Raw genomic sequence first — 72,089 nt, 5'->3', positions numbered from 1 at the left:
ACATGTGTGGTTGGATTTTCTGTTTCCCCCAGCTGTTCTCCCTTTATTGGGTACTCAGCTTGCAGTGCTTGCCACACTGCTGGACGGAATGCATCAAAAACAGTTCCATCCATGTAGTGAGAGTCCACAGCTCTGTTTAGATTGGATGCTTGAAGAATTTCTTCCATCTTTGCCCCTCCCATTATCATTGCCAGAGGTGCGTTAATGTTCCCCACAGCTGAAAGTTTGCCCATGAACCCTTAATCCACTTTACAGCCACCCCATGAATATCAGAGAGGCGAGTGACCAGCCCCTCGAGGTCCTGTGAGGCCCAGGGGACATACTGTCCCTTTGCACCCTTGATTAAAATTGGGAGTTGTGCAGCTAGTAGTCTGAGGGTCCCTTGCTCTCCACTCTGATCCCATTGTCAAACACTTTATTACTCCCTCTAATTTATTTGTCTCTTGTATTTTTATTTATTTATTTTTTCTCTATTTCTTCTTCTGTACTGTCTCTCTGGGGGCAGATTTGGGGGTGGTTTAGAAAATAATTTTTCCTTGTTCTTTATCTCCTTGTCTGCCTCCTTTAATATTTTACTAGCCTGTTTTATACATTTTCATGTGTCAATCCCTTCTTTTTGAACAAGGCCAAAAATTTGTTCTTTTCCTTTTTTGCTTCTCTCTTTTTTCTTTTTTTTCTATTACTTTTAGTTTTATGTTTTTTTTATCAGAATTTCCATTACCTCACACCATGCTACAACAAATGTCCCTTCTTCTGGCCATTTTATCATCATATTCTTAGTTCTCTTCTGCCATTTGTTTGAGACCTTATTTATCAATTCTTTACATGGTGTATATTTTAATCCTAATATTTCCAGCGGAGTGTCTGCCATACTTTTTCCTTTTTTCTTACAATCCAATTTTTTAGACTCTATATATATTACTCTATAACCAATTATCTTTCATTTTTTAACCTTATTTTGTCACTTGCATCTTTAAACTTAGTTTTTTATTCTGTCTGATGCATGTACACTATGAGTTTATGGTTTCAACTCTATTTTATAATCACTCAATATTCAAATCTATTAAAAATAATTTTTCTATTTATTATTCTTCTCTTCTATTTTTCTTAAATTCTTTTGTCTGCTCTTAAAAGTATTTATAACATACTTTTTTAATTTAATATCCTGATCTCACTTCTGCTGCTTTGATCTCAGAAATCTTTTCCTTCACTATCACACAGATTTCTAAAAAGCAAAAACATATAACGGATCTTATTCAATCTTTATTGATATAAATTTGTCCTAATCACATTCACCCCTTCTAGTCCCTTTATGCACACAGGGCTCATTCTTTCATTCATTGTCTCCTTATTTATAGAGCTCATATAGTCATTCATCCCTTTTGGGCACTAGCCGCGCCCTCATCAAGGGAGAGCCAGGAGGGGGCGCAGCTTTTACCCACCCAATACGGGATTTATTTATTTTTCATACAACCTCAATCATTCATGTAGACACAAACACAAACATAGACAATAAGTCGACTACACTACGCTCCTAGAGCGACCTGGTTAATTTCGTCTTCTACTGATTTCAACAAAGTAAAAAATAAAATCCAGCAGGAATTTTTGCCTATCCGTTCAGACCTTTGCGTAACTCATTACGAACAAAGCGGTAACCATAGGACTTTCCGCCGCCCTATTCAGACCCCTGGAAATTCCTCCAGGGCGGTATCCGACGACTTTTGCGCGCTTTCCTTTACTTTATCTGCCTAACGTTTAACGTTATCCTTAAGGCCCATTCACAATAAACACAGATTATTACATGCAATTAGTTATTCTGGAATCAAAACCCCTTTTTATTTTTCTCTTTCTTTGTTCTTTAAATTTGGAAGAGCAATTTGTAAGAGTTCTTACCATGCTGGGCTAAATGGCAAACAACACAAATCAATTATATAAGCATAAACTGCCTACCTTTTAATTCGTGGCCACTCAATTCTTGTTGTTCGTCAAACAGCCCAACACGGACTTTCACCCTCTGCTCCAAACCAATCCTGCCGACTACGCCAATATGTAGTGGTTTCCGTCTTTTCTATGAATAATTTCTCTCAAATCTTGGAGTTTTGATGCCAGAAAACAGACTTTATTAAAACAAGTAAATAAAGCCGAGAACCTATCTTGCAAGAGGCTTCTCGGCTTTATTTACTTGTTTTAATAAAGTCTGTTTTCTGGCATCAAAACTCCAAGATTTGAGAGAAATTATTCATAGAAAAGACGGAAACCACTACAATGCAACCTCTAGTGACAAATAATTCATATCGTGCCTTTAAAATAGATAAAATAGGGCTGGGTGGTATATCGTTACCGCAGAATAAAGTATCTATCGTTAGAGATTTTGCTATAGCGTGAATTTCCGCAGTATGCAAATCTATCTGTGTAACATAGTACTGCCTAAAAGTTACATACACCTTTGAGTGATAAGGAAACATGCATGAATGAGAAAAAGAATGGGACACACTTGATAGAGTTATGAAGTGCAAGTAGCAGTGAAATAGAACTCAATGCAGTGCTTGCACTGACTGACACACACACACACAAAGCACACACTCAGAAAGCGCCTCTTTCAGACAGCATGCGATCGCGAATTTGGGACGTGCATGATGTTAAATAAATGTATTAAGTGCAATAAGCAGTGAAAAACAATTCAATCCGCTGCTTGCGCAGTGACTGACACAGCCAAAGAACGCACACTCTCAGACTGCATGTAATTGGGATAAAAATATCTCTTTAGTGTTTTATTGTGCTTGAATAGTCAAATACACACACATAATTATGTCAAAAAGCATGTCATGTGGAGTATTAATGTAAACAGTCGGTTATGTGTTAAATAAAAAAACAGTTGGGTGAAAAACAGATATGTATCTGGATCCATGCAGTTGGTTTTAAAGGGACAGCAGCCTAATTTACCTGCTACTGTCTGTCATTAATAATGTTAATCACTCACTGCACTTGACTGAATCGCTTTTGGATCTTTAATAAGAATCAGTTCATGTTTGATTGATACAGTGAAGACATGCAGTGTTTTATTACTCTTCATTCAATTTCTGTAATATTTCTTTCTAAATAAACCTAGCCTACTCCTACTGTAGCTGAATAAATGAAAAGTTTATTCATATTTGTTTGTTCTATTGTGCTAGTAATTTGCTTCTTTTTCTTATTTTTAATAACAAAAATAATATCAAATAAAAGCAGCTATATCAAGATATATATCATTATTGTGAAATTTAAATTTCTCACATCATGAAATAAAATTTTGGTCATATCGCTGACCCAATGATTTGTAAACTGATATTTGCATCACATAACCAAACTAGCTCACCTGGTACAGTCAGTGTAACATGATAAAACTTGTATCAGCAAGCCAAAATGGCATGGTTACTTCAAATGTGTGTGTGTTTTTTTGTCTCATGTTTGCTTATCTTAACACTGTCAGTTAAGTATAGGGAAAAGTTTAGTGTAGGTGATACATTATTTTCAAACGCATAAGAGAGAGCCACTCAATGGATATTTCAGTTACAAACTGTCGCAACACATACAACAACTAACGTAATAAAATGTTGTCAGATTCACGTTCATCTGTTTTGGATAACACACTTTTAACACCACTCAACAGACATTTCACTTTGAACATGTCGCAAAACATGCAAGAAGCAATGTAATACCATTTTGCAGAAATGTTAACACAGGCACCCTTTTCCAATTAGTCTGGGTTAGAAAAAAAAACTGAACAAAAAATAAATAACTAAAAACTGCTACAAATGACAGGCATTATTGATATATTGACAATCATGATATTTACTGATGTTTGCCCTTACATCATACATGATATACACTCATTGTTTGCTAGTAACTCAGAGGATCAGAATAATTTCTCTTGAAATGAGTTTCAGTATGAAACAGGTAATGTGTTGCAGGCACTGAGCACTGGCCCAGCTGCTCCTTGTTGTCATGGTGATCTTAATCACCACACAAACACCTACAGAAGGACAGACACTATAACAATCACACAACCAGTGCCTCATAAAGAGTGTGATTATGGAGATCTAGAATCATAAGATACAAGCTTCTGCAGACAAGCCTCTCTGTTATTCCTTTCATTTCTTGCTCTCTGATTTCCAAATGCCTGATTAAAGACTGAAAATATGTCACTCCAATAAGGGAACGCTTGTGTTATTGCAACCGACAAACAAGATGACATATGCAAAGTAATGCATATCATATTGATATTTAACACAATACGTGGAAAATCCATATCATGTGGGTGTGTGTGTGTGGTAATTAACTACGGAATGATCTCCGGTGCTTAGCGTTTCCAACTCTCTCGTGTAGAGGCTGCTAATTAAAAAATAATTAAGAGGTGGGGGGAAAAAATCAAACATTGTTTGCGATCAAGCGCCGCATGCCGGGGGTGGGCGTAATTACGGTACGCCGTCGAGAGGGTCATGTCATCACCACGGCTACCTCTCAACATCGATTAAGCACATGCCTTATCAGTGACACAACCCGAGCAATCCACTTCACAATCAAAGAAAGACAAGGGACAGACACGCAGTGGAAGGGCCTGCTCAGCGGACTGCCAATTACTCTGAGAGAGTGGAGCACTGGGGGGGGGGGGGGGGGGGGGGGGGTTACATTAACTCCTGTACACTCGCTCCAACATACAGTCGCCGTAGTTACCGGTCTATTCTGGGATGTGAGCCCAGCTGACTGCACATTTATCTCGACTCTCATCTGTGAGCCATACAGGCTTGTGTAGGTGGGCTCGGAGAAATTTGCAAGCTTGGACGAGAAACAGAACTGACGAAAAGTTTGCACAGGAGCTAAACAGGAAGTAGCGGTAAGGTTACACGCGCAGCGTTTCAGCAGAGATCCCCGGTGGTCAGAGAGGCATCGTAAACGCATCATGTATTGTGTAATATTCGTTTATTCCCAAATTACATCAGGCTAGCTCCATTCCAGAAGACTCGGAGAGCGAGTGAATAAAACGCCGTAAGAGTGAGGGAGGACACCAAGATTAATGACACGCATCTGCATTTAAATGATGTCTGATTCCTCATTAACTCTCCAAGTTCACATCGCCTCCTTCCACCTCCTCAAACGTAACGTTACCCTTTTGAGGAGTGGTGTGGTTTTACAGAGAATACATCAGCCCCAATGATAACATGACCCCTGATATGGGCACAGAGCAAATGACAGCTAATTAGGAGGCAGTTCACCCTGAACACACACACACTCAGCTAGCAGTCTGACTGCTAGAAGCCATCTGATGGGAGTCTCGTTAGGATGTAGAAGTGATATGAACCCAGAGAACAGGACATTTGTCCCACAGTATATCGCAGCAAATAATATAACATGGCATCGGAATGTTAGGACACATTTAGCTTAAACTAGAGCTTGTAGATTAAAAAAAAAACATTAATCTCTTGATTTTCAAACTGAGAAATCAAAATTAAGCAGTATTAATATCAAATTTGGTTAATTTATTTCAAAAATCACTTTGTTAAACACATTTAACTTTAAAAATTAGATTGGATTGCGCTAAAAAATACACTGTGTAAAAGCACATAAATAAATAAATTCTCTCTCTTTTTCCACAAACCCTCTAGCACCCTCTTGAAACTCCCTGCAGGTCTTAAGGCTGCAGTGTGAAAACCCTCAGCTCAGGATAATAAGTGAAGCTCTTTTTGTGCTACATTTGTGTCATTTAAAATCAACATGAAATTAAAAATGTTTTGTTTTCTAAATTTTTTATCAAAATGTCATAACTGGATCTTCTGGTGACTTTATTCATTAAAGCCTCGTAAAAGCTCACATTCACACCTGACTCCATCCAATTATCCACCAATTCCCACTTTTATTCTTTATCAATAAAACATTTCATCGGGTGTACTTCACAGTATGGAAGAAAAGGTCCGTCACTCACTATTTCTATTTCAACACAACTTTAATGAAACTGAGATGCTTCTTCTAAAGGTCCTTTGGGGAAATAAAAAGGACACAAAATAAAACATGTTGACAAAGAGCACACAGCTATAAAATTATTGGGACTAGTGTTACCATCAAAATTGAAGGATTGCACCATTACTACCAGCGGTGTCACAAGACCCTTTTAGTAAAATACTGCTATGTTCCTCTAAATTATTATCGATAAATCTTAAATAAAACCAATATTTCATTAATCATGTCATGTTTTTTCTATCAGCTGTTAAGAATGCCAGATTCGCAATTTTATCACTCTTTCTCAAATCGAAATCGCAACGGGATACTTAAAGACAGAAAACGAAAAGAGTGCCTGATGCACTTATAATCCACTTCAGAAACCAAAACTTATTTTCATTTATTTATTTACTTATTTTTTATTCATTTAATTTCATGCTGAATTATTTTCAGCAATAGAGCAGATCTTTGTTTTGTGTGACTTATGAACGACTCCGTGCTGCAGGTATAAAAAATGAATCCTGTTATATCCATATATATATATATATATATATATATATATTAAAACATGGGAACACTTTTTTGGATGAGAGCCTGTGTCCCTGTTGGAGACACTTGAAATATATTGGCTTTTCTTGAGTATACCGTAGAATATTTGAGGCAACTCGAGAAGAGACACATCTGTTCAGTAAGCATTTGACTGAATTCTGTTAATGCACTTAGAGTAAAAAAAACCTCTTAAACTTTGTACTTTTCTCAGTGTCATCTCTGTTTTACTTTGCTGGAACTTCATATTGCAGCACTTCTTGTCACTGCCTCACTTATGTTGTATTCCTCATTTGTAAGTCACTTTGAATAAAAGCCTCTGCTAAAAGAATAAATGTAAATGTAAGAGTACTCACACTGTGAATATTAAAAGACCACTATGTGATCTGAGGAACCTCAAGTATCAAGTATCTTTTAATTTTTACAGCATAGCTCAGATATTTTTTCTTTAAAGAATTTGATGAGAAATGTTTGTATTTGCATGAAAATCTCTGACTTTTGATTGTAGACTTTGATATCTTGGCAAATCTGAGCACAAATCAAGGCTTTATTTGATCTCTTCTGACTCCAGAAAAGACACATATGAGATTACTGGGGTCATTTTCCCAAGAGAAAAATCTGAGAATCTAATTGCTCTCCATTTAAACCCATTGGCGTGTAGGTGAAATGATGGGGATATCAAAGAAATTAAACAGATATTTCTTTCCACTGAACCTTCACCACTGTGTCCTTGATAACTTCAGGTTATTCCAGTGGGATTGTTCCTGTAATAAGTGTACCGTTAAAAAAGCTATCACCTGCATGGCAGTGTTAAGTCACTTAACAACTTCTTTGTGTCCTGGTCACATGGTATATATAGACTATTCTTAATTCATATACACTAACACAGATCTAAAAGTGATAACACAATAATAAAATGTAAAACAGCAGCACCTGGTCTGCATGTATCTAAACCTTTTGTGCTGGAATGACATAAGGCGTATACTCATTCTAAACCTCACAATTAATCACCCTCCATTAATTATGAAATAAATAATTAGTCTCCAAGTAGACTTGGAATGATGTGATTAAACCAGACTAATTAATGTATTAATTGATTTTATGTTAATTTAATTTTCTGCTAGAATGGTCGAATCTGTGGAGAATCCTACTGAGTTTAATACAGAACCTGATGACAAAGGTCAGCTTTATGAGAGGAATGTGACTAGCCAAATTTACTTTAATGCGACATTTACATTCATGATGGGAAATATATTTAAAATAAATAAACCTGGTTAGTTGGAACATTCTGTCAGATTGGCATTTTCTAAAAAAAAAGTGCTCATTGTTAGCATGAAACCGTGAAACTTACAAATTTTTTTTGAATATTTGGTCAATTTTTAAACAGTGCCGAACAGTTACTCTTTCCATTGCTTGAATATTAACAATCCAGCATTAGTTTAGTTAGAGGAGCTGCTTCTCCCTTTGGATTCTACAAGTTTAAAAAGTTAACAGGCCTTCATGCAAAATATTTTTTTATCATAACTTCGATTAACTTGCTCAGAAAATCAAAGTTTCTACGTTTAATCTTTCTTCTAACAATGTGAAGTATGAAGGCACTCATTGGCTGCTAGACTAGTTACTGCAGACTTGAAAACACTTAACTTGCATACATTTTTAATCCAAATTTCAATTAGATCATTATGTACAGAAAGAGAATATTCAGATAAAACATTAACAATGTATTGTTAAGAATCTGTTTTATGCAGAAGTGCATTTTTTGTTACTCTGCCTATTACTAGGCATCAGCTGAGGTTACTTTCACACAAATATACCCATAATTCATCAGCAACCAACTCCAGATAAACACAATAATTGACACGAGGGTTTAATTGGGATGATTTACTGAGGGGGGGACATGGGAAGAGGCGTGACAAATCAGCTGTTGCTCTCAAACTCATTTCCACAGATTGTTCCAGAAGCTTTGATAACCCCAATCAGACAGTGAGATAGTGCCCATTTAACATTCAAATAATGCTCATGTTACAGCAAACTAAATAATAGATCAAAATGCATTTATCACATCTGTGAAGTCCAGTGAATAACCCAGTTACAAGTGGGGTCCGTCAGCTGAATAGCAGCTGTCAGATTCTCAGTGATGGAATGGGCTCAGTTTCTGTTTGAATACTAGAATATTGACTTAATGAAATGTTAAAATGACAGATCCTTTACAGACCCACTGCAATATCCGATTCACAAACATATAAGCTATCTTAATAAGGAAGAACTACTGGAAAGCATGCATATATCAAGATATATACACTTTAGAGCTACGCCACACTGCAGCATGCAAGATAAGAGGTGATGTACTTCACTGATGTAAGTTCACGATAGCATATTCCATTTGAAATGCATAACACTTCATGCGTTTGAAGTCACTTGCTTATTTAAAAGATAAAAAAAGACACCATGTCATCCTGTCCGATGGGATGATTTTATGATGGTGTTTTGGTTATCCAACCATCAAAAGATGCTGATTTTGTGCCTGTTGAGCTATAGTGAGGTCATAACAGAGGGTTGTACTGTCATTGTGAAAGTGGGCAGTTAATGATGTGGCTGTGACAGCGTCACCATGGAAACCCTGAGATGTCACTGCATCTGTGAGATTTCATTTTATCAATGGAGAGCACTGTTAGAAAGCAATGGGTTACAGTATTGTTACTCCTTGTAAAAACTCTCTATGTCATAGTCATCTATGTTTCCTTATTATGTTATAATTTTTATTTTAAAAAGAAGCTCATAACTTACTGTTGCATTACTTTTACATGAAAAAGTGTGTGGGTAGGCTATTGCTATATTTAGGCCTATCAGGTTTTCAATGTAATAATAATGTAATGCTAAACAATGTTTACTCTCCCACTCATCTGACAGAAAAGTGTCTAAGGGACTGGTTGTGCAATGCTAGCTAAAATAAAGTCAATAATTAAAAACAAAATTACAATTATCCAAACTATAAACTATTTATCATAAAAATATCAACGACCACATATGGCAAAAGGTCTACAACTTTAAGTCAGTAAATAAAAAGCTTTTAACAGATGAACAGACTTTTTTCCATGAGCAGACAAACAAATAGCAGCAGAAGTTAAAGAGGATATCAAAGTTATTAAGCACAGAAAGCCGTTTGAAAAAACTGCAGGAAACGCACTAATAAAGTAATATTTCCAAATAATTGTCCAAACTTTTGAACTGTGACTAACTGTGAGTCAAAGTTGATTTATTTCCTTTACCCATGTGCCTCCAAAATATTCAGAGATATCCTGAAAAGCTTCGAGGCTAGTCAGTCCAAGAGTAGCGACACATCTGGTGGACGGTTTTGTGCGTCAACCGTTAAATAGAGATTTGAAATTATTTGGCAAGCACGTGAACACAAAATATAAACACAACGCGCTAAGTTTCATGTTAAGTCTTGTCATATAGAAAACACCTATGTGCAATTTAACACTTTGTAGTTGGCTACCCTAGTGAAAATAAAAATGTATTTGAAATATATTTATTTCATGCTAAGTACACTACAAATACATTTACATATTTTTTTTTAAGTATACTACAAATACATTTACATATTTATGTACTTAATTTAAAAAATGCTGCAATTGTACTTTTGGTATCAGGTAGGCCTATAGCCTACTTAAAGTCTGCTAAATTGGAACATTTTAATTTTGCACTTAATACACTTTAATTGTGCAAAAGTAGTGCTGAAGTCCAAATAAGATATACTGAAGTACATTTGATTGTGCTAAAGTGGAACTCTTGCAAGTAGCCTATGCTTTAAGTAAAGACCAATATTATTCAAAGATCATACAATCCTCATCAATAGTGACATCAAAACACATTTAGGCTTAATATTAAGAAATGTGCATTGTGCACAAATAGTACTCCAAATACAGTTTAATTATCATTTTTATATCATTAAGTCTTGAGAAATATGTCAGTAAAAATGTTAATAGATCTGAACTAGGCCTATATGAAATAAATGTATTTTAAATATATTACTTTTTTACTAGGGTAGGCCTATGCATCACCAATAGGATATGGGCCTACTGAAAAATTTGACTTGCTTAGTACATTAAGCCTCACAAGTGTTTTTCATCTTAAAGGATTAGTTCACTTTCAAATGAAAATTTCCTGATAATTTACTCACCCCATGTCATCCAAGATGTTCATGTATTTCTTTCTTCAGTCAAAAAGAATTTAATTTTTTTGATGAAAACATTCCATGTCTCCATATCGTTAGTTTCAATGGACTCAAAACGGTCGAAGGTCAAAATTACAGTTTCAGTGCAGCTTCAAAGGCCTATAAACGATACCAGACGATGAATAAGGGTCTTATCTAGCGAAACGATCAGTCATTAAAAAAATAGTAAGAAATATATATGCTGTATAAACACAAATGCTCGCCTGTTCTGCGATACGCGGTCATGACATAATGATGTTGAAAAGGTCAGGCTTGACGTAGGGGAAAGTACGGAGTCAGTGTTTACAAGTTGAACGTGTAAATATCAAGTCCAAACGCCATTTACAAAAAAAGGGAGTTACAACTCAACGAGTTTACAAGGTAAAACAACTATGTCGGACGATTTTTTAACTTGGAGGAGAAGATGAGATGAAGCCTACTTCAACCGTGACCTTTTCAACGTACGTGACGTCACGAACGCGCATCGCAGAACAGGCGAGCATTTGTGTTTATACAGCATATACAATTTTTTTTTTTTTTTTAAATGACCGATCGTTTCGCTAGATAAGCCCCTTATTCATCGTCTGGTATCTGACCTTCAACCGTTTGCAGTCCATTGAAACTAACGATATGGAGACATGGAATGTTTTCATCAAAAACCTTAATTTCTTTTCGACTGAAGAAAGAAATACATGAACATCTTGGATGACATGGGAGTGAGTAAATTATAAGGAAATTTTAATTTGAAAGTGAACTAATCCTTTAAGCGTGAGTTGTGTATATGGATCATGGTGCCCAAACTTGCAGTTTGTTCACATATCTTTGTGTTGTTTCTTTTTATGGCTTAAAACAGATGTAAAATGTGCTATATAGACCGCCGTTCTATGGATGTTTTGCCTGCCAAGTATCTGTCACTATATCATTTATAGGCTGTGTTGTTAAAACCTTTGTTGACACTGAATCACTTTAACCTATAATTTGGTTTGCTTCTATTATGTTCCAAAGAAAAAAAGAAAATATAATCAAATGAAATGGACTACATTTAATATAATATTTAATTCACTGTATTTTCCAAAAATAGGCATTACCACATTCTTATTTAATAGAGTAATGTTGAATTATATAATATTTCTCATAGTCCCATATATAGATTTACTATACCACCCGGTCGGCGTTGTAACTGTCAGTGTAGGGTGCGTGATGACATCATGCCTGGGAGGGTTTTGATGATGTCATGCAGCCTGCGAAAGGGTGGCGATGTCATTGTGTCTGCGGAATTCTGATAGTGTCACAGCGTCCTTAAAAAGTCAGCGGCGACTGTGCTATCGCTGCACGCTGCAGGATTACGGTGGGTGGCATGTTGAAAAGGGCATCTAACTTCATCTCAGTAATCTCTGTTTTTACAAAAACCACACTCACAAATCCCCTCCAAAAGAATGAGCCTCACGAGACACCATGGATGACTGCTCTTCCATCCTGCTGCTTTTCCTTTACCTCTGTCTTCGTTCTTCCTTCACGCATGTCATTCTTTACTCAGTCGTCTGTGGTCGGGGGAACTGTCCCAGAAACTGCGCTGGGAGGCCCGATCTCTCTCTCATCTGTCCTCTCCTGTTCCTCGAAGGAAGTCCAGGTGGATGATTCTAAAATAACTCAGCTGAAGGGCATGCTCTTCCTTTTTCTTGTAGAAATGAGTGGGTGTCCTCCTGGACCTCTTGCCTTTGAACATCTTTATACAGGTGATATGAGAGCAGGTGACTTTTATTTGAGTGAGATTAATATAGAAATTAAATTAACTCTGGCTTTTCATATAATGAACCAAAGCCCCGGCGAGTCTGAACACATCGGAGCTACATCCCAGAATATGTGCCTGTCCTTTCACCTCTTTCTCCTCTCGTCACTGCAGGGTTGGGACATTGCAGCTCACTTGCATATACATTAGCTCCAGAAACAGCCGTTTCATTCAAATCCCTGAGAACATCCCATATAGGCTTATACTAAAATGAATATTGACGTATATTTGAAGTACAGGCTGCGACCCTGAAAAAGGGGCGGAGACCTCATTAAAGCGATGCCTTCTGGGATATACATATCATGAATGTAGTCCCCTTTCTTTGCTAAGCGTTTGAAACCCAAGACTGTGATCCAGCAGACATTAGTTGCACGACTACAGCTCTCTTAGGCTCAAAGAGGATTAAAATGTCAGGCACACAAACGAACAGAGCTCTACAAACTCATAGCGTGCGTTAAGCAAGCGATCAGATGCTTATTAGCTGCTTTTTTATTTGCTTATGAGTCAGTTATTTTTATTACTATAATTGTTTTCATTCACTCTCTGTTTACACAATAAGAATCAGCTCAGTTAATTAAGATCTTAAATCTCCTACCAGATGCCCCAACCGACTAATCAAATATTATATATTAAATGATAATGACTTTCATTTTGATTACACAAACTTTAAAAGAAAATATATGAAACTAATACATTGATCTAAAGAAAAGCAAAATAATTTTTTTTTATCTCCAAAGGACCATTCAGACAACTCAAGAGGATGATTTGCTGAAAGCTTCTACAAAGAAGAACCATTCAAGAACCCTTGATAGGCAGTTTCTATTTACACTGCGTGAAAAAGATCAAGCTTGTTGACAAATGCTATTTTCCCAAACTCCACCCACTACTGTGAGAACAATATGCAATTTGTTGTTGTTTATGCTTGGTGTACCATTATTTATATTGCTTTACAATTGTGTGGAACTATTAAAGAAATCACAGGATTTTCTTTGTTTATATATTGTTTACTGAGTAAAAAAACCCAACCAAATCCTTAATTTAATTTAATAAGATATCAATCAAGTTGGTAGACAAACTGTCACTTGATAAAACAAGCCAATCTATACATGATATGGCAGCTAAACTGAGATCATTTAGACATAATTATTGCAATGTTTGCTTTAAGATTAGCCATGACTCGAATCCAAAATGGCCTCCTTAGAGACTACAGCCCCATTTATCAGAGCTGTCTCTGAAGTGTCAGCTAGTGTAGAGTTCAGGATGATGCTGGAGTGTGACAGATTGCATTAAATGGTCCATGAATCACTGGGGCCGAAATAGCAGGAGAGTGCCTGTCAGAATAAACCTCATGGGTTAGCACTCCTGACTTCAGTGATCCTGAATTTGACCCTTGACCATATGTTCTGACCTTTGCCCTGATTAAAGCTGCTCAGGTGCATCAGGGCTGAACAGATTCGGGTTAATGCATGTAGACTGGAGTGAGAATACATAAGTCAAATGGTAACTCTTTTACGAAGGAGCGGAATCATTACTCTATGGAAATTATTTTTATTTTAACAATATGAAAAATACATATGCATACTGTCCATTTATGTCCAAAACTTAAAAACTGAATTAATAATGAAAAAGCTGGGCAATTATGGCTGTTGCTTACAAAATATCCTTAAACGTTCTGCAAGAGAGCATTTTAAATAATTGTTTTTCATAATGTATTATTCAGTTCTGTGTTGTCACAATATAAGATATATTAGATATGAAATATGATTGATAACAGATTCAACAAAATGGAAGAATTAGCTGCAGGTGGTTTTGCCACAACTTTTTAAATATCTGAGGGATTTTATCACTTTCTGTGACATTTCTGCCACAACTACTCAAATCACACAATTCTACTCATACCTTTGCACATATCATTACTGGTTAGAAAAATAGTTGTATTAGTCATACATAAATAAACAATTCTTGGAGGTAGAATCCATATTATTTTTCAATAAACATTATTTACAAAGTTATATTAATAGCATGTATCTCAATCTGCAAGTCAAGGCTCATTTTCTGTTTTTTAACAGTGTATGCTTTATGTTTACCGTAGCTGTCACAGTGCAGATCAGGTGCTTATAAACAATGACTCTGCAGCTGTTTTTCAAATTTAGTTTGACAAGTTTTGTTTTTAGCCTAAGAGCAAATGCCTTGGGTTCAGATGGCATTGTGATAGTGGTTTTCATAGGAAATCAAGTCATCATTTAGTTTCTCTCTAGCTGCGAGCATTCTCTAGGCACGCTTCACGACACAATGTGCAAAACCAAACACTCTGACAGACTTTTCTAACAAACCTTTAATCATAATCACCAACTCCTAATTACATTTATTCTAATTAATTTATTGATGTCTTAGCCCTCAGAACACCAACACTGTTCTAATAAAGGTTAATTTAGGGAGGAAGATTAATGTGTGTGTGTTTGTGTGTAAATGGGCAAGCGTACCCGCAGAAAGGTCATCAGCAGAATTAGCATTGTAATGAATTATTGCACTTTGTTCCAGAATACAGAACAATAACCCATTTCTCATACTGACAATAACATACTAAAATTGGCGTGATATCTAAAAGGTTCAGGGCATAGACGTGCAAACACACAGTCACGTAGAAGCTCTCCAAACAATTACACACACTGACACTCTTTTGTTGACCTGTAGTGCGCTGTCTTGTTGACCGGCGTTGAAGAGATACCTTTCTATGGTCCCTGATAGCACAATCCAGCCCTTTATGTCTGTGCCAATATTCAAATAAAAACAGATGTTTATCTGGTTTCAGGTGGTTTCTAGGTGATTGAAGCTGCCTGTTAGATGGCCAAAGGTGGTTTAGATGGTTGGTGAGTTTGATTACTTGTAGGTCTGACCAATACAATTCCTGAATTTGAATTTAGTTAACAAACAGGATGCAGAATTACAATTTGAATGTAAAGTAGTATAATTAAAATGACAGTTTTTCTCAGTCGCTTTGGTGCATTTCTCAGATCAGAAAGGAAATTTTCAAAACTACCTGTTCAACCTCCACATCATCTAGTCACTTGTGCACATCATAAAAGCAGTTTCACATTCTTTTGAACAAATTGCGATTGCTTTGGTACATTCATGCAACTGATTATGTACATTTGTCTGCGGTATCCTACATTTTCAGTTGCTAATATCATGTTGATCAAAATGTATTATATAGTTCTCTGTGCTATAGCCCTTCAAAACATCTCATTAGTTCATCGTATAAGTCATTAGATGCAAAATGGTTGATCTAGTTGTCATAAACTATCAAGCATATTTTCTACACATTTCTATTAGACTTTTTGTAAATTTGCAATGAATTGTGCAAGTGAATCTTGACTTTCACTAATGAAGAGAATATAATCTAAATATATCAAAAATTGTTTTGAGAAATGCACATACTTTTTGCAAATATTAAGGATGATTTGAGAAATGCACCTAAGCGACTGAGAAAAACTGTAACTTGAATTCCAAGAAAGTCATAACTGTAAGGACAAACTTTGAATGTTGGGTAGATAACATCTTGTTTAATTTTTTTTAAAATAGTTTGAAATATTTTAAGTTTGAAGGTTTGCAGGATGGATGGATGGAAAGATGGAATGATTAATGGATCAATGGATAGAATGACAGAACGATAGAACGATAGAAAGATAGATAGATAGATAGATAGATAGATAGATAGATAGATAGATAGATAGATAGATAGATAGATAGATAGATAGATAGATAGATAGATTTAATGACAGAACGATAGACAGACAGACAAACAGACAGACAGAGAGATGAAAAATGATGGCTGGATGGATCGATGGATAGAATGACAGAACAATAGATAGACAGACAGACAGACGGACGGACGGATGGATAGATAGATAGATAATCCATCCATTTTTGCCGTCAACTGGCGGCCAACTGGTATTGTATTGAGTTCACACTTAAGTCAGCATCTATATCTTCCTCCACTTCTGCCTATCATGCACATGAAAAGAATGACTTATTTACACCTGGGAACAAGTTTAAGCAGGGCAGTGTATCGTTGCAAATCGTTGCAAAGCAGCTCTACAGGAAATTAAATTTCCACAATATATTTATATAATCGCAGAAACCTTAATATGTTTGACTTATGGCAAAATTTGGTAATTCTGTATGTTTTCTGAGCGTTGGCATCCTCTGAGGTCCTCTGAGGGGTTGGCATTATCTTTTCTCAGGTGTTCGGTCATCTCAGATCATTTAAGGGTTGGATCCAGACTGAAGCATCTGTCTAGTTACCACGGGATGTTAATCCCATGGCAGAAACAGAGAAACAAATAGAGACATTATTAGCGTAGCTGCTGTTCCATCTAAGTAAAAATGATTTGTTCAACCCAAGCTAAAGAATAATAATAAATGTACATTTGATCAGATATAACTGCAGTACAAGATTATAAGATTCATTATGTGAATGCTTGGCTAAAGAGATGTGTCTTTAATCTAGATTTAAACAGAGAGAGTGTGTCTGAACCCCGAACGTTATCAGGAAGGCTATTCCAGAGTTTGGGAGCCAAATGTGAAAAAGCTCTACCTCCTTTAGTGGACTTTGCTATCCTAGGTACTACCAAAAGACCAGAGTTTTGCGACCTTAGGGAGCGGGTTGGATTGTAGCGTTGTAGAAGACGAGTTAGCTAAACCATTTAGGGCCTTATAGGCAAGTAATAATATTTTGTAAATGATATGGAACTTAATAGGTAGCCAGTGCAGAGACTGTAAAATTGGGGTAATATGATCATATTTTCTTGACCTGGTAAGCCGCTGCATTTTGGACTATCTGTAGCTTGTTTATTGAAGATGCAGGACAACCACCTAGCAGTGCATTACAATAGTCCAGTCTAGCTTTTCTGCAACAGAAACAGGTAGCAACAGGTAGCAATCATCCAGTCTTGTAAGGCGATCAGAGGCCAGTGACTAAATATGACAGTGGAAGCAATAAATCTCAATCATTTATGTAACAACCCGAGTGAACAAAGAATGTAGTTCATTCTCTTCTGACCTATTTCTCTTTGCCCCACTCATCAATAATGGATGAAGAAGATGAGGCTGCCTGGAATCCATCTGGAGAGGACTAGGCCTGCCTGGGTATATTGGCTCAACTCGTTTTTGAAAAAAATAAATGAAATAATAACAATATTTCCTCCAGCTTTTTCTCAAGATGCTCTAGATAAGCTACTCGGTTTCATAAGGAAACTTGCGAGGAGCCTGTAGCATGAATCAAATACGCCGTAGAGTTAAACGAGGACGTGATGTGTTGCGGCACAGGGTGGTTTGTTTGCTCGTTCGCTTGCTTGTTTGCTTGTTTGTTTAAATCTGGCTTGGAAAACTCGCTTTAGCATGCTTCTCTTTTGTGAGAGCTATAGTGCTCGAGTTTGATCTTTCACATGGTAATGAATGAGTCACAGACGAGAATAAGACAAAGAGGAGCAGATTTTGTTTGGTGCTCATCGCATAATGATGTGAGCTGGTACAGTGCAAGCACACCAAGTCAGGTTTCACAGACAAAACGAGATATATTTTAATCAAAGCCCACTCCTTGACAGAGAAAAAGGGAGGGATGGATGGAGAGAGTGAGGAGACGGAAAGAGAGCGAAACAGAAAGATGAAGAGGAGAAAGAGGATGAAGAGCGCTCCATACAACAAGAAAGGGAAAAAGAGAGCGAGAGATAATGATGAAGCAGTTTGTTGTAACCTGCATTTCTATGGTTGAGCGACTTTGTGATGTGTGTGCAGAAGACAGCTTCCTCCTGTGTACAGTCGCTGTTATTTTGGGATATGAAATCATGGCTTTTGTTCTAAAAATGGATGCCCTGAATGTGGGATGATGGCAGCGGACGAAAATACACATTCAACGTCAACATTTTATGACCTCAAGAAGTGCTCAGTCCAGATAGGCACTGACATCCCAAGATGTTCGCAGGCAAACCTCATCTCGTTCCATGGGACAGATTCAGCACAGCACTGAAGCAAAAATCCCCTCATGCGGAAGTTAGATCCCATAGGAAAGAAAGTCACAAATGAGATCTCGCTAAAAAGGCAGGCGTTTCTGCTAGACATCAATGACACTAATGGGAGAGTGAATGGAGACGTTTGCTTAAGTCTCCTGCTTCTCAGATTTTTCCCCTGAGAGAAAGACTCCAGGCTCTCAACTGCTTTTGCTTTGGGATGCAGATTTTCCATTGGACATTAAGTGACAACCCAACTCAGTATGAAAAATTATCAAAATTAGCCCTAAATTCAAACATCGAAGTGAATGTAATATTTAGAAGTACTATTTAAATTACCATGATTACTTTAAACTTAAACATTAAGATTAATTATAATATAATTAATAACAGAATTATTATTACCATGAACAGCATAGTCCAAAAGTTCTGACAAGACATAGGTCAGTTTTGCTCTCTAAATTTCTCTTGAATTTCATTGTTTTTATGCTTTTGGCAGCCAATAAATCATAGCACAAAACAAATTGTGGTCAGCACAAGCCTCATTTATCCATGCTGCAAGTGAAACGCTATTAATTTTGCCTGGGTCAGATTTTTTTTTTACGTTGTAAAGCGCGTAGTGTTGGTTGTGGTTTTCAAGGATGAGTGGATATCAAGAAATGTGTTCATGCTGACATCTGCCTAACCTATTTCTGTTCAGATAATTAGACGCACAACCTTTGACTTCAACAAAAAATATAAGGGCTTCTTCTCATTTTAAAAATCCTAATGCATGCATGATCAAATGGTGAGTTGCATCACATTATTTCCATTTCTTTTTATCTTTAAATCTATCAAGACTAAATTGTATTTTTTTATAATTATTAGTAACTAATAATTATCAACTATTATTTAAAAGTATTTACTAATTGTTTTGTGGTGGCTTCCGCCGTTGCAGTGAAAAATCACTCTCAAAGTCTTGAGGTTTTGATGCCAGAATTCCACAGTTTAAACAACACTTTTGAATTATTATTCAATAATTGTAATAGTTCAATAATAATAATTCCATAATTACAGTATTACTCTGTATTCTTATACCAACCGCTTTATTATTTGGTCTCCATTCCAAAGGAGAAATATAAAAGAAGAACGATCTGAGACAGAGTTGATGCTTAAATAAAACAGAACTCCATTAAATCTCCTGAGATATGAAAGAGCAACATCTAAGCACAGTCAGGATAGACGTTTTTATTAAATGCGCATTAAATGCACAGAACATGAATATATGATCCCTTATTACTGAAGCGCAGTGACTTCCATAATCAGGGCAGAACACTGCAATATAAAAGTCAGTTAAACTAGAGCTAAGCTGCATGTATTACTACTTACAGAATCACAACATAGGCTTCACAATAAAGGCCCCGGTAAACAATATTTGCACATATCGGCATGTGAGTATTTTTGAGCGCTTTGGGGTTTCTTATGGAAATGGAAATTTCAGTAGATCATTTGGGACATCTAGTATGCTTGTCCTGTAATCTTCTTCATTAGGCATATTGATACTACCGAGAGAGAGAGAGAGAGAGAGAGAGAGAGAGAGAGAGACAGAGAGAGGAATAAAAAGCTTGTTTATGACTGCAATAGAAACTCAGATCACTGTTATTGATGGTCTTTGCTTAGCCAGATGCATTAAAGGCCGTGTTTGTGTGTGTATGCATAGCCTTTTGTTTAGTTTGACCTGCATTACAGACATATTATGCTTTTGTTATGATGCTTTGTGTACAGTGACACATCATTATGATAAATCTGTTCCTTGGTGACAAGATGAACTACACTTTGAAAGACACGCTATTTCTCTTTCTCCTCCCTTGCCACACACACACACACTGACCCTGGTGTACGACCAAGATGGATTGCTGTCAAAAGGACAGACACAATAAATAAGCAAGCAAAGCAATAACAGGCCATTTCCATGCAGATCCAAAGGCATCCATCAATAAACACCTGAACATCCGCAGGCAGGACGAACATGTGCGACGTCTCAGCATAGAGGTATACAGCTGGGTTATGAATGTAGTCGTCTCTGTAATCTATCAGGGCTGAGTTTTAACTGCAGTCTGTCTCTGTGGGGGCCAGGAGTGTGTCACAATGACAAATGCAGCATTTTACCACTCATCAAGTACTGCTAATGCGCTCCAAAAAGAGCTTAGAGACTGCTTCCTGTTCTCTCTCTATATTCACTGACATGAGTTGACGCCGCACAATGAGTTGCTCATTTCTGGCTTTTCTTCACGAGCGCACATCTGCCTTTCCGCTAATTAGCTGTGTTTACGTTAAGGTGGCACTCGCTAAGACCTGCATCGGAAAACTAATCACAAGACGACGAGTACATAAAAAGAGTTGATCTTGCCAGGCTAATTATTTTCTTTAGTGGGACCTTGCTTTTCTTGAGAAGTACAGAAAGCAAATGGCCCCCAAAAGTATTTTGATATAAGCCAGACTTGAAAAATATATGAATGCCACTTGCTGTAGATAGCAACATAACAAACCTAGTGGAATCTTCAAACATAAATATAAATTTACAATTCCATTTCGTGAAATGTTTTGCTTGAAAAGTGTGCTTCTGCAATCATTTTTTTGAATAAATGCCACTTGGTTTCATATTTCACCTAATTCAATGACATTCATGCATTTTTAAATGTGGCTTCAGTGTCCACATACTTTATGAGAAGTTATGATGCTGTTGAGGCTAGACTCATAACTTTAAGAATTGCTTTTCATATGCAAACCAAAATACATTCACATGGAAAACTGATAACACTTACCACTGCCACTTTAAATGATAGGTTTCATGTGGTTCTTTTTTAACCAACCCATATTTACAAGTAGCAATTTCCAATAATGTATAATTATCTACTGTATAGCGCAGTGCCAAAACACTGTCACTTTCAGGATTTCACTGGTGTTACATTCAAAGAATCACTGGTTTAAAGTCTTTTACACTTGGTTCTATACTGTCAGAATTAGAAATACTGCAAATACATGCAGTAAATGGACAATATTGAACCTATTGTTACTGACAGTGCTGTTCTAACATTATATAAAAAAATGTGACACTGTCTGCAAAATACAAAAAACATTAGATGACACCTGCTCAATAAGTTAACTTAAAAAAGAAAGATTTACTCAAATGTTTCAAATCTGCAGCCCTGACTGCAGGACTGACTAATATATATTGAAGAGGGTTCTCTTGTAAAGGCATAGAAGAAATTTTTATTTCTCAGAAGTGAAATATATATATATATATATATATATATATATATATATATATATATATATATATATATATATATATGTATGTATATATACTTTGATGTTTAGTTCTACAACACACACTCACACCCCAAACTGTCTTATCTAGTTACTTATTAGAAACTTTTCAGAGTGTTTTTGCAAAAAAAACAAAACAAATAGCATTGCTTCAAAATTTTAATTTTCAGTATGGGTGAGTGCAGTTTACTTTGTAGAACAAAACATCAAAGTATCATCAAGTTATGTTTACCAAAGGCTTTGTTTTACTTATAAATTAAAAAAACCCTTTATAAAACCCCACGAGAAAAGGAACCAGTGGAAAATTAGTCTTCTAAGTTTTGATGTCATATGAGACTTGGGACAGTCACACGGGAAAGTCACATGCCTCCTGGTTTTCAGCCAAAATATCTTAAATAGTGTTCCGAAGACTAATGAAGCTTTGGACATGCGGGTAAGTGATTAATGACAAAATTTTCCTTTTGGGGTGGAGTAACCCTTTAAGTGAACATATTAGTATCTAAATTAGTAAGTTTTTGCTTTTGTACCTTAGGGTACTTCCCCAGTGACAGCTCTGTATCTTTTTTTTCTGAGAGTGATGGAATTTAATTATTCCTCTTAGACATAGACAGAACACACCTCAAAACGCTGTTCAGATATTTGTCAGGATTTTGTCCTTCAAATGCTCTTGTGTGTAGAACTAATTTCTTTCTCATCCCAAGCCTCCGGTGGTAATTCCAAAAGAGCTATACGGAGGCTTGAGCCATTGATATGCAGACTAATGCAGTTATTGGGAGAAAGAGAGAGACAGAGAGAAGGAGAGATTAAGCTTTTGTGAATTAACTGCCTCTTTGTGTCTCTCAGCCAGTGTTCGGCAACAGTGTATCTACTAATAGCGATACTGTAAGTTTAACTGATTCAAAAACAGCGATGTTACCACCGTGCTAAGGAGAAATTAAAATAATAATAATAAAACGTTTTTAATTGGAATAACATGGAAATTGTCATTTTTATCCTACTGTTAATCATATGCGTTTGCTTGATCAGAGTCTTTTGTGGGTTCCGGTTTATTTCTCTTTATACGCTGTAAGGATCTTTAAAATAACATATAAATTGGCAAAGTAATGTGGAACTATAATGCAGTTGAGAGACCTGTATCTACTTCATTTTGTAGCTATGCTTTTACTAGGAAATAATTGCACACCTTAGAATGTACATCAATCAATCAGAATCCATCATTCAACAGCCCTGTGGTATAACTTATGTTAACAAATGAGACCTTACAGTAAAGTGTTACCGCTAAAGTTAATGTTTTTGTTAATGTTTTTAACGATTACAAGGGCACATGAATTAAAAAAATAAATAATCATGTGCATGGATAAATCATTTATAATGAATACTGCGATATTCCATAAAAAATAAGAATTGTTTGTTTTGATTTCACGGTGACTTTAAATTTTATTAAATTAGATGTTTTATTACTCTTGTATACCATCATATTAACAGTGCTGTTGTTACAGCATTTGTGAAACACACATTAATAGCGTGCAACATTACAAGTGCTGACCTGATAATAAATACACATTAGTGGGTCGCAGCGCATTAAAGTTCGATGGGTAATCTCCATGCAGGTCTTCCCAGTGATACAATTACACTTGGGACTCATTAATATTAGATGAACCATTAATGTATAGGCCATTTTATATGGAGGATTCACACGCTGGCACATAGCCGAGGTTGATGACACTCTGCGCATGCATATGCAATGTATGCACACCCACACACAAGTACATACACAGGGGTGCAGCTGTGCTTACTTGTTGGATGAAAATCCCCCAGCAAAATGGGCGCTGTGTTTTTGCACATGACAAAGTGCTGGAGGGGCGGGTTTGGAACAGGGATTGATTTTTGAATTGAAGAGTGCAGCAGCGGCTATGTATCATCATCTCCCTGCTCCTTCCCTCTCTCTATCTCCCCTCCTCTCTGTCTTCTGATGTTGGCGTTTAGCGTGTGTGTGTGTGTGTGTGAGTGTGTGCCTGCCTGCCTGAGTGCATCTCTAGCAGAGAAGCTCAGAGGGAAAGTGGGTCACACTCGGCTCGCCTCAAGACTAAGACCAGATCTGCTATGCACACGTTTAAACACAGCGCAACACACCTACACACACACGCACACACTCACAAATCCACCTTCACATAAAAATGCACATCATATTGCCCCTAATCCTCCAGAAAGAGGATCTCGGTACATCACTATGAGTCTTGAGTTATTTGAGTGGACAGTTCACTATTCAGAAGAGTGAATTACCCTGCAGCTTTTCAAGGGAGAATAGGACACAGTTTGTGAGGACTTACCTCTCTCTCTCTTTCTCAACCCTTCCTTATATCTACTGGGTGGATTAAACCAGTGTCTCTTTCATCCTCATTTGGCAGTATGAGCGCTTCTCTGAGTCATGCTCTTCCCGGGTTCTGCTGAGCTGTTGGGTATGTAAAATCTGTGCAGGCAAGTGAGCAGCATCACCTAGGAATACATAACTGTACCATACTGTCACTCTATTTTACAGCATGGTGAGCATTTCAGCCGTTTAGCATATTGAGGACATTTTGTACTGCCAGGATATGGATATAGTTTCCATTTCATATAATAACTGTTCTGTATCCAGACCAAATCTACCTACAATATGTGAAGAAGCAGCTTTCTGTAGGAAAGAAATCTCACAAATGGGATCAGTTTAACTTCTCGTTTGTTTAAACAGCTGTGAGATTAAATGGGGAGCAAATGGAGATTTTCAGAGGTCTTCTTCTTCTCAGATTCTTCTGCTGGGTAAAAAGACCTGGGTAATCTCACATGCACTGCTGTCAAAAGTATTCACATTCATTACTCGGGTAGAAGTATAGGTACTAGGGTTTAAAAACACTTCTGTAGAAGTTGAAGTATCAACTCAAGCTTTTTACTCAAGTAAAAGTGTAAAAGTACTGGTTTCAAAACTACTTAAAGTATAAAAGTAAAAGTAATGTAAGGAAAAAAATGCCATTAAGGAAAAAAGCTTAGGCCGCGCCACAGGGGCCTATTGTGCACTACCTCATCTCCTCAAAAAAAATTTTTCTAAAGGCCATAATGACTATAATGTTATATTAAAATATTAATGTTGAAAACTTTGGGATGCACTAGGCTACCTGTTTCAGCCGCATATATGCCCATTGAAAATGAACGCATTTTAGTACAATGCAAATATATTAAAAAAACATATGTGTACTACTGAGCATTAACATGTGTTTCATGGAGCGGAAGATATGATGACTAGTTGCCTATAAGTATTGTAATGGTGCAAAAAGTCAAACTTCAGAGGCATGTCATCAATAACCTTTATTGGAATGTAAATGTACATCCAAGCTTTGCTGCAGGAATCTGTGAGGGCAACGGACAAGAAAATTGGTGTACCCAGAGCAGGTTTAGTAACAATTACCCTTCTATGGTTGTCTATATACAATAAACATTAGTGCTGTCAAAATGAATGATTAATCCAAGTGATTAATCAAAAAATAAAAATAAAAAATAACTCATAATCCTGATACCTTCCTGATTGTTACCTTCCTAGTATGTACTATGTTCAATTCTATAGCTAATGGCAACAATGTCACATTTAACGAAAATATGTCACAAACACTTTGGACTCAATCCTGTATGTACAACAACAGGGTAATCTACATCAGGATCTACATCAGTTAAGCACAGAACATGCAACAAAGAGTTACCAATAGGCTTTGTTCAGCCGCAAAAGCAGCTGGTTCTCAAAGTTCTTTGAGCCAATGCATGCTCTTCTTGGCCTGAAGATCAGCCCTGCAACACTAAACAGTCTTTCACAGGCTGCTGAGGCAGGGAGTGCCATATTAAGCTTAAGTGATAGCTGTCACACAGCTGGGAAGGACTTCAGTACCTCTACTGTATCTTCTGGGCACCCCAGGTACGCATCCAACTGCTGGGTCGTTTCAAGAGAGCCGGTCTTCTTCAAGGAGGAAAAGAAGTCCTCTTCCTCAGATGATTGGGAGCCGTCACTAATGTGATTCTCGGCCTGACAGTCCAAGTGGCTTCTGATATAGTCAAGGCCTGTGGAATAAAATACAAAAATCAGGACAATTTGTGTTGCTACAAATTACATCCATAGTAAATATGGGGACTGTATATTGGCATAGTGTTCTACATTATTCAAAGTATAAAACTATGACTTAATCTATTGTTAATCACTTCATTAACTGAAAGGCAGAAAAACAAGCACTTACTTAGATGTATCTAGTTCACTGCAGACAGCTGCAAGGGCTCCTTCGCCTTGCTCTCTTGTTATTCTCACTATTCTTTCTACTGCTGAGAAGAGTGAATTCCACCTTGTAGAAACAGGCCTTACGAGTTGGAATTTGCAGTGGTTGATCTTGAACTTTTGTTCCACAGGCTAGAGCATTTGGCAAATGTGGACCTTGACACGCACTTGTACAATGGGTTAGACACTAAATTGAGGAGGTGGCAGGCGCAGCGATGGTGCTTGGGTAGCTGGTATTCCAAGTAGTCATCTTCGTCCAACAGGGCTTCGGCATCAACAAATTCAACACCCTCAACGCTTTCCTCTTCTTCATCGTAATCATAATTTTGGCCACCATCATCCTCTTCTCCATCACCCTCTCCTACAGGTTCAGGATTGTTGTTCTCGTCAGTCTGCCCATAAACTCTGAAGGCTTTCAGGAAGTTTGATCCATTGTCAGTTGCAGTGCGAACGATCTTCTGTCTGATATTGAATTCTGTGTGAATATCATTTAGGGCACCAGCCAGGGCATAAAAGGTATGGGACCCTTTAAGTTGCTTGCATGCCAAGGCAGCACAGGATCTCTGCATGGTCTGGGGGTTAAACCAGTGCGCAGTGACACCAATGAAACGGTCTTGAAGTCTGTTGTTGTCGCTATGATCTCAGTTTCACTAAGGGCAGCTTTCAGTTTTCTTTTCGTTTCAACAGAGGCCTTTGTGACATTGTTTTCAACAGTATTGCGTGTCATGACATTTGTATTTGGCTGAAGATGTTGCACAAGATCAATGAAGCCCTGCTGCTGAACAATATGTGGTGGGTGCAAGCCTTGGACAACGAATTGGAGGACTGCTTTATCCACACTTGCCTGGGACAATCTTCAAGTCTCCCACAGTTTGGTTTGTTTGGAGGGTGGGGCCAAAGAACCTTCAGTGGATGACTTCCTTTTGAGGGCTGCTGAAGTAAGTTGCGTGTACCTCTCTAGATGAGTGGGGTGTTTCTTCTGTGGATAAAATGAATGCACAGGCACAGATTGAGATTCATATTATTTCTCTCAAACCACAAGCTCAGACTATCTAGGACTTTCGTTGTATTAATGTCATGCTTGAAGTTCATGAATGAAGGTCAGACTACAAGTTAAAGAGCAGTTTCACTGGTATATGCAATTATGTTGGGCAGACCAGAATATTGCACTTTAAAGCTGTTTTAGGACCGCAAACAGCTGCTGGCATGACTGAAAAGTAGCATTAAATTAATTTTAAACAGCATTTGGCTGATAGTTGGTAGTTGGGCCTATTACCTCTTTACAAGGACCCATAGGGCCTGCCCCACACAGATAGGATCACGACTATCCTTAGTACATGCTTTATCAACCAGCTGTAGACTATAGCTTTGCACAATTAACTTACAAATATTGCATATAGTAATAATATAAGCTCAGATAACATTTGGTTAAAGTCGAATTTCAAATCTCACACAGAGCCCACCAAACGAGTTAGCAATGTTGAATCATAGCCTACTGCTAGCAAGCAAACCATGGCAAGTCTTGGCATGTACCTAGCCATAGCAAACATTGCAAATTTACCATTATTACGTTACTAGGTCACTACAATATTGTCAATAATCGACTGATAATAACAAAAACTATAGCTTTACACAGTTAACTTACAAATATTGCAGATCTGCCAGGATACCAAAGTCTGCAATCGAAAGTCAGAGATTTCAAAATTCATTCAAATATTTCTCATCAAACTTGTCCAAGATCAAATTATCTGAGATGTAAAATCTATATTAATTAATAACCATGCAAATCACGATGTTTTAAAAAAGTTCCTGACAAAAGAAAGAACATAAAATTACATATATTATATTATACTTATAATATAATATATTATACTATAAATACACAATATTTATAAAATATTACATTATAATATAATGTAATATACACTGTAAAAAATGTCAAACTGTTTCTACTAATTATTATTTTGTAAATATGCATATACATATATACACAGACACACACACACACACACACACACACACACACACACACATACAGTATATACACACACACTAATTACTTAAATAAATCAACTTGTTGACATGGCTGGTACTGTCAAATCTTACAATGATATTTAAATAAGACAGGTCCTGTCATCACTCTTGCATGCCTGCCACATGCTGCTTTGTGAACACTGGTAGTACTGAGTTGTAGAGTGATGAAATACTTTTTAACTATGTACGCAAATATCGCATACAGCACTAATGTCAAAACTAGCAGTGTGCTTTTGGCCTCATGCTTAGTCAATACTGTGTGTGCGTGTATGAATATTTCCACACCACAGAATGCATTGGCATGGACTAATGAACTATTCGGCGTGAGACAGCAGGGAAGAGATATGCCACACTCGGTGAATAATTTGTTTATTGATTGCAGCATTTAAATGCAGTATTGATAAACAGGAATTCACTCTAATGGAAAGGAAGGGTTGCAGTATCAAAGACTTATTGCATCTGGGAGAATGCAGGACTGACACGTTTTATTGAATGACGCTGGAAGCGCTCGGGGGAGATATAAAAAGATAAAGGGAATGCTGAAGGGAGAGAAAAGAAAGAGACTAGCACTGCTGTTGTTTTTGATGCTGGTGGGCTGATGTCCACAATCCAGACCAGCATTGGGAATTCATTCCGGTTTAAACTGGTCTCTTCGTCATACAAGTGCTATTGTTTTGCCAGTCATTTCTTCCAAGACATCTAGAATCATCTTTAACCCAGTTGTAGCTTAAGCCTCACAGTCCATATGGCAGAAATCTGTGTCCTTGTATTCGACCACACACTAACGGCAGCATGTGTCACTGTGGGCAGATCATTCCCGTGCGAGTAACACACAAGATGACGTGGGCGTATTCATTGGCCTTTCCCGGCAAAATACTATACGTTATATTTGAACTGAGTTCAAGATGTGTTGAAACGCACATATAAAGGAGATGTCGTTACACCGTGTGCGCGAAGCTTCGCTAAATGATGTATGCACTTGGAGCTGGTTTCCTCCACAAGGCCTGTTTGAATGCAGACTCCATAAATGATTTAATGTGAAGCGCTACATTCTGTGCTTGATCTGCAGGCCATTTCTTACACACTTAGGCTAGATTATATATTACACACACCATGTAATTTATAGACATACTCTGGATGCTATATATTAGATGCGGAAAAGGCGAAAGAAAAAGGCCTGTGCCATCTAGCATACCAGAGATATTTGATCTATCGTCATTTATGTTATTCGCTATCACGTTTCATAAGGGTGGAAGGATAGAGAAAAACCTCATGGGTCTGTCAAGGAATATTAGACTGCAGATATTCAATTCAATAGTGGCTTTATGAGTTTCTGCATTACCCTAGAAACGACTGGCATGGTAGCGGAATCGAAAGAATTGATGACAACCTTTCTTTCCATCTCTCTTTGATATCAGACGAAACGTAAGCGAAGGAAAGAGAGAAAGAAAGAGAGAGAATGGGAGCGTGGGTAGAGTCCCATGCTGCCACAGTAGGGGTAAATTATCCATAATCAGGGCATCAGTGTGGATGGGTCCATCGGAACCTAACACTTATACCCCATAATCAGCACCTCCGTGTCAACCAATCGCTTATAGCTGCACAAATTGCCACCATTTGAGCTCCCACACAGTCTATATTGCAGATGCGTTTGAGTGTGTTTGCGTCTGTATCAACGCACACTGCCTCGCCACAATAGATCAAGGTCAAATTCTCGGAAAAAAGACGAGCAAAATAAGCGAGGATGATTAGAAAGAGAGATTTTATTGTTGCCTTTCAAAGCCGCATTAAATCACCTTTCTTCTTTCAAATGAGGACCCAGTAAATTGCCCTCTAATCTTCAAATCATCATCACAGGGAGGAGGACAAGCGGTGACGATGACAATTCAAAAAACGCAGAGGAGATTCTGTGCCTCGTGAACGCAATTGCGGCCGTTGTTTCCTACTTTTTTGCGGCGCTCGAATCTCCAGCCACAATAAACTCTTATCATTTCCAAGTGAGAAGCGCTGACCTGGATTTGTCAGCACTGCGTTTGAGTAAGGACTCTCAGCTCAGAACATAAACCGCATGCTTAAATTGGGGCTCTCAACGCTCTGTTAGTTACTCTAGTATGACCTATTCCTGTTATTTCTCAACCTTTGATGAAAAAAACCCTCTGCACCATCCGCCTGCAACTTCCAGCCAACTTAACAGCCCTGTCTCTCGTAATGTTACATAAGGCGCACATATATAAGAGATGCATCATATGCCGTGCTGATATTAAATAGGCCACTGCAATGTAAAGTTCACATCCACACTGGGAGTTGTACTTGTTATGCATATTTAACCCATACTCAAACACAGATTGGTGCCGTACCATGGAATGTACTGCATGAGGTGCCTGGATTGAAGGAAGGGCCTGCTTGGGCCACAGAATAGGCAATATTAGCGGTGGAACAGCATGGAGCCAACAAGGTTCATTGTATTCTTAAATGTATAGTCTACCCAAAAATAGTCTACCCTAAAAATTCTGTCATCAGCTACTCACCCTCATTTTGTTCCATACAAGTTTGACCTTCTTTCAGGCTTTACAGAGTGTTTTAAGTTGTCTCTTTTGTCCGCTTTCAATCACTTCTGTCCTCATTTTTGAGGGGCGGAAAAATGCATGGGCTTTTTCAGATGGGCCCAATTTACATATAAACGCGACAACAGAAAAAATAAGGAGAGCAGCAGCCACAAAACCACGCCAAAAGCTGTGGATGCATGTTAGAAATCAGAACTGGCGAAGAACATTGTGCTTCCTACATTTTTCATCTTCAAATGTTAGATAAGTAGGTGGAGCACAGAGACAGTCTTTTGTGGCTGTTCGAAGACATTTGACCACGTAAGTATTTCTAAAGCAATCCGGTCAAATGTAAGTGGTCAAAAGTGACAAACATATTCAGTGTTGTCCACTTGCAATCAGATCGATGAAAATACATCTTAATACCAGGTGTAAATGGGGCCTGAGACATTTCTCAAAATATCTTCAGAATTTTGATGATGGGAGAAGTTTCACTTCAGAGCTATCCCTTTAAGAAACCTGCAGGCTTTTTTTTTTTTTTTTTTTTTTGTAAAATTTATTTAACTACTAACTGAGGTTTAGAATGTAAAAAAAAAAAAAAATAAATAAATAAATAAAAGTCAGTCAATAAAGCAAAAACGTGACAGTAAAGACATGTATAATGGTTCAAAAGATTGTGATTTTAAATAAATGCTATTCTTTTGAACTCTATATTCATCAAAGGATCCTGAAAAAAATGTATCGCGGTTTCTATAAAGATTTTAAGCATCTGATTTTTTAACATTGATAATAATACAAAATGTTTTTTGAGCACCAAATAAGCATATTAGAATGATTTCTTAAGGATCATGTGACACTGAAGACTGGAAATTCAGTGATGACATCACAGAAATAAGCCACATTTTAAAATATATTAAAACAGAAAACAGTTATTTTTAATTGTGATAATATTTCACAATATTACTGTTTCTACTGAACTTATGATCAAATAAATGCAGCCTTGGTAAACATAAGAGACAATAATTTTTTTTTTTTAAATATTAAAAAGTCTTCACTACTTCATAACTATTTAATAGTTATATAATAATAGCTGTAAATATAAAAATATACTTTTTCCAACCATATGATTTAGTTTTGGGGGACAGTGGGTCATACTAAACCTTGAGCTCTTGGTTACAGTAAACAGCTTATTTGCACTAATATTTTGTTTCACTACACTTGTGTAGTGGTCACATTATGCCTGAAATGTCACTTAACTTATATATTTATATAATTGTTGTAGGGAAAGAAATATCATACAAGCAAGAGCATTGTTATACTGTAAAGCAACGTTTAAATGAATCACGCACATTCAAACTCCACAATGGGGTGATCTATGAACTATAAGCATTGTGCTCTTGATCAAAGCACTCCACCTCAGGTTACTCCAGAGAGACTGCCCCTGTAATAAGGTTAGGTACTGCAAGTCAGTTTGGATCAAAGCGTCAGCAAAATTACAAAATGTAACATGCCAGTGACTACAATCTGCACTCAAAATTGATTTGATTGCTGCATTACTCCATTAGGCTCCCGTGGGCCTTAAGTGTTGTTACCCAAAGGATAGCTCTTAATAACATGGAAAATCTACAGAAACAATGAATCCCATAATGCACTGAACGCATTCCACACTCCATCAGTCTTTTGACCACCGCGGCTCGAATCCAACGCAGCTTCACAGTCTATTTCAGAGCATGTTGCCATGACGAGAACCTACTTGTTACTAAGGATCACTCAAGGAGAAAAGAAAGAAAGAAAGAAAGAAAGAAAGAAAGAAAGAAAGAAAGAAAGAAAGAAAGAAAGAGAAAGAAAGAAAGAAAGGAGACAATGAGAGAGAATGGTTGTAATTAAGGGCAAATTACAATGTTGAGGGTCTTTTTCTCTCTTTCTTTTTGTGTGTGAGTGTGCATGTAAATGTGTATTTAAAGGTTGCACTTGAAAGTCAAGGCTGTAAAATATTCCTCGTTTCATGGACCAAGTTGAAATAGCATAATCTTAATTCAATCACAAATGCAGCTGCACAACTGCAGTTCATGATAAGAACTTGGTCTTTACTGTAAAATTCAGAGAATCTTCCGCAGTATTTGGGATAACAGCATTAAAACAAACTGCTAGGCAACCTTCTCTCAGTTGCCAACTGCTCTTGAATAATTAGATATGGCTTTAGAGGATTTCTCTGCAAAATCATTTCCATCTTTGGTCAACAACAAGTGATCTCTGTGTTAGATGAACAGCCTGTGAAGTTGCTTTCAGTGCTGTACGCCGAAGGGAAACAGAGATTTTTAATTCATGTTTGTAATGAATAAGTAATTGCGTGCGCGTTCTTGTGTGTGTGTGTGTGTGTGTGTGTGTGTGTGTGCGCGCGCGCGCTTGGAATGGCATGGAATGAGAAAGGAGGAATAGAGTTATGATCAGTCAAACAAGTGTGAGGGAAAGTGGAACGAACGAACGAACACACACACATTTTAAATGATCCTACACCATCCAGCATTCACACACACATACAGTACATACTCCGAGAGAGAGAGAGCGTAAACACCCTGCGGAGTGATAATTATAATTTTATAGGACTCAGCGCCGCCTAGTGGTTCAGACTTAATCTGAATACCGCATTTAATTTAATGAAACTACACGAAAATAAATAAATAAATAATAAAAAAGTCTCAGTTACTTTTACACGTATTTTGGGTTGAAAATTAAAATCTCAAGTCAACAATCAATCAAATAACTGAAAATAATAAAGTACATATTTAGTAGTACTCGAATGTTTTTTTTTTTTGCTTCAAATTATATAAAAGTCGTATTATGAAAACCATTTTATTTGACGGTCGATTTTGTTTTCAATGCTCTTGTTTTTGTCGGTAGATTCGCGAAGTTTTTCTGCCTAGGCGAATCTGCTGTGCGCAAACTCCAGGCATGCGATTGCGGTTTGAGACATGGCTGATGATTTGGGAGACGAGTGGTGGACGCAGGGTGACAATTCAGGTAGCAAACATGTTCATTATGTGAAACTACATAGTCTTGTTTATTTCAGCTATACTTTGTAGCGTACTGTTTGTATCATGTATATTTTTTTTTGCTCTGCGCGTGTCGGTTTTAAGCTGCATGCTGTGCCAGTGCACACTCTGTAGTGCTCTAAAGTATTCTTCCTAACAAGGTTCTGTTAGATCTTTAAAAATTCAGCTGTAACTAACACGAATCTCCTGTCAATAAACGAGCAGCATTTGGAACTTGGTTAGTTGTGTATTCACAGATCTATGGCTAAACATCTCTTACTACATTCAGACTACTCAAAACACGTGTTGAACCTGCTCGCAGAGCATCTTGGGATATGTAGTTTTCTTCCATGTAAATAATTTTTGTATTTTAGTTACAAAACTGGGCAGATTACTTACAAATTGTAGTCCGTTACGAATTCCAAATTACATGACAAAAAAAAGTAGTTAGTAATTGTTACATTAGACATTTTAGGTGATATATAATCAGACTACTTTATGATTACTTTTGACCAAACTCTTTTATCACATGGATTTAAACATATTCGTATAAAAATACAAAGAGTGAGGAAATATATTTCATTGCTATTAACAACATGAATTGCATTAACCATTACATTACATCAAGGTTTCCCAAAATGGGGTTTGTAAGTTTAATGAAAGCTAATAATTAATTAAATCATAAAAATGTTAAATTTAAATAAATAATTTTAAAATAACATAAATCAAAACACTTGCTAAAAAAAAAAAAAACTTTTATTTGTTTAATACCTGCATGTCGTGTGACATTAACCGATGTCAGAAAATTGTAAACATACAAATGTGGTACTTAATTATTGAAATATTTATTTTAAAATCTCAGGTGGGGCTTCAATAAATATATTAATTGAAAGAGGTTCAGATGACCAAAAAGTTTGGGAATACCTGCATTGCATGTAAATAAGAAATAACGTGAATTTGTGCATTTTAATGTGTTTGAAAGATGAAGGCTAATGATACATGGGGCAACATTTTGAGCAATTTTGCCAGACAACTTTTTCTGAGCAATGTTGCTTGGGCACTTTCCCATTGAGAATGGGTAACAAATTTCAATCTTGTGGGCCCTGTGTCTCATCTGGATGGCCGTTGACGGCAACATTGCCTAAAGTTGCCCCATGTATAATCAACCTAAAGCCTTCCAAAGACAGTAATACATGGTTAAATAAGTTAACCCACTGAGTGATCATTTAAATAAAAAAAGTAATGTGTTTATCAGTACTTGATGCAATGTTTAAACACTTAAACCTGAAATGCTTTTTGTAAATCCATTGGTCAAATGCTGTGTAGCCACCTGACTAATGACTGGACTTTGTGTGAATGTCCACAAAACTGGAAGACTTTCTCAGTGTATATAAGCATTAGGCTATTTTAGAAAGGAACATTTAAAAGATGAAAAAGAGGAATTAGGGAGAATCAATAAATTATAAATAATGTATTGTTATTGTATGAATAATCAATAAAAAATAACTAGTCTGATTATGAGTGTTTTAAAATGTAATTTAATCTAATTACAAGTACTTTTTGGAATCTGATTACATAAATTCATTTGGTGTTATTAATGTGCATTGTGACTTTTTGTGGTCTTCAATCAATTGTCATTTATTTGCAAACTTTACTTTCTCACAGTTGTGTCAAGGGTAGAGGAGGACACACAGCCACTTGCAGAGGAACAACCAAAGAAATCTACATCAAAGAAAAGGAAGGGTGAAAAACAGGTTCAAGACAACACCAAGAAAAAGAAGAGGACGGAAACAGTTCAGGTAATACAAACAGATTTACTGGTGGTGAAGATTGTGAAGCCATTCAAAATATTTTCTGTCAGAATAGTGTGTGATAGTTGGATTCCAGAAGTAAAAATCCCATTAATTTTCTCCATAGAAGAATTAAATGTGAACAATAACTTAGCCAAAAGAAAGCCACTCATGTGAAGCACTTTGAATTACATAATCGTGTCAGTCTCCTTGTGCTCTCAAACTAGTTAAATATTTGCATATATTGCATTGAACTTGCATTTTATATTTTGTTTTTTAATTTGACTGTCACTTGCAATTGTAGTTCTTTCCCTTATTATAGCCATTAAGTACACTTATTTTCAGATAAGTTTGTAATGTTTTGATTTACCTCTTAGTTGGTTGGCGTAGTAGTTTATGGCTTATAGCCCCTTTAACTGTGATTTTTTTTAAAATCCCAATAGGAAAAATGAATGGGAAAATTCCAGAATCAAACTCACTGAAAAAGTGTGGCTTAACCAATGGCATTGGTTTGGGGTAGAGCTTTCCATTTTGTTGTTGACAGATATGCAAATAATAATAATACATTTTTGCAGTTCTGTTTAGTGATACTAGAGTGACAGAAATTACACATGAGTTAAAGATTCAAAATTCAAGCTTGCTTAAAAGGGTTTTGCTTGTAGGCTTCAAATGGAACTTATTGCCAAGTGAAAAGTCCCAAAAGTATGTTCAAATAAGAAGCGCTCACTTTGTCAAACACTAAAGCACTATGCAGTTGACCAACCACAACAAAATGGGCCAGCTGACCAATTAGAGCAGACTGGATATTTCAGAAAGACAGGCTTTAAAGAGCCCGAAACTGAGAAATACAATGTGTTTTTTAACTTTAAATCATGTAAATGTATTCTAAATTATGAAGTTGTAAATGAGCATAACATGGCACTTCAAAACATGTAGAAACCTCGACTTTGTGAGTCATTTTTTTCTTGGGTTCAGGCATTTAAGTTTTTCATCAAAGAGATGTCTTTGAGACAAAAGGTCTTGTGAGCAAAAACAGAACCAGGGCATCTTTAAGTAAAGATTGTCTTACTTTCCCTGCAGAAAGAATGTTTCATCACACAGGAGAGATCAGAGGAAAAGGGCGATAAGGAGTCCAACAAAAACAAGAAGAGAAGAAAGGTGATAATTATGATTCACATGTCGTTAATGTTACTGTAGATGTCAAACTCTTTTGCCCAGTTCAGTATGGTGCCTCACAATAGTTTTCACTTTATGCTTGATAAAAAGGGACAAAAAGAGCAAACTTTCTTCAGATTTGCTTTGATTTGACTAAACATAATTTGACTACTCATTTCTCATTTTGGTTAACATTTACTGTGTAGAGAAACTCGCCTCTTAAATTATATTAGAGGACAAAGCTTATCTGAATTCATTCATTCCTTTTCTAGTCACTGTCTCTGCCCCTGATGTATGTGCTGTAAAACATGCTATTGTTGCATAATTCTCCTTTGTCTTTAGAAGAAGAAAACTATCACAGATGTGCTGACGAGCTCAGAGCCTGTGCCGGGCTCTCCAGCTGACCTTATGAGCCTTTTGAAGAGTCACCACAGCCAGACCCGCTCTGTTATTGAGCAGGAGGAACTGGAGCTAAGCGGTGGGTCGATTAATGCATGTTTGTGTTTGGTTTCATTTGAATCTGAATAAGGAAGTTGATTTTGTTTGTCTGCTTTTCTGTTTCAGAGTCTTTCTTCCTCAGCTCTAATGACCTTACACATAGCTTGAATTCCTACCTCAAAGAAGGTGAAATACCTTTTTATGCACTTTTTCAGTTTCTGTCCCCCCCAAAAATGTCCACCCAGGTGCATCTTGACTGTCATTTTGAATATGCACAGAGATTTCCTTATTGCAGAATTTACACCTACATTAAAAGGTTTGGAGGCAGTGTTTTTGAAGTCTCTTATGTGCAACAAGACATTTATTTGATTAAAAATACAGTAGAACACAAATATTGTTAAATAATAATAATAATGATGATGTTTTAAATGAAATTTATTCCTGTTTTGAAAAAGCTGAATTTCCAGCAGATAATACTCCAGTCCTTCATGCCATATGATCCTTCAGAAATCATTATAATATGCTAATTTGGAGCTCAAGGAACATTTTAGTAACACTTTATTTTAAGATTTCCTTGTTACACGTTACATATACTTAATATTATAATAACAATGAATTATGCATAATTACATGCAAATAACCCTAAACCAAACCCTAATCCTAACCCTAACCATATATTAAGTACATGTAGGTCATTCATAACAAGGACACTTTAAAATAAAGTGTAATCAACATTTCTTATTATTATCAATGTTGTAGATGGGATAGTTCACACAAAACTGAAAATTCTGTCATTATTTACTCACTGTTGAACACAAAAGAAGATAATTTTGATGAATGTTTCCAAACTGTTTCTGGTTAGCCATTGAATTCCATAGATTTTTTTCTCATGTTCTTTTATGTTCAACCAACAAAAGAGACTCAGACAGGTTTGGGGCATCTTGATTGTGAGTAAATGATGACAGATTTTTCAGTTTTGAATGAACTATGCATTTAATATTTGTGTGAAACTGTGATCAATTTTTTCAGGATTCGTTCATGAATAGCAAGTTCAGATGAACAGCATTTATTTATTTTACTGTCGTTTATGATCAATTTAATTTAAGCTTGCTGAGTAAAAGTAATTATTTCTTTCAGAAGAATCTGTCTGACCCCAAACTTTTAAAGTATATTTTACAGACAACTCAGAGGGCTTTATTATGGTGTAATTGTGATTATTGCATTATTTTTTGCAAAATGAGTAAATTGTTTGTTTTTTGGTAATTAACACATTAATCAACAACTTAAATATTAATGTATGACATTTGTTTTCTTATAAGTTGGGCTTAATATATATATTTTTTTTTTTTTACTTAATATTTTTCAGTGTGTCCAAAGTGGGCAAAAATACAGAAGCAGCACACCCAGACCCGATCAGTGGTGTTGCTCATCATTTGCGGATCTGCACTAAGGACGATTGATCTCATTAAGTGAGTCTCAGATGTCCTGTTTTGAATAATACAGCGTTGCCTTCTCAACCGTTAGATTTTTTCCCCCTCTCTTTGTGTTTAAGGCAGCTGATAGCATTCAAAGGACAAGCTAAAGTGCTGAAGCTGTTCGCAAAACACATCAAGGTGGATGAACAGATAAAGTTACTGAGTAAAGGTGTGACCCATATTGCTGTTGGAACTCCTGGGAGAATTTGTGCTCTGTTAGAGAAAGGTTTGCTTTGATGCACATTTCTTGAAAATCTGTTATTTTAACCAACTTTTACAAGGTGTGTTTTTTTGTTTTGTTTTTTTTTGCTTGACTTGACTTGTGATCCTTGTGCTCTAGAGGGTTTGACTACACAAGGACTAAGATATCTTGTTCTGGACTGGAACTACCGAGACCAGAAGCACAGGAGAATGGTGGATATACCAGAGGTAACATTGATTTGTGCTGCTTTCAGATGGGACGGACTTGTTTATAATTGAATTAAAAGATGTTTTACAAAGATATTTTTAAAGAATTGTAATCCTGAGAGCAATGAATATGTAATGATCTAATAATGTATTGAGATCTAATGTAGGTTTTGCCTAAATTATGGGTGGTGATGATGACAACACTGAATACAGTTTCTGTCCTGTCATCATGTTTCTTGTTGAAATGGGACATATTGAATGACTTGGACTTTTTTTTTTTTTTTACAATGCTCAGTAGTTTCATCAAGGAAAAGGAAAAGAAAGGCTAACTTTTAAATGTTCATATCTGGAAAAACTAAACTTCATTTTGATTTAAATCACCTTCAATTTGAACTATTTTGTGACAACTGAAAAAAAAATAGCTAGAATTATTTTTTGTTGTTTCAGGTGAAAGGAGACTTGCTGAAAATGATGGACCATGGTCTAATTCAGAGCTGCAGGGAAGGAACAGTTAAAATAGGACTCTTTTAAACAGATACTCTGTTCTCTGTTATTTACACATTCATTTACTTGTTCGATGTGTAATAGAGCTATTGCAATGTATAGTCGTTCCATATGTCTGCTGTAAGAAAAACTATATTGTGTGAATGTTTTTCTGATTATAAATAAAACAAAAATCTGATTGGTCAAAATCATTTGTCCTTTTTTTTTGTCTTGTACACCAGGAGCCCCTCCCATGATAGACTGTTGATACTTTATTGCGGATACAGACCTACTGCTTATTGCAATATTCTGTTGCAACACACAAACTCAGGCACCAAGCACACACACATTCACCCAGATGCTGCTCCCACACATTACGGCAGAGTCCAGGAATGAGGAGAGACTCCGTTCTGATGGAAAAGAATGTGTGGAGCACTGGGGAAGTTTAACAGTCAGAGCTAAGGACGGGGAGAACAGCTCTGTGTGTGTATAAGGTGGAGTGGTTGTAGTTAATAAGTAACAGTCACTTCAGGTTCAAAGGTTCAGTCACACTGGGAACTGGGAAAACTTCCTTCGGTGGCAGTTAAAGAAAACACTTGCTTATGTGAAGTTGTTTTATTATTAGTTCTAGAGAGTCTGAGATGGGAAAGAAGCAGGCAGGTACAGGGCCACTGTCGAGGCGTCCGGATAACTCCGCGTTTAAACAGCAGAGGTTACCCGCCTGGTCTCCATCTCTCACAGCACAGACCGTGCTGCCAACCTTCTACATCCTCTCTCTCGTGTGCTTGTTACTGGGCATATGGCTCCTCATCACTGTTGAGAACACATACGAACTGAAGGTTAGACGTTTTTATCATCTGCCAGTTTGCGAGACAGCAGGAAGTGGAGAAATAGACCAGGAAGATGTGTTCCTTTGTGGAAAACAACTGGACGCAAGACACAAATCCATCAGAGAGTGATCATAATGTGTTCTTAACGTGTGTTGGTCAAGCTCTTGTGCTATTTTTACTTGTAATAGACCTAACATATGTAATTTGATACATTTAACATCTTGGTTTCGCTACTATTATATTTTTCATCAAGGCTGGTGGTCAAAAGCCAAACTGTTAATAGTAAACTGATAAAGACCAAAGCCATTGCAACTTAAATAATTTGATTTAGTTGTTTAATTTAAGTAGCTGATTCACTACAATGGACCATGAGTCATTTGTATTATTTGTTATTAGCACTGCTTGCTACGGAAGCCATATGTAGAGACCAGGTCTGCATTTTCCAAAAGCATCGTAAACTCCATTGGTTTCAATGGGTCTATGAAGCTTAAGCTTACACTGCTTTTAGGAAACGCAGCCCAGAATGTCATAGCTTTGGGGTGAACTTTTTATGAACTTTCTTTTTAAACAATCTTTATAAAATACAGAAGATAACAAGAAATAGCCTATATGTATGTGCTATATACAGTGGGGCAAATAAGTATTTGATACACAGCCGATTTTTCAAGTTTCCCCACTTACAAGAATGGAGAGATCTGTAATTTTCATCGTAGGTACACCTCAACTGTGAGAGACAGAAACTAAAAAAAATAAAATAATCCAGAACATCACATTGTATGATTTTTAAATAATTAACTTCCATTTTATTGCATGAAAAGTATTTGATCACCTACCAACCAGCAAGAATTCTGGCTCTCACAGACCTGTTAGTTTGTCTTTAAGAAGCCCTCCTATCCTCCACTCATTACCTGTATTAATTGCACCTGTTTGAACTCGTTACCTGTGTAAAAGACACCTGTTCACACACTCAATCAATCAGACTCGAACATCTCCACTATGGGCAAGACCAAAGAGCTGTCTAAGGACACTAGGGACACAATTTTAGACCTGCGCAAGGCTGCGATGGGCTACAGGACAATAGGCAAACAGCTTGGTGAGAAGGCAACAACTGTTGGCGCAATTATTAGAAAATGGAAGAAATTCAAGATGACTGTCAATCTCCCTCAGGCTGTGGCTCCATGCAAGATCTCACCTCGTGGAGTATCAATGATCCTGAGAAAGGTGAGGGATCAGCCTAGAACTACACGGGAAGACCTGGTCAATGACCTGAAGAGAGCTGGGACCACAGTCTCAACGGTTACCATTAGTAACACACTACACTGTTATGGATTAAAATCCTGCAGCGTGCACAAGGTCCCCCTGCTCAAGCCAGCACATGTCCAGACCCGTCTGAAGTTTGCCAAAGACCATCTGGATGATCCAGAGGAGACATGGGAGAAGGTCATGTGGTCAGATGAGACCAAAATATAACTTTTTGGTATAAACTCCACTCGCCGTGTTTGGAGGAAGAAGAAGGATGAGTACAATCCCAAGAACACCATCCCAACCGTGAAGCATGGGGGTGGAAACATCATGCTTTGGGGGTGCTTTTCTGCAAAGGGGACAGGACGACTGCACTGTATTGAGGGGAGGATGGATGGGGCCATGTATTGTGAGCTTTTGGACAACAACCTCCTTCCCTCAGTAAGAGCATTGAAGATGGGTCGTGGCTGGGTCTTCCAGCATGACAATGACCCCAAACACACAAAAAGGGCAGCTAAGGAGTGGCTCCGTAAGAAGCATTTCAAGGTCCTGGAGTGGCCTAGCCAGTCTCCAGACCTGAACCCAACAGAAAATCTATGGAGGGAGCTGAAACTCTGTGTTGCCCAGCGACAGCCCCAAAACCTGAAAGATCTGGAGAAGACCTGTTTGGAGGAGTGGGCCAAAATCCCTGCTGCGGTGTGTGCAAACCTGTTCAAGAACTACAGGAAATGTCTGACCTCTGTAATTGTAAACAGGTTTCTGTACCAAATATTAAGTTGTATTTTTCTATTGTATCAAATACTTATCTTCATGCAATAAAACGGAAATTAATTATTCAAAAATTATACAATGTGATTTTTCTCTTTTTTTTTTTTTTTTTTTTTTTTTTTTAATATTCTGTCTCTCACATCTTATATATGTGGAGTTTATTTGCAAAAACTTTTTTAAACTTTCAAAAATCATGTTTTTATTGTGCTGTTTTTTTAGTACTTTTTTTTTTTTTTTTTTTTTTTTTGCCTAGTCAAAATAACCCAACTGCAGTTTGATTGAGATTAATTAGAATGCATGATGAAAAAACATTATTTCTGAGAATTGTTAAAAACGGAGTTATGTTTTTGCAAATGAACTCTTCATATATAATGCACACACATATATATTAATATTACTTTTCATATCAAAATTGATACACTGATTAAAATAGGCCTAAATTGAAATCAATAGTTGTTTAATTGGGAAATCATGTTGTTTTTACACTTTATTCTTGATGTGAAATATCTTAATTATAGAATAACTCATATATGAATTATAGAATGACTGAGGGCCATGCACATTGTAAGTCATATGTAGCCAGCCACATTTTACTTTCATATTGTTTTATTTAAATTTTTTTCCCTGCATAGGTGGACTACACCAATGCTGGAACATGTGAACGGTGTTTCAGTTTGAGGAAGCATGCAATCGACTCCAGAACAGCCTGCACATGCACAGTCAGCTTCTACGTTCCAAACACCTTTCTGGTGGGTCTGAGTGACTATACAATACCTTTCAAAAGTTTTGGGTCAAGATTTTTTTTTTTTAAGAAATTAATTAATTAGCAAAGATAAACTTAATTTTCAAAAGTGACAATAAAGACATCTGTTACTAAACATTTTTATTTAAAAAAAAGTTTTTATTTTTTTCAACTTTCTATTCATGAAAGTGGCAGGGCATAATTGCATAATTCTGAAAAAAAGAAAAGAAAAAAAGTGTCATGGTTTCCACAAAAATATTAAGCAGCACAACTGTTTTTAACATTGATAATGTTTGTTGTATTATTGAATACATAAGCTCTTAAATAAGAGCTGTATTCTGCCCAATAGATGTCCATTGTAGTTTTCGTACAAAACGATTTCCACCAATAATTTTCTATGGCAAGTTTTTATGCTTCAGTTTTTAGACCATTTAAAACACAGCCTCTTATAAAAAAGAGAAGACCCAAAGATTATAGTCATTAAAAAAGTTTGTTGCCTAATTTAAACGAGACAATCTTGTGAACCTCATAATTTGTCATCAGCGTGTTTCCTTTCAACATGATGTAGTAGTTCGTCTCCCTCAGGGCGATGTATTCTTTTACTACGGTCTGAGGAACTTTCATCAGAACCTGCGGAGGTACATGGACTCCCGCGATGATGCACAGATGGTGGGGAGGAAGAACAACCTGAAGGTGCTCGACGTCTCTTTCACTCCCCTTCTGTTTGCACTCCCTTTTTCAAGCTCTTTCCTCATCCCTCCCACTCACTGATTAAAATAACGTCTGTCTTTATTTGATCTCTCACTACGCTTCACATTAGTAGCACTGTTATCACAAACAAGATGTTGTTATTGCTCACGTAGGCACCGAGTTCATTCTGCTCTCCGTTCGATTACGATGCAAACAGAATACCCATTACCCCCTGCGGTGCCGTGGCCAACAGCATGTTCAATGGTAAGACCCATGTTACAAGTACGCCAATAAGCCGTCCGTTTTAATCGCTGTTTGTGCTTAAATATAGACACCTTCAACATTTCTCACATTATCACAGTTTATTCGCTAAAGTTTACAAAATGGTCATAAAATATGACAAGAACTCATGAGTTAAACTGTGTCAGAATAAATTCATCTTGATATTGTCAGATAACTTTGATAGAAGTAATGAATTAGATTGAATAGCTGTCTATGGCAAGCCGTTTTGACTTTTATTCATTCTCAGGATATGAATTCTTGATATCAACAATTCAGTTTCTACTAGTAACAATGTTAATTCTTGATATCAACAATTCAATTTTCACTAGTTAAAATGCTAATTCTTGATACCAAGAATTAAATCGTTGATATCTGTAATTGTATTTTCTCTAGTTAAATGTCACCATAGGCTGCCATTCAAAATCAATTGTTGATATCAAGAATATGTTTACTAGTAAGAATTGTATTTCTGATGTGAAATTGGAATTTCAACTAGTAAGAAATTAATTATTGATATCAACAATTGATTTTGAATGGCATGGTGACATTTAACTAGTGAAAATATCAACAATTAAATTCTTGAAGCATTTTAACTGGTGAAAATTTAATTGTTGATATCAAGATTTCATATCATGTGAAGGAATAAAAGTCAAAACGGCTTGCCATAAGCTGTCTGCTGTTAAATTTAAGTACACAATTAGATAATATTACCAATTTAGGTCAACCAATTTCCAAGCAATGCATAATTCTGTGCAGTGGGTGGTGTAAAAAGGTCACATTAGCAATTATGGCTAAAGAAAGTAAAACATGGTCAGGTCAGATGTCTGAATAATTTTTGGTTCCAAATTATTATAAATTTAACTGGTAGTCCACAGTATGAAGAACTTTTGAGTATAATATGTCACAGTTTATTTTGCTATCCTCACTTACATCAATGAAATATAGTGTCCTGCACCCACTACTAAAAAATATATATATATCTGGTGTCTGAATAAATTTTGGTTTGACTTATATATATATATATATATATATATATATATATATATTTTTTTTTTTTTTAGACTCCTTAACAGTGATGTATAATCCAACGGATGGGCCAGAAATACTAGTTCCACTTTACAGGAAGGGCATCGCTTGGTACACGGACAAAAACGTCAAGTTCCGTAACCCTCCGACCAACAACACATTCACTCTCCAACAAGCCTTTGAAGGTAGGCTACACACCATACACCACACGTTTATGAATATATGTGGCAGTTTTTCTCATTGTTGTCTCTCTATTTGTTCTCAGGCACGACTAGGCCCTTGTATTGGCAGCATCCGGTTTATGAGCTGGATGACACAGACTCGAACAACAATGGCTTTATAAACGACGACCTGATTGTTTGGATGAGAGAGGCGGCCTTCCCTAATTTTAAAAAGCTTTATGGGGTTCTCAATCGTGCTCAAGGGCCTTTCACTGAAGGCCTGCCTGCCGGCAACTACACCCTCTCTATAAATTACAGTATCCTTGCTTGATGGAGAACAGAATTAGTTGTAAATGGAAGGAAATTGTTCAACAGCACTGACAGGCTTTGGTGACAAAACCTATTTAAACAGCTGCTGACAAATTTACATATTCACAATGTGACTTTTTTTGTTTAAAGGGATGGTTCCTCAAAAAAATTACAATTCTGTTATCTTTAACTCACTTTCATGTCATTTTAAACCTCTGACTTACTTTACTCTGAAGAACACAAAATGTTTTGAAGTATATTGTTATGGTAACCAAACAGTTTTGGTGACCATTGTCTTATAATGCATGAAAAAACAAAACAAAAAAACAAAGACATTTCTCAAAATATCTTCTTTACATATTGCAGAGAAAGTAAGTCACACAGGGTTGGAACAACACGAGTAAGTAAATGATGACAGAATTTTTATTTTTGGGTGAATTATCTCTAGGAGATTATGTTTATCAGTTGCATTTGTTTTGTTTTGTTTTCCTGTAACTAGGTTTTGCCTTGACCAATAACTCCAGATTTTCCTGTCGAGCCCTTTAGAGGTCAGAAGGAGCTGGTGATTTCAATGGTGACCTGGTTTGGTGGGCAGAATTACTTCCTGCCCATAGCATACCTGGTGACCAGTGGACTGATCTTGGTGACAGCTGTCGTACTCACAACGGTGTATGTGAAAGTGGGCAAAAAGGGCAAGAACATGGAGGAATGAACCAAAAGATGGAAATGTCCATCAGAAAACAGTGACGTAATCATTGCACTTAAGAGTCATTATTAGGCACACTGAATGCAGTTCAAATGTATTATTTAAGTTAAGTTTATATCAGCTTTTCTAATTTTGAGAATAAATTGTTTACCAAAACCTATTTGATATGATTCTTCAATAATATTTATTGTCTGATATACAGTGGAAAATATAGAGTGAAAATCTAGGATTCAAAATAGCGATTTGTGATAATGTTTTACTAAAATTGTTATGCTTAAAATATAATCTGTAATGGAAACAAACAAACCTGTATTAAAGCAGAACATTGCAAAATAGAAACATTTTCACAAGTGGACTTTTGAACCCCACTGTATGCTACATGATTATATCCTGATAAAATGTAAATACTGGCCTGTATTTCCAGACAGGAAAGGAGTAATGGATCATTATAATTTCCAGCTGTTTTGAATCGTTGCACTGGGGTCTTTTCTCACATTTGACATATTCTAAGTTTGGAATAGCATACTACTAATTAATGTATGCTGTATGCATGTTGTGCATAGTATGCAAAATTACTTTCTACAGTAGCTACATATGACTTACAATGTGCAAAATGTGCAGTTGACAAAGGGCACACTTGACTTGATCTAGTTATAGTGCGATGAATGAGCCAACAGCAACCGTATACTGTTTAGAAACAATTTATTAAAATAAATTATAAATAATAATAGTCAGCATAAAGGACGTCCCGCATATATGCAGTAAGGAGTGTAAATGTGTCCTAATGTCAGCAGGGGGCGTCTTTGACAATTTACGAAATCTTGATCTGTGAACACGCAATTACAGACCACCTGTGTTTACTGAACTCTGCATTTATTTGTTATATACACAAACACAACAGTGCGTGGTAATTTTTCATTTGAAAGTTGCAGAAGAATGCACTAGTTTACACACTTGGCTTATGTCTTTGTTATGTGCCAAATAGTTTACAGAGTGACTCCTTTGTCAGTATGTCAGTTTGGTATAAAGCAAGCACTAGAATACTACTTGCAGGACATTTTAGGACTTTTGTCAGTCTAAATTGTTTATGACTGTTTAATAAAAGTTAATGATAAATTTATTTAGTAGATGACATATCAAAGTGTGACATAAGTGTTTTCTAATTCTTTCATAATTATTTGTACTTTAAAGTTTTTTTTGTCACTGCAAAACTATTTGAATGAACTTCAATATAGTTTGTAGGCTATTTAAAATATTGGAAAATAACTTGTGCCTTTGTGTAAAAATATAATTTTCAGCGTATATCTTTATATACATTTTAAAATGAAATTTTGATTTTGAAAAAATATATTTTGAATCTCAAATCTGTTAATATGCTTTGGGATTTCAGCTGCTTGAGTCACATTAATAGATGTGTGTTATACTTTGATATTAATGTGAATAGTAAAGGAGTAAAAATAAGAAATAGCACTGCTGAATAAATTTGAAGTGTATGATATACAAAGCTGTAGCTGCCTGATTTTTGTAATTACATTTTATTTTTTAATAAAATTCAATTTGACATTTTAAAATTGTTTTTCTTTACAATCAATCTACAGTACCAATCGTTATTTAGAGACAGATGTACAGTGAACGGCAGACACACATGAACACACACACACACGGGCTTGTGGATACAGTGCACATAAACATTACATAGAACTCTGATAAAATTTCAAGAACTACAAGCAGACATGCACGCACACACAACTGAATCTGGTACACTTTTGAACACACAAAGACACTGAAACATACAGGAATGTCCATAGCACCACCACTGTGGACATTGCTTTAAGCCAGTAAACTAATGCAAGTACCGAAATATGACTTATAATGTTGTAGTAACATAACAGTGTACTATTTTGACTTTGAACATGCAACATCCTGGTATCCAAAATCCATAGCGTGAGGCAATGTTTGGTCTGATAACATTAAATCAATTGGATAATATGCTTGGACTGATTATCCATCAGGTTGTTTGGTCTTCAAGTCAACAATAATAATAAAAAAAAAGATATATAAAAGACAACTTGGCACAGAGTGAATCCTGTTGTAGGCAAGAACGTCGGCATCTGGTGTTTTGCTCTTTAACCTTTGACCGCTAAAGGGTCACATTTGGTAAAGTATTTGGCATTAGGACAGTGTAACTATGGAAGCAGTGCATGCTTGGTAGCTTAAACTCGACCTGTTAGTGGTTTGGGAGTATTAACACAAGACACATCAGCAGGAAAAATAAAATGGATTTTTGCGTGGCACAGGTTTTGACGTGCATGACTAATAATATATTTGGCATGAATGTCTATGTGGATTCATGCACAGAGGACTTTTCCATGGAAATTGAAAATGCAGCAACCATTATTTTTAAGAAAGGCCTTGCTAGTTCCTGTGCTGAATAAATGTTTGTCAGTCGTCCTACTTAAATTTATTCAGAACACAACTGAACAATGCACACAACCATCATCTGTTCCAAAACATCGTGAGCCAAAAGCAGGCTGCATTGCAATGAGTTCAGTGAAAAAATTAATCCAAGTGGAGACAAATACTTTGATGATTATAAATAACCACATCATTCAATAATGAAAACTATAGTCTAACTAGTTAAATATACGTAAGAAACTGACTGTTTTGCCCAATATTTCTGTAAAATGTATTTTTGTGCTTAGGTGTTAGCTTAGCAACATGCTAACCATTAGCTAATAACATGCTTTTCAAATCTAAAAAGATTTTAAAAACTAGGCATCATACATTTGCTAACTTCTGTTACAGAGGAAAAACTGGGCATCCCTGGCGGTCTGTGGTTGTCGTACATTATGCTTTTATGTGAAATCGGTCACCTCAAATCTGCAAACTGATTGACTTTCAGCAACTAGCACAGATTTGTCCAGACTGTAAATTGGGGCAAAAATCAAGACAAAAGTTTTGTATTCAAGCTTTAAGTCAGTGACTAATGATACGGTGCATCGATGCAACGGGAAAAAAAATTATATTTTTATATATCTATAAGATATACTAGAAAACTTGTTTGACTGTTATTAAAAGACATCAAACTGTATTTTTGACTTTTTTTCCAGTACAAGTACATCGTTTCAACAACTGAGTACCTAATTTAGAATTTAGAACACTAGAATTGCACAGAAGACTGAAAGACTTTCTTGACTGTTGTCATGGTTTATATCATTTCACAAGCTAATGATGAGCTGTCATCAGATGACTGATGATCTCAAGTGTGACTTGATTTTTTGTTAAAGATACAGAATTTGCAATTTTCTGGGTTCAGTTATTGTATTTTGGCTGCATTTGTGAGTTGAATGAAAAAAAATTAAAACGGGCACACAATATTGTACCATTTATAGATCAATCGCAGGCCCCTGAACCTAAACTGTAACCAGAAAGAAAACATTGCATCTCTGGCTAAGAAAACCAATGTCAGATGTGCACCCCTATAAGTTAGTATGCTGCATTGTTAAGGGCTTTAAGGCAGCTGTCTGTGTAGGCAGTATAGATAGCAAGTTAACTCATCAGGTTTTGGAACAGAACTAGAGAAACCAGCACAGGCTTGTGTTGCTGTCACAAAGAAGGCACCTATGTAACAGCAGAATATAATACAACAGTGCAAAATGACAGTGAATCACAGTGTTATGAGAGTGTTTGTCTATTAATTTGAAATGCGATCATTTGTTATTCTGCGTGAGGGCGGTTCTGTTGAAAATATCTTTGCCTAAAGGGAAAAATGTGCCTTACAACGAGCGATCGAGACGAATACATCTCCGCTCTCAGAAAAATGCACAGATATCTAAGGACTCACAGTTTGATAGCAGAGCACAGTCACATATATGCACTCGTACACACACATTTAGACGTATGAACACACAAAACACCCACAAAACACAGTAGTGTAACGAGATCTCTGCTTTTCTCTCTCTCCTGACATTCCTGTGTGTTATTTCAGTGATAGGACTTGCGCGGCGTACAATTTGAGACGGCACATTCTGATCTGATCTGCAGATTTCTGGGAAAGGTAGTGTTCAGCCGTGGGCTTCCAAAAGGGTCCGCTCTTCTGCGTTTGGTCAGTCTTTTTTCTGACATGGTGCATTGTGGGTATTCTGTGGCACTTGGTACAACTGTCCCTCTGTGGGTGTGGCTTGATCAGATGTGCTCTTGGGTGTGTCATAGGCTGAGCTTGCTGATTGGCTGCTGTCTGTCCGAGCCACTAAACCACGCCCCCTGAATGGTAGAGTGCCTCCTGATAGGTGGTTAGCCCTGTCAATCATGATTGGCGTGGCATATTCAGTACCAGATGCAGGAAGGGGCTCAGCGTAAGCATGGTAATGTTCAGGGGGAATAGGAGCATCATACTCAGGGGCATCGGCTTCTTCGGGCTTAAACGTTGACCTTTGTCCAAGAGAGGCCATTGTAGCGGTGACAAGTGGTTGGGCGTATTCTACACAGATAGGAAAGGCAGAAAATAGACTGTTCAAGTGTTTGTTGGAGAACATAAAACTAATTTGAACAGTTTGTTTGTATGTGTACCTGCAGGCTCCACCCGGGGTCTCTGGTGGTCCACTCTTGCCGTGGAACTGTAACGAACACAGTCTTCTCCATCCAACTTAGAGGGCAGCAACTGTTTCATACTCTTCCACCATACTAAAGCACACATTCACGCACATTTAATAATTCATGTAGGAGGAAATGCAAAAGAGTAAACAACTGACAACAGACGTACCTGTGCGCTCCCAGTGTGGAAGGTCATAAGTCACCTCTGGGCTTTTTCTGTAGGTTTGAATACAGATGGTGAACATAATTTATCATCTCAAATGGCTTGTCCTTTAAGCCTATTTACATTAAAGGTCTTTGCACAGTGAGTCCGAAATTTTCGCACATTAAAAAAAATTAATATGACCTCACATTGTGTCAATCACATTTACACACTGCCTCCAAAACTTTCATCCGTCATAAAAAAACAATTCGGAGCAATTCGGAAAAATTTTCGGAGTTTTCGCATCTGTAGCAAGCATTTTGATAGGAAAGGATGACAAATACGAAAAAACGTATACAAAAATTTCGGATGAAATTTCAGATAAAACTTTTCATGAATAACATGGTTTTAATATTAGGCTAAAACACAGTAGTCAACATTTGAAGTGGATCAAAACCCTTCATCAAAGTTGTAAAACCAAAACAATACCCGTTCTTGTCTTAAGACAACTTTGATGAACTTTTTTGATCCACTTCAAATGTTGACTACTGTATTATAGCGTAATGATCTATTGATGATTTTTTTCAACTATTTGGATCAAATAATTTGCTGAGATGTCGAAATGTTTTTTACTGACCTGTTCTTCCACAGCCACGAGCACACCATGACTAACACAGGCGTTGTTAGAACAACCACCAATACTGGAATCAACACTGCCACCAGCGCCACCTCTGTTACATTTACACAGCACATTAATAACATTAATCTAGTCAATTAATACTGTTTTGTCTAAATACATAAATTAAACACTAAATTCAAAATGCTGCAAATAATACTAATAATAAATACTGTATTCAGTACTAAACAGTAATGAAAGGAGGATTAAATTAAATCAAATTTTTGCATTTGATTTGTATTATAATTGTTAACTTAGCAACATGCTAAAATGAGAATCAACTGGAATCAACAGGAAATCCTAAATGAGTGCACTTCATATGAGAATCAAATGAAAAGAGAGTTTGCTGTTCACACAGAATATGATTTTGCCTTCTAGTGTGCTGCTTTTTCATTGTTTTTTTTATTTAAACGTGCTAGACAGAAGTGCTTGACCATTGCATTCACTGCTTGCTTATGACAGGATTCTAATAACCAAGTTAAAAGTAGTTTAACTTTAAAAAAAACAACCCTCTAGGCCATGAGTTTGTCTTTCCATTGCTCTGTAATTTTAAACAAAAAAGTCCAATCTGTGTGAATGAATGGCCCCTAAGAAAGAAGATGCCTACATAGACAGCAAGGCAGCTAACTAAGGTTTATAACAAAGCTCATATGCTAAATAACTGAATGAAGTATGTTCTTACCATCGTGAGAGTGCGGAGGCATGGTAGTGTTTCGGATGTTGGGTGTGTGTGTCGTCCTCTCCAGTAGGGGGGGCACTGTGCTTTTTTTGCGAGGGGGAGGAGGGGCTGGATGGAAGATTCTTGGCCTCGCTAACCAACAGAAAGAGATCCAATCATGTTTAGCATGGCTAATTGGCCGAATCGGAGTCCGATTTCTCTGATTAGTCTCACCTGCATGAGGTTGGCAGCCCAGCAGCTCCATTTTAAGGGCGATCCTCTGGTGCCACTGCAAGGGACATATTCGGATGAAGCGTGCTTCAATTGGAGGAATAAAGTTGTTCCGCACTTCCTGGAGATAGTTGGTGTTACCTTGGAAAATCTGTTACAGAGATACAAGGACACATTGCCTTGGTAACAAAAGAACATTTGGCCTCAGACCAAGGTCCATCTTATTTACGCCTAATCAATGCGCTTCTCCTTAAGCTCCCTGACAGTCGATGGACATTCATTATTAATGACCACAGAGTGCACTTTAAATTCAGGCTCCTTAAACCTCAAGAATGTAAAACCCTTTTTCCTGGAAATATACAAACCGTGATGTCATTCTGCAGCAGTTCCAATACTACCGCCAAATAGCCACCAAACACAAAAGAACAACAGACAACAAAACACATGCTCTGCTTCAAAACCTAGAGAGCTGGATATGCTAGTCAATGTATGGTGCCATTCAAGATGTCTTGTTTTGGCCTAATTCAATTGCAATAAATAAGATTGCACAGAATATAAATGCATAAAATAAAAGATGGCGGATAGGGCAAAAGAAATTGTAAACCTAGATTTCATTTAATACTTGAAATAAATTGGAAAATAAAATTAAAATACAATATTTGTATTTTTAGGTACTACGTCTCAGCATCAGATTAACATCAAACATCATCTTTTGAAATGTTGCTTCCAATGTAGAGCATTCCAAATCAGTCATTTATAAAGTTAATGTTGGTTAGAATGCTGTCTTAAAAGATTATGGAACAGAGCTAAGCTAACACCATCCAAACAATTCTCCATACCTTATGTTTATCTGATCCAACTTCTTGATAGGGTTTCCATTGCAGTCCGTCATGGCTATATAACACCTCATAGGCTGAAACGTAAAACTGATATTCTTGGAGGGTGGAGCCAGTGGTGGTAATACCTGAGAAGCAGAGTTGAATGACTGACCAATCAAGATACAGACGCAAACACACTGATCCTTCTTTCTCTCTCACACACAAACTCTACCTGTTATTTTTTTCTCCTTCTTTAAGTCCACTTGAATCCATTCTTTTGTGTCGCTGTTGGCTGCTGCCCACGGGCGTCCTGGTGTTTTGAGGCGAGCCCCTGTGGGGCCCCAGACAGTGGGCTCCTTTCCGTGACCGCCCCATTCCCACTCTGAGGAGGCTGTGATCTGAGAGTCACTGACCACCCCCGACTCCAAACCCAAAGTGCCATAGCAACCTTAGAAGAGAAAAAAATGAAAGCTTCTATTGTTAGATCATCAAGGTGTTGGGCATTTCCGTAGAACTGACAGGAATAAAGAACAAGCGTCTTTATTAAACCTTCAAGTTATTTGAACAGATTTTTTTTTAACACTTTGGACAAAACAAATCATTCTATAAAATACTACACAACAGACAAGTCACTCACCACTAGTCTTGAAAGTAAAGAGGCTTGGGGAGAGATTTCCACTGTAAGAGGGAGAGAGATGCAGAGCTATCATTCTGTCTACCAATCAATTAGTTTATTACATAGAAGGAAAATAAAACTCAACCAAAGAGTGGAATCAAATCTAACTAGATTTGCATTTCCAGAAAGAAATACCAGTGCTTGCAAGGCAGCAAAATGCTTTAAGTTGAAGTTTTGGGCTTTGATTCTGAGTAAATGAAATGCTGCATCAGAGATATTTTGCACACAGCATGCATCTAGTTTTCCACCAGCTGTGCATGAGAATCAACACACAATGCAAGATCATCTTCACGGTGCAGACAATCATAGATGGCTACAAATAAATGCATCCAGTATGCAAATGTTAAGCTGTCGCTTAAGCTGTGTTCACGTCATGTCGGAATTACCATAATTACCAGATGAAAATTTAGAGCAGTTCAGGTCCTCTGACTCAGAAAGTATTTGTTTCTATGGCAACACACGATTCATAATGAAAAGACAGATCCATGTGCTGCTTTGTTGTTTATGACAGTACTTAATTCACTACATTATTTCACCTTTTGCGAAATACTAAAGAACAAAAAAAAAAAAAACTATAATAAATATAATACATTTAAGTCAAAGCTTTGATAAAATTTACTTTCCAACTTGTAATTACAAGTTCAAGAAAAATAGAGATGGTTTTACTTGCTGGAAAACTTGCAATTAGACTAATTCCATACTTGCTACAAAAAACTATCTATCTATCTAGAAAGGGGGTTCCTTGCAATATCTGGAGGGTCCTTGGCAAAAAGAAAAGGAAAACCACTGCATTACACAGTTAAAGGGAATTCATTTGCAGAAAAGACTAAGAAAATGTTATTAAGAGGAATTTCAATACTGCACTGCCTTGCAAGCCCTGTAATCAAATGAAATAGATTTTCCCATGAAGAAAGCAAGCAAGAATGCAAATGGGTTACTCACGGCACAGATGTCACATTGTTGGCCAGTGAGCTTTCATAGTGTGGGATGCCTTTGCTGCTGACCACACTGATTTGCCCCCCCAAAGTGTTGGAGACCACACCCGCATGAACACCGGCCAGACAGAGAGGAGAAGACTACAGAAAGAGACGGTGAGACATTAAGACAGCTGACACTGACTCACTCACCTAAAACCCACAAGCTGTGACTTGGCATGATGAGGTCACATCATTGAAGCAGAATTGCAGTGGTATCATTTATGCCACTGTGATAAAGAATGGTGGATGATTCTTCCAGAGACTGAGACAGACACACACAGAGTTCTCACAGGCCACATACACATTGAAAATTTTCAGGAAACACAAATGAATAGTGTAGACCACAACACTATTCAAAAGTTTGGGCACAGTAAGATTAAGTAAAAAAAAAAAGAAATTAATACTTTTATTCAGCAAGGTAGCATTAGATATCAGTAATGTTACAAAAAAATTATTTTAAATAAGTGCTGTTTTTCCTAAAAAACAAAAAACAAAACAAAACCTACTATCATGGTTTCTACAAAAAAAAAAAAAAAACAATTAGCTGCAAGCAGCGATTACCGGGGTTCAAGCACTTAAGGTGGTCTTGGCCAACCTGGATGTATGGCTGACAGTTAAACACATCCAAAACGGAAAACAGGCTCACAGACACACGACACACATGCACACACACTAAAGTTAAATGATTAAACTAGTATATTAATACTCTATAAACATATTTACACACATTTTGTTGCAGATATAGATATTTGAAATAAGTGATAGGTGACAAAACTTATTACAAGTCTTCTGGTTTTAAGAGTTTATATGTCATTTTCAGGTTTCTCTGTGATCATAATATGGCAAAATTGTAAAAAATGACATATCTGTATGAACAAAATGGTAAACTTGAATTAAAAGTGATTTTAAATATTATAATATCTCCATAAGAAAACCTATAAACAGTACTGTTTTAGTGTTTAATAAGCCTATTAGTGGTCGTCTGCTGCCATCTAGTGGTTATAAATTGGAATTTCTCATACAACACCGTGTTTTAAGCTTTATAACTATTATAGTGTTTTAATATAGTAGTTATAGTAGTTTTTGGCCAATCTCTCTTAAATTTTGCATGCTTGTTTAGAAATTGTGCATCATTTTACACAGTTTGTGGGCTTTCTTTTAGCATTAATAGGCATTTGTAAATAACATATAAATGATCGGTTTATAGTTGTCCAAGTGCAAATGTTCAACATTGTTTTGTTAATTATTGACCTAGAGAGTCTAGAGAACAGTACTGCACTGATTTGATTGATTTGGAGTTAAAAACTGAAGGCTCTTTGACAAAAGGATGTTTTTAAAATAAATCTCAAATACTTAAAAAATAGTTTGATTGACAGCTGTGATCCTAGAGGCAAAGTTGTTCAGAATGAGGAGCTCTATCATATGATATGAAGATACAGTGTATTTGTAAATATATGAGCAATTTTTTAGCAATTTGAGGCCATTTACTATAGAAATCGTGTGCTCTTGAAACCTTTTTTGCTGTTATAGTGCCACCTATAGTCTGATCTCTATGAAACTTTGCATGCTTGTTAAGAGTCTTCTGTCACATGTTTTCATGCTTTTGTAAAGTTTTGAGTTTTCGTTAAGGTTTTATAAGCTTTTGGGTATATGTGGCCACACCCCTTTTCTAAATGAACAGTTAAACAAAAGGACAAAATTCTAATTTTTTGATAATTGTTGATCTAGAGAGTCCAGAGAATTGTGCTGCAGGGGTTTGATCGAGATTGAACAGAAAACCAGAGACTAGTTCGCAAAACTAGGTTTTTAACATATTTGTGAATATATAATGAATGATTTGATTGACAGTATTAGTCCCAGAGGAAAAGTTGCTGAGAATGAGGAGATCTATCAAATGATATGAAGATCTAGTGTTTGTGTGAATATATGAACATTTTCTACAATTTGAGGTCATTTTCTATACAAATATTGTGTTTTTGAAGGTTTTTTTTTAATGTTATAGCACCAGCTATGGTCCGATCTCCATGCTTGTTAACAGTCATCGGACACAGTTTTCCCCAACTTTCGTAAAGTTTCAAGTTTTTGTTTAGGTTTTATATGTGGCCATGCCCCCTTTTTAAATGAGCTAATTATAGCTAACCAAAGGACAAAATTCAATTTTTTTTCTATAATTATTGATCTACTAGAGAGTCCAGAGATTGAGCAAAAAACCAGAGACTAGTTCTATAGGCAAAGTTGCTCATTATGAGGAGATCTATCAAATGATATGCATATTGTGTGGATATGTAAAACGCCACGTGATTACAGAGCCAAAAAACTCGTGGCTGATTTCGTTTAAAATTCTTACAGACCTTTAGGGCCATGAGTCAAACATGCCCACCTAGTTTCGTTCCAATTGACCTCTGTTAACCTTGTCTAATAAGTGCTCAAACTTCATTGGCCGATGGCGGCCATGTTTTTTTAGATACGCCAATGTCCTCATAAACCCTTTTAGCACATTGGAGACACTGCATAACAATTTTCAAGTTGATCGGAGTAACGCTTCCATAGTTATTTTTATGTTTTTTTCAATCTTATAGCACCCCAGATGGCAGATCTGCAAATTTTTTGAGCTCCTATGCTTGTGTACCAAGTTTGGTGAAGATATCTCATTTCGTTCACGAGTTATAGACTTTTTAGTAAAATTGCCCTCGACTTTCGAACATTTTGGGGCCCCATTACAACAGTGAGTCGAAATTTCAACTTTTTTTTTTTTTGATAATTATTGATATTCCCTGTCCAGAGAATATTTCAGCAGTGGTTTGGTTCCAATCGGGCGAAAAACCTAGGACTAGTTCGCAAAAGTAGGTTTCGGATATCACTCAATTTTGTGAAAAAATGGGACCTCCTAGACCCAAATTCAGAGTGACCAGTGATTGATTGGCCTTGACCCAAGGATTCCAAAAATGTAAAAAAATTGGAGTCTACGACAAGCGGTTTAGGAGCTATGAGCGATTACGCCTTTTTGATCGCTGTAGCCGATTGGGGCGAGTCTTTGGATCTGAGTAGCGAGCAATACTACTATGTTCTGACCAAGTTTCAGCTCACTAGGCCTTACGGTTTGGTCTGCATGATCAGTTTTAAAAAAAAAAATCCTAACAATTACAATAGGGTTTCAGCACTACGTGCTTGAACCCCTAAAAAAATAAGCAGCACAATTGTTTTCACAAATTTAATTAGTCATTGGTCCTGTAATTAATTGCAGCCTTGGTAAGCATAAGAGACTTGTTTTAAAAACACTTTAAAATATCTTACTGAATAGTAGTTTATTTGTGGGAATGAATCTCTTAAATTATCTTTTAGTGTTGTGTACAGTCACTCCTATAACCTTAAACTCAGGATATAGTGATAACCATAGCAACATGAGTTGTTTTTCAAGAAACTAACATTAGCTACCAGAAATGTATTATTATTATCCTGCAATTCTTGGTAAACTACAGCTGACAGACGTCCACCATTTAATTTGCTCATTAAAGGGATAATTCACCCAAAACGGCCATCCTTTAATCACCCTCATGTTGCTCCAAACCTGTATGACTTTATTTCTGTTGCATGTGGAACAAAAATGTCTTGAATGTTTCAACTGTTTTGGCCATATAATGAATGTCAAATATAATGAATGTCAAGTCATGCCGGTTTCGTTTGACACAAGGGTGAGAAAATGACGACTGATATGCTTCTGCCTTTTTCCTGCTCTACTTTTGAACCTTTTTTTAACCAACTGAAAAACTGTCTGTCAGCATGAATTTTTTGTGAATTCAGTTGTCAGTTCTCATTCAAATAAATAACCAAATCTGTTTGCGTCCATTAAAAGAATCAGATGCAACTTGGTTTTGGTTCATTTTCAATTGTGAATGTTGACTATACAATGTTATTCAGCATGCGTTCTGTGAACTACTGATGAAGAATAGCGATAAAGCTTGCCAGAAAATACAACTCATTTAGCAGCTTATGAGGTGACAGGAAATGTACCACATTTGCCATCTGCTGTGGCAGCACATAAAGGACGAAACGCAAGAAACATTTTGTTGAATTAGGGCCTTAAAAAGCTCCTTGTCTTTCTTAATAAGTTCCCTAATGTGTCCAAGAGCTGCACAATTAATCAAATAAACAAATCAAGATTATGTTTACAACAGAAATATCTCCTGTGCATGTGAAAGCAATATAATCAGATGCATTTAAAGCAGTCTTATAAGCCTGTCAGCAAGAAAAACAGTCCTAATAAACAAGTTTTAAACAATCTGATCCACAGATGCGTGCTTTACGGTGCACTTATATTTGCAGTGGCACTCGAATGCACATCATGCTGAAATCATGACTTCCAAACTCGTAAGCTGAACTTCCCAGAAGGACTTCAAGCACTCAGGAGAAAATAACAACCACATCTAACTGCAATGTGTACATGGCCAGAGCCACTTTCTGCCCAACACTGGAATAATAGTAAAATTGCTAGTTTAAAAAGAAAAAAAAAAAAAAATGACAGTTCTGATTAAACATACACACACAGTTGGAACTCCAAACCAAAAAGAGACCACAAGCACTAGACAAACTCTCAACACCCACACACACTAGGCAAACTCTCAACACCCACACACAACGACACCGCAAACATACACCACTTCCTCTGGGCAAAATAAAACACCGCTCTTGCCACAAACAACGCGTGCACATTCACACACACATTCGTAAAGGCGTCATATGGGCCCCGCACTAATTCTGAGGGTGTATCTGAGCTGAGAAACAAGACTGTTGTCAGCTGGTCTGCATTAGAAAACCATTCAGCCAAACCTGATCTAACATCTCCCCGAGAAACACGCTGTCATACACACATTAAAACACGCACACATACATCCAAACACACAGACGCACATACCAACACGCCCCTAGGAGACCAAGAGCTCTAAAACTGACACGCAGAATCATTTACAATGACTCAACTTCAGAAGAACGTGTGCTTCACGCTCTGTCTTTCCCTCAAACCCTAAAGTTTGAAACTTTTCTCAAGAAGAAAACAGCCTATTGTGTTCAAACAGACAAAATGAAATCATCCAAACAGTTTTAAAGCAAGCAGGAAGCATTGAAGCAGTGATGAGGTCATCAGCAATGACCTAATGTGTAGCTAAGCCAGTGTGCGGTCTTTGAAGCTTGAAGGCTTCAGTCCCCGTTCAATTTAATTGCATTCAATAGAGCGACTAAAGTATTAATCACTCAAACCACTTTATCTAAACATCTCTACTTAACCACTATTATGCACCATGTTTGTAGTTTTTTAATTCTTTTATCATTCATGTTTGTAGTTCTAATTCTCGTCAACACAGAATTAATTGTGTGGAATATTATCCCTTAGACTGCCACTTGGGACCTTTGGCATACTCATGTCAACATACTACAATTTGGGACACATTAATTCTATTTAGGAATTTATGCGTACACTAACATTTGCATAAAAACCAAAGTATACCTTGAACTTAACGCATTAGTAACAATGTCTCCTTTCGCATTCTTTAAATAAAGTCATATAAAGTTTGGAACAACATGAGAGTGAGTGAATAATAACAGACTTTTAATTTATGAGTAAACTAACCCTTCAATCTAACATCGACTCAATAGTGGTATACTTACATCTCTGTATCCATGCGGTATGGTTCCCGAAACCTCTCCGAAATCAGTCAGGCATCCAGCAGGACAGAATTTACTGCAAATGCAGGATGGGAATATGAGACACAGACATATACTCAAGAACATGAACCCCCCCCCCCCCCCCCCCCCCCCAACAGCTGTAAACGTGAGTACCTGAACTCTGCTTCATTGAAGTGCTCTCCTTTTTCCAGACAGGTGATGAGGTCTGAAGGATGAGAAAAGAGACACACATTTTCTTTGAACCCTCTTGAAATATATTTACCTCTGTCAGATAAAGCAACACATCTGATGGTTGCCATGGGGACATTATTGATTAATGTCATCCTTCCCCACAAAGATAATATGCAGGCATGTATGTGTGTGTGTGCTATGTGCACCATTCAAGTGGTGTAACAGACTGGTGTATTGCGTTTCATTTTTGTGGATAAAAGCCTCCATCTGAATGAACAGATCAATACCAAGTAGATTTACATCCGTTACTTTTTCCCTCAGTAAATGTGAGTGGTGCTCACCCGTGCAAAACTTCCTGCCGCAATGCTGGAATGTGTATGGCTGTGTGTGCGCATTTCTAGTTCAAGGTATTTTGTGGTGTTATTGTACCCATTACTCACACCCACAGCATGGATTCATCTGTCTCTTTCCTGACTCATGGGAAATATGATCTCTCTCTCTCTCACACACACACACAGTCTCGGAGTACTGGGGTAAACAGGTGTAGCTCCCACATGGCAGAGTGAACTCCTGACCCCAAACAGCTCCAGAGGTCAAAGGCCAAATGTCATTGTTAAGACACATCAAACACAGAAGTGCACAGCTGTGATTCCACAGATTTGGAGGCTCAGGATGTGCCATGCTGTACAGAGCACCTTCACAAATGTGCTTACACTGCAGCATTTTACATTATTACCAAAATAACTAGCACTTTTTCGTACGCTTTGGCCATAGAACTAGTTATTTGAACAAACCTCTAACACCATGTCCACAACGGACACGATCAGCTATATTATATACACGCAGATACATTTTTCTAAAAATATTTTGTACCAATTAGTACTAAAACTGTCCTGGTTTGTTGTTTCACAGTAGAAAAAGAAAAGGAACATCTATGTAATTTACATCTATGTAACAAACCATGTCATTTAAGTAACCAGACATAACTACAACTAAACAAGCAGTGCAAATGTATTAATAATAAACTTGTATTTTATTTAGACGGACATTAGATAGTTATCGAACTCTGAACTAGCTACATTAAACTGTACTGCATGTCTTTTGGTTACTTTTGCATTATTAAGACTCTGGACACTCAATTATATGAATTATTTACCAGAAATATTACAAAATAACTGCTTAACTACATTTTACTGTTGACAATGCTGAGTGTTACCACTCAGTGATGCAGAGGTCAAGTGATACAAGTCCGAGCTTTCAGAAAATTCAAGTTTACAAGTTGTAATGACAAGTTCCACAAGGATGTGAACACTTTTTATAAGCTGTAACCTTGCAATAGAACAAGGTGTGTAATTAACACACGCATGCATTCATAAGTGTCAAAACTGAAGTATACATTAGGCGTCTCTAAGTATTTAACAATGACTTTATGTTATGGACATGGATGATAATTTTTAATCATGCAGCGTATTTAGCACAGGTATGCTATTACTTAGGCCTAATTGCTATTATTAATAAACTTCTACAAGTTATTTTTGAATTAGTCACACTTTTTACTGTAAATTGGAAGAAATTTGTTTTGTATAACGTGCTATAAATAACCTTAACTTGACCTTCTAAGCAATCTGACTTGCCATATAAATCCAACATACATTCAAGGAGTGGCCCGAGCTACAACTTGGGACAAGAATATAGATTTGGCCAATAAGTGATCACCTAGCAACAGCCCAAAATAGCCCTCTAGCAACATGGATCTTTCACAAAGGAAAGTGTTTACATTTCCAAGAAAGTGGGAAATATTAAGTTGCTTAGATGCATTTCAAACTCTGTGGCATCTTTGTACTGTATGACACAAGAACCAACAGTCACTACATAATTTCCTCTCAGTTTAAATTAATTTAAACTATTGACTCATCTGTTAAATTAATTGCCTGTCATGCATAAGCTCTCTGGACGCACCCTGGAACCAGGAAAAACCCTAACAACCTTACAGCCAGAAACATACTCCTGAAATAATCTTTCTAATCAGGTTCACATGTCGTCCTTCAGTCTCATCTGAACAAAAACACAGTTGCCATAGCAGCTCCTTTATGCATCTTGAGACACATCCAAGCCTTCTTCAACACCAATTCATTCAAACACAAGCTTTCACACACACAGGACAATCAGTACACTACTGTTTGAAAGTTCTTCTATGAAATCAATACTTTTGTTCAGCAAGGATGTGTTAAATTGATCAAAAGTGACTGTTACAAAATACTAAATACAAATACTAAATGCTGTCACAAAATACTAAATGCTAACTTTCTATTGATTTCACAAAAAAAACGCATTAAACAGCTGTTTTCAACTAGTGAGAAGTGTTTCTTGACTGCTTACCTGTGTGCTGACTTTTGGTGTAGGAGAGGAGGAGGCCACGGCCGTTGTTGTGTGGTCCACTCATGAACTGCACAGTGACCTGATGCCCCTCCGACTGTATCACAGCGTCTCTCCATTCTTTCCCGCCGCAAAACTTCACTGCAGAAAGAGAAATGGAAATCATTTTCAATTCTTTTCCATTTACTCATCAGCACTCTGTACATTAGTGGGTGGTTTTGCTGCCATAAAACAACATATATCAAGTAAACAACATATAACAAGTAAACAACATATATCTGGTAATATATGTTTGGCACAACAAATTTTGGTAATACCAGGTGTAATAGGGCCATAGATTACACAAGTTTTGAAAAGAAAATACTTTTTTGCAAACAAAGTTCTCAATTTAAATTAGAAGTATATATGTGACTGAAGACTGAAGAAAAAACAAACAACAAATGCACACTGTGTTCAGAAGTGTTTCTCACCAATTTCCATTCTCCCCGGTCCGTGGCCATTATAGAGTCGCAGGTAAGAAACCTGGCAGTTGTTTGTGTCTATGTCAAGATCTGCAATGCGCACAAGGATTGTGTGTCCGGTGGTCACGCTGATCTCCCATTCACACACAGAGTTTGAGGGATAGGACAGAGGGTACCCCAGAGACGCCAGGCTCCCACTGCCCACACCCAGCACTGTGTGTCCACAGCCGTCCCCTGAAAAACATTCAGAAGTGATCACACATTTAACAAGATAACAGCATGGAATTCTTTGTTAGTTTAATGTTAGTTTACAGTCTAATCTGGAAGTGGTACAATCAACATAATTTGATGATATTTGCATTACCCACTAAGGCAGGGGTTCTAAACTCTGGCCCTCGAGGTTCACTTTCCTGCAGAGATTATCTCTAACCTTGACCAAACGCACATGCCTGTAACTTTCTAGTGATCCTTGATTAGCTTGTTCAGTTGTGTTTGATTAGAGTTGCATCTAAACTGGAAAATGGACCTCAAGGGCCACAGTTGAGAACCCCAGCACTAAGATTTCATAAACAAAGTGCCCAAATGTTTGTCTTAATTATGCACAGAATGTTTTGTCACTTAAAACTAAAATTTCATTTGGTGAAATGTTTTGCTTGAAAGTTGTGCAAAAGAGCTCCTTGTTGAATCTTTAGAGGTGGAGAGAGAGAGAGATGAGATCGCATTGCATTGCAGCTGCTTGCACTGCCTGTCACGCGTTTACACACCGAATGAAACTCAGCTTGCGCTGTTGTTACGTAATCCTTGCTGGACAATATTCAGACCCCCGGAGCAAAAACAACAGCCCCATCCATACACACACACACACCTCTAGTCTCAATGTTTCCCCTAGCTTTACTACACCCACATAAACCTTACATTTCCAAAGTTGTATGCACAGAGAGATAACATTCAGTATGAGAAACACAAAAGATAACATTCAGTATGAGAAACTGGTGCTAGTTTTCACTCGTTTCACCGAATTTCTCTCATGAATACTTTTATTCAGCAAGGATGCAGTAAACTGATCAGCAAAGACATTGATAATGTTACAAAAAGATTTCTATTTCAATGCTGTGCTTGTAAACTTTCTATTCTGAAAAGAATAACAATTTCTTAAAAATTAAGCAGCATAACTGTTTTTAACATTGGTTATAATAGCAATTGTTTCTCGAGCACCAAATCAGGATAATAGAATGATGAAGTCACACCGAAGACTATTTCAGACACACTCTGTTATACATTTCAGAAACTGGGGCTAGTTGTCACGTGTTTTCCTGACTACATTTCTCAGGGTATGTACATATTTAGAATCCAGTTTCTGTATAAACAAATACCTGAAAGTCTTGAACTTAAACATTTTGTGACAACATGCCCCTTTAACAAGGATACTGGAACTTTTATTATTTGCTTGGATCAAATTTACATTATAAAACACAGTCCTTGCAACTCTGCTCCGTGTCGTGCCTAACAATGCCCCTTAGCTGTTATAAATCCACTGTAAACCACAGCTTCTTGCTTTAATAAGCACTCATTCATAATGGTTTTGAACTCATAACAGTCAACTGCATGACAGGGTTGGTCATGTGATCAAGATGCACCCTTTTGGGGCACTTCACTCCATGTAGAATCAAACTTTTGTTTTTTTCTCTAGTAGACTGATATATATATATATATATATATATATATATATATATATATATATATATATATATATATGATGTCCATGTCTTTAGCTCATGTGAGTGTGCATAATTTATGGTATTTCTCAAAAGTGCTGTTTCCTTATGTGTAAAACTACTTATTGTGTTAAGCTCAGATTGCTTGAGAAGGACTATATCTGTTCCTCTGTTTAAATGCAACAGCTTGACACTGGACAGCACATGAACTCACTACATATTTGGGAAAGCAGCGGGGGCAGCGCGTTGCGTCATCACGTTCGTCTGTCGCTCCAGCTGTAGCTCAGCAACAATGTAAGAATACAACACACACTCCGTTATTGAGATGACTGAGGTGTTTACCCAGGGAAATAATTACAGGTTCAGTGTATTAGTGTCCTGGTCAAACAAACGATGCGTGATGTTAATGAACAGAGCCCGGATTTAAACCAACAAACTTTCAATTACCACTCTCTGGGTCTTTAACCGCTACACCACACCACCCCAAGAGTTTGCTGTGAAACCGCAATCAGCCCTAAACCCAAAGGTGGTGAAGCAGTTTAGGAGAAGTTTAGCAACTGCTAAAACTTTAACCCTCTCTGAAGATCACGTACCCTTCTGTGCCCGCGAGCTTCTGGCACCGAGGAGTAAGATGAAGACGATCAGGATGAAGACCGCAGCCCCTCCGGTCCCTCTGCCCACCATTACCGACGCGTCCATCCCAGCAGCCTGCAGTCCGAATGCATAATGCAGAAGTGTCCTGATCCAGTCCTGATAAGTGCGCGCCAGTGAGTGTGTGTGTTCAGTATCAGGATGGTTTTATTGACGCTTCCTGAACAAACACGGTCTCTTCGTTCCCCGATCTATTACACGACTTCCTCAACTTCCGCTCCTCCCACCACACAGCGGCCCCTAGATGGGAAATCTGTGGTTTTCCATACATTGTTGTGGATCTGGAGAAATTAGTGATTTGTTTTTGCTTTACTGGAAGACATGTTTGGAACAAAATGTCAACATGAGGCGAAGAAAAACGAGTGAAAATATATTACTAATATTATTATTAGCCTAGCTGACTAAGACTGTAAAAGCTGTGCATAATAATGACATTTAATACATTTTCTTCTTCTTCTTCTTCTTCTTCTTCTTCTTAAGACAAACAGACTACAGAACTGCAAATAGGCTATTTATTGTAAATATTGACGAATGGCGAATCTGAGCTGTCACCTCAGTCAGACATAAAATATATATTAACATATAATGAATATAACAGCTATTTTGTTTTTCTGGTTGACATATAATGTTTGTATGATATAAGATGATAAACAAATTTACCTAAAACTAAAAAACTCAGCAGACTCTGCGTGACCTTGTTCAACTCGTTGGTAAAATATAGACTGGGGGCCTTCAAGATGAAGGCTGACTTTGAATTAGCTGTTTTTTAGTGAGTTTGTATTTTTTAGAAATGCATAATAATATGTAATCTGTTAGAAATATAGACATTTTTCTTTCAAGGATACTTGTTTATACTTCTGTTTAATACAGGTCTGTTGAAGCACTGAACTCAAGCCACTTGGCTGGTAGCTTTATAATGTCCAATTTCTCAAAGAACCACAGAAAGAAGACTTACTGGAAGCTCACGTCTGTGAATATGAAATTTTACTAAAATAATTATAAGATCGATTATATATGAAGTCAGTGGTTTGGAGGTTTTATGTCACATTCTCTTGCAGATGAAAACAGATGTTATAGAGTTTAACTGAGTGAAAAGCATATTTTACACTACATTTCAAGCTTTCAGTTTCTATGAATCAAAGAGCCTTTGGGTAGTTTTAATACATCCACATGGACTTTGATAGTTATCACAAGCATAAATTTAGTGCAAATTCTAAGTTACTTTCCATTTTAATATAAAAACTGTCAACCACTGCACAGATAGCATAAAGAAGCATATGTTTCTACAAAGACGTGTAAAAAATGTAAGCAAAACTGTCATTATCTCTTCTGAGTATTTGCTGACGATTTATATATTTTTATTATAATAATAGGCTAATAATAATAATAAACAGGACTTCTGTTTTGATGTAAATAATATGTGTTCTCTTTCAGATGCCTCAGACGAACTAAGTGTTCATTTTGGTCAAAATATCTAAGAAGGATTTAGGTTTTGTATGTTTTTCTCAGATTCATCTCTCTCTCTCTCTCTCAATTCAGTTCAATATTGCTTTATTGGCATGACTGTAAAAAATACAATATATGTGGAGAAATATAATAACAATGAAAATATCAAAATAATAGAATAAAAAAACATTATAACAATATAAACTTAAATAAGCAGTATAACAAATAAGAACTTGTGTGAACATTTCATACCACAGTGTTTAACATATAAACACACACAGGCTGAGGGTCACTGTGGTGGCCAGTAGGGAAACACACTGAGGTCAGACATAATACACATATTACACACATTATGTACATTCACCTGCTGTCTCTCAGGCTGTGGCACGTCCACATGTATCTCGCAGCCAGTGCTGCTGTCTGTCCCTCTCCTAGTATAATCTTTTGGTAACTGAAGTAGGAAGTGTGTCTCTGTCTGGATCTCTCCTGTCTCACAGTGAACACACACTCTCTCTGGGTAACCAGCTCTTTCTGCGTCTGCCGGTCTCGATGGCTAGTCTGTGCTCACTCAGCCTGTACTTGGTCAGGATCTGTCCCTGCTTTGTGTCTTTGACACTCTGGAGATATTCTTCTAATTCATAATTTAATTTTATAGTTCGATAGAGTTGTAATTTACTTTGTATTTTGGTTTCTTGATCCCAATGTTCCAGATATATATGTTTAGATTGTTTGATAATTTGATTTATTTTGATGTTTGGGTGAGAAGCAGTGCTGGTCTGAGACTGGTTAGTGTTAGTAGAGTTAGTCAGGTTAGTAAGTCTCAGAACCAGCTGACTGAGTGGACTCTTTTCGGGGTTCAGTTCTTGGGTTTGTAGTGCTTTAAAATATTGCGATTCTGTGGGACTTGATTTTAGATGCATCCAGAATTTGAGCAATCTTTTTTGTATATTTATAATCAATGGAAAACGGCCTAATTCTGCCCTACATGCATTATTGGGTGTTCTCCTTTGTAATTTTAGAATCATTTTGCAGAATTATAGGGCTTCTGTTGGATGCCTGTCCCATCTAGTGTAGCTCTGATCACTGAGTGGACCCCAAACCTCACTTCCGTACAGCGCTATGGGCTGAATCACACTATCAAAGATTTTACACCAAATTGGAAGCGGTATTTCAATATTTTGGAATTTTTTTCTTGATTTCTCTCGCTCTCTCTCTCACACACTCACTGTTTGTCGCTATATCTAATTTCCTTTCTTTCTGACCTTGGGATAGCTCAGTGGTGAATCAGAGTCCTTCAGCCAAGGCTGTTATCTTTTATCTTACAACAAGGTTTGCTCTGCACGTACGTGCTCTGTGTGAGGGACATCGGAAATAGCAGAGAATCATAAATTCTAACGGTATGACTCCACCTAGTGGTAAAGTACTCCTTGACGTCTTGTTAAATTAAACACGACTGCCATACCGTGGAAATACGTGATAATGCAATGCCCAATGCCCCAAAATTACTTATTATTTATTTATTTTTTGCTAATTAGAACACGCGCAGTTATGAATATCGTTGTATTAAATAACATAATATAAAATACACACGATAATAATATGCAATATTGATAATACTATTTGTTAGTTCATTAGCATCAAATTATCATACTAGAATGAAATACTGGAGACTAGAGTAAATGGCTGCTAAAAACTCAGCTTTGCCATCACCGGAATAAATAACATTTTATAATATTAAAATGGAAAACAGTTTGAATCTAATTAATCTGATGCAATAATATATTTAGGTGTGGTTTAAGTGTTCAAATATACTTTTTGGGGCACTGTATCAAAGATAAATCTTCCACAGCACCAATAATATACATTGATAATACAGATAGGTGCTATAATCTTTGTGCTGTTCAGTAGTCTGTTGGAGGCATGTTGTTGGACTAAAAAGCTTGTTTTTGAGTCTCTCTGTTCTTTTAAGTCTGATTTCGGGTTCATGTGGGTCAGAAATGTCTGCTATGAAGTTGAAAAAAAGTACAGACGTGTCACACTATTCTGTCCTGCCATGTATGTCAAACACAGATGAACAAACTTCACATCTCATTTTTTCTTTTGTTCTTTACATCATTTTTTTTATTTCTTTTTGTCTAGCATACTAGACATTTTTGCCATTCTTTGACTTCACACTTCAGTAACTCCATAAAAGTACCATGGCACTTTTACATAATGTTTTGGAAGTCATGCTGTATTTATACCATGGTATTCTATGAAGGATCTTATGAGTATAATGTATATCTATTGTTGGAATCTGAAAATAAACCTGCCAATTAATCCAAATTGTTCTATAGTCTTTCTTCAGCTGTTTAAATCGGTCTGGATTTGGACATTGACGTGTTGATTTTTTTTGTCTGGGTCTTAGAATATCTCAAGCTTGGTCTGGATCTCTTTGATATGCATATATGTGTTAAACCATATATTACATGCTACTCAAAGGGACTTTAAAAATAGCGTGTTACTACCACAATCCACTTTTGTTTTTTAGCCTTTAAGCACAAGACTTGATAAACTGCTTTCGGATCTGTTTAAGGCACTCCACCTCATTAGCTAAGAAGAGACAGAGTGAATCTCCTCTGCCTCCCTGACCTCTGAGAGTCGACATTGATCATCAGCACCATGGTGGCCAATTCAGACAGTCTATCAAAACAAAGAGCTCAGCAGAGCAGCGCAGAAGATGTAGATCACACCGTCTGTGTTTCAGCACTGCTCTGCAGCTGGGAGACATGAGCACATCAGTCACAATACTCAAAGCTTTGAGTGTTTCATCAAATAGAGGGACCCAGAATATTCAATGGGCTCATGCTGTGTTCAATACAGTTCACTTTTTGCCCACCTTTAAATATTCAGGTAATATTCTAGATGACAGTTTGCCTTTTAAACCCTAATTTAGTTTAAAAAAAAGAGCGAGGTTTCTATTTTAAAAATAGGTCCCAGCAACAAGGAATTTTGTGTTAATTTACACTACTGTTCTTCATTACTGATGCTTGACACAGTTTATTAGCTCTGTTATGATTTATTTCTGGATGCACTGTAGGTTTAACTCATCTTAATAACAGTATGTAGAGGTCGACTGACCATTTTGGCTGTTTAATTGCTACATATTTATTTATGAAGCACTAATTGCAGTTCATATCTTACAATATATGCTCATTTTCAGTGCAGTTTAAATTGCAACTTACAATAACATTACGAGCTTTCAATGCCTATGCCTGCTGAGTTTGGAAGGAAATAGCCTAACCCTTTCTTTTTGAAACAGATTAATAGTTCTATGACATTTTTTATGTAGGCTAGTCATGTGAATGTCATGAATGAATCTTTGTGTGTGTGTGTGTGTGTGTGTGTGTTTGGGGGGGGGGGGTTGTTAATAGTTCATGTAAGTTAGTAAAGTTAAGTATGGACGCTACTTTTAGACTGTAAATATGGTCATGGTCACACAACTCCAACTAGTTAACTAGATTAGCGAATTAAATATAACGTTAGTTAAAAAGGTGCAGTACAGTCACGTTTGCCTTTGTGTGGCGAATTTTCAAGGGCATTATTTCAATAGGAATCCACGCAATCTTGAATTTCTCTTGAAGATTTTCCCTCGCAGATTTAGCAGCGGTTTCGAGATGGTCGAAATGTGATTTTGCCCCTCAGGCCATGTCATGTGGGACGAAATGAGATGAAATGCATCAGCCGCCACCCCCAGCCAACCAATTCCCCTGCTCTATACACACCTCTTGGTGAGGGCAAGAGATAAACGTTTTTTTTTTTTCTTTCACTGCACATATAGAGAACACATACAGTATATAGGACACTAATATAAATACAAAAATATGCACACACACATCTCCTGGAAGATCATAACAAGCCACATTCTATGATATTTTTCTTTTCCAACTGTATGTGTGAGGTATAAGGAACAGAATTTACTCCCAAGGTCATGGCACAGTTGTGATTGTGTGTGTGTGTGTCCCACCTGTATGTGTGCCTGTCGCTCAAGCTAAAAATGACTCCTCAACTGTCACTCTCTCACAGAGTGTGGTCCAGTGGTCCACCTCATAAGTTCATGTGTCACAGTATCTTCCTGTCCTCTTGAGGAGAATATTTATTGATTCTGTCTGCTCTGGAGGATAAACTACAGCATGAGTTCAGAAGATGTCTAAAACCCTTGTGTAGATATTAATCTAACTCAGATGGTATAAATAAGACACCCCGCGTGGAGTTAGATGCCATTGTTAATATGAATTAAAAGTGTGTAAAATTATTTTGTCTTGTCCAGACTGTTTGTGACCGATTTTACAGAATAACGAGTTGATTTTTTCCCCCACCAATCAACATACAGGATTGATTGAGAAATGTCAAACTGAAATACCTGAAATATAAGAAATTCTTAGAAAAAAAAAGAGAAAAAAGTGGTAATTTATTTATTTAGTTTTGCTTATGGGCTGATGGGAAACCCATTTTTAAGTATTAAAAGATTGTAGAATAATCTGGAAACATACTTCAAGTACTGTACATGTATCTGTGGATTTACATGTTGAGT

General features: G+C 36.9%; 3 protein-coding genes across 5 annotated transcripts; 2 read left to right on the top strand and 1 right to left on the bottom strand.

The window, feature by feature from the left end:
• Positions 1-33,616: 33,616 nt before the first annotated feature.
• LOC306875740 (protein CMSS1-like) lies at positions 33,617-39,695 on the top strand. 2 transcript variants are annotated; one of them, XM_079426453.1, is made up of 9 exons: positions 33,617-33,730; positions 35,407-35,540; positions 36,612-36,689; positions 37,029-37,164; positions 37,251-37,310; positions 38,491-38,593; positions 38,677-38,768; positions 38,940-39,028; positions 39,455-39,695. In XM_079426453.1, the coding sequence occupies exons 1-9, from the start codon at positions 33,682-33,684 to the stop codon at positions 39,536-39,538; spliced, it is 825 nt and encodes a 274-aa protein (XP_079282579.1). In that variant the 5' UTR covers positions 33,617-33,681; the 3' UTR covers positions 39,539-39,695. The 2 variants fall into 2 exon arrangements, with proteins under 2 accessions (XP_079282579.1, XP_079282578.1); XM_079426452.1 differs by having other exon boundaries at positions 38,677-38,825.
• Positions 39,696-39,944: 249 nt separating this feature from the next.
• LOC306876123 (cell cycle control protein 50C-like) lies at positions 39,945-46,398 on the top strand. Its single transcript, XM_079427077.1, has 7 exons — positions 39,945-40,329; positions 42,963-43,079; positions 43,658-43,765; positions 43,936-44,026; positions 45,106-45,255; positions 45,336-45,548; positions 46,065-46,398. The coding sequence occupies exons 1-7, from the start codon at positions 40,132-40,134 to the stop codon at positions 46,250-46,252; spliced, it is 1,065 nt and encodes a 354-aa protein (XP_079283203.1). The 5' UTR covers positions 39,945-40,131; the 3' UTR covers positions 46,253-46,398.
• A 1,392-nt stretch (positions 46,399-47,790) lies between these two features.
• dcbld2 (discoidin, CUB and LCCL domain containing 2) lies at positions 47,791-66,286 on the bottom strand. 2 transcript variants are annotated; one of them, XM_079427076.1, is made up of 15 exons: positions 66,013-66,286; positions 63,714-63,938; positions 63,247-63,384; positions 60,850-60,901; positions 60,679-60,751; positions 54,983-55,116; positions 54,002-54,042; positions 53,597-53,812; positions 53,386-53,510; positions 52,550-52,697; positions 52,340-52,468; positions 51,619-51,712; positions 51,009-51,055; positions 50,816-50,929; positions 47,791-50,726 (listed from the first exon to the last, which is right to left on the bottom strand). In XM_079427076.1, the coding sequence occupies exons 1-15, from the start codon at positions 66,116-66,118 to the stop codon at positions 50,353-50,355; spliced, it is 2,016 nt and encodes a 671-aa protein (XP_079283202.1). In that variant the 5' UTR covers positions 66,119-66,286; the 3' UTR covers positions 47,791-50,352. The 2 variants fall into 2 exon arrangements, with proteins under 2 accessions (XP_079283202.1, XP_079283201.1); XM_079427075.1 differs by having other exon boundaries at positions 52,340-52,697.
• Between the last annotated feature and the right edge of the window lie 5,803 nt (positions 66,287-72,089).

The sequence above is a fragment of the Barbus barbus genome (assembly GCF_936440315.1).
Source record: "Barbus barbus genome assembly, chromosome: 10".
Classification (NCBI taxonomy): domain Eukaryota; kingdom Metazoa; phylum Chordata; class Actinopteri; order Cypriniformes; family Cyprinidae; genus Barbus; species Barbus barbus.
Note: the sequence above shows the minus strand (reverse complement) of the source record. Positions and strands in the feature narration are given on the sequence as shown.

What these genes read in the sequence shown, in the direction of transcription:
- LOC306875740 (XM_079426452.1), top strand. Translation starts at nt 33,682, where the DNA reads ATGGCTGATGATTTGGGAGACGAGTGGTGGACGCAGGGTGACAATTCA. An exon ending in AGGACGATTGATCTCATTAA is followed by an intron (nt 38,594 to 38,676) that starts GTGAGTCTCAGA and finishes TTTGTGTTTAAG; the next exon opens with GCAGCTGATAGCATTCAAAG. An exon ending in GAATGGTGGATATACCAGAG is followed by an intron (nt 39,029 to 39,454) that starts GTAACATTGATT and finishes TTGTTGTTTCAG; the next exon opens with GTGAAAGGAGACTTGCTGAA.
- LOC306876123 (XM_079427077.1), top strand. Translation starts at nt 40,132, where the DNA reads ATGGGAAAGAAGCAGGCAGGTACAGGGCCACTGTCGAGGCGTCCGGAT. An exon ending in AGAACACATACGAACTGAAG is followed by an intron (nt 40,330 to 42,962) that starts GTTAGACGTTTT and finishes TTCCCTGCATAG; the next exon opens with GTGGACTACACCAATGCTGG. An exon ending in GGCCAACAGCATGTTCAATG is followed by an intron (nt 44,027 to 45,105) that starts GTAAGACCCATG and finishes TTTTTTTTTTAG; the next exon opens with ACTCCTTAACAGTGATGTAT.
- dcbld2 (XM_079427075.1), bottom strand. Translation starts at nt 66,118, where the DNA reads ATGGACGCGTCGGTAATGGTGGGCAGAGGGACCGGAGGGGCTGCGGTC. An exon ending in TTCAATGAAGCAGAGTTCAG is followed by an intron (nt 60,752 to 60,849) that starts GTACTCACGTTT and finishes CTGCATTTGCAG; the next exon opens with TAAATTCTGTCCTGCTGGAT. An exon ending in TCGTGGCTGTGGAAGAACAG is followed by an intron (nt 51,056 to 51,618) that starts GTCAGTAAAAAA and finishes TCAAACCTACAG; the next exon opens with AAAAAGCCCAGAGGTGACTT.